Source organism: Hylobates moloch, unplaced genomic scaffold, assembly GCF_009828535.3.
Source record: "Hylobates moloch isolate HMO894 unplaced genomic scaffold, HMol_V3 SCAFFOLD_4, whole genome shotgun sequence".
NCBI lineage: Eukaryota > Metazoa > Chordata > Mammalia > Primates > Hylobatidae > Hylobates > Hylobates moloch.
Window position 1 is genome coordinate 145,453,897 of NW_026652279.1, and position 72,089 is coordinate 145,525,985.

Here is a 72,089-nt window from a genome sequence, read left to right on the forward strand (position 1 = left end):
CAGAAGGTATATCAGCTGTGTGGAGGGAGAAGGAGAAATTACAAAGGAATGTGGGCAAACTGAGAGAAAGGGAAATGTTGATTATTTTGATCGTGGTGATGGCTTCATGGGTATGAACATATATGAAATTTATCAATTTATTTACTTAATTATGTACAATCCATAATATTACAATAAAGCAGTCTATAAAGTAAGAATAAAAATATCTTCTTACAAAGGATATCAGACACTTTGATAAGTGTGCCTTAATGATGTTATATTTTAGGAATTAAAATTATAAATTCAATTATTTCCAGATAATCTATTTTATTACATTAATATAGCTACTTTAAAATCTCTGAATTAGTTTTTCTCCTTTTGAAAAATTGTATTTAACATTGAAACAGGCCTAATATTTTGCCTGCTTTGGGGCTCAGAAGTGGTTAGCTGCAAATCAACTTTATTTGCTCTTGAGTTCACGGAATTAAAAAAGTTTGTTTTTGTAATTATTTGAAGTATTCCTCTAATTTTTAAAGATTATTTAATTGTTTTATTCCACAGTTTGTTCCTGCTGTCAGAGTTGTATTTTCTAATTAGTGAAGTAAAAAATAATTAGGATACATTTATATTTCACTAAGAAATCCACCTTTACAGACAAATTTCATAGCATCAGAGATTTAAAACTTTTATGCCTTATAGAACTACTCTATTAAACCATGTATGACACTAACAGACATACAATTTTAACTTTTTTAACTATAATAAATATATATAGAAACCAGAATGATTCAATGTGTTATACACCGTAAGATTTGCTGATTTTGTTCAATCTCTGTTCCCTTCTTTTATGAAAATGAAAACAAGAAGGATTTTCTGAAGTTTCTTCTTTGTTGAATCATTTAAAGCTATTTATGATTATTTTTCCTGCTTAGAGCCTGTTTACCTTAGCCTAAGTTAACAACCCTCTCTTCTTTGAAGACAGTCTAATTACCATAGTGGGAACTTTCATCAGCCATCACGTATTACATCTAGAAGTGCTGGAACAATAACACAAAGCGACTGATTGACAGCAACTGCTACCAAATTAGCATTTCCATGGAAGCCAGCATCAGTTATCGTCAACAGACATTATCCTCCTCTGAGATTTTCTGAACTGCTTTTCAATAGAGGCCAAATCACTCAGTATGCAATAAAACAAAAGAAACTTTGTCTGAATACTATATTAGGACAGAAGCAAGCATCTTCTGTTACTTCACACTATATGATGTTTAAATTGTACGAGAAAAAACAACAGATTCTTCCTATTGGACATTACCTTTTGTAGTTTTGGTTTAAATTTAGCATATTTAAAAAATAGCGCATACACTGAATTGGAATTTTTAAGTTTTAAGGCTGATTGATTAATGCAGTGTCAATATATGTCATGAAAATAACATGTCTTGCTAGGATTAGGTCTAAGCATATGCGAAACTGCAAAAAAATTACACCTCCTAAGAGATGAAAGTAGACTGCTTGTATTTTATAGCTTTCATTATTCAAAATAAAACACATTAATATTTAAATGCTGAGTCAGAAAGCTAAAAGAGATTTTCAATATGATCTAGTGAAAATGTCTGTATATAGACAGAAACATCAGAGACCATGACTTTCTCAGTATTAAATCATAAAATATTTTCAAAAGGCAAGACTACGAACTGATTATATGAACTCATATCTTAGTATTCCTCAGACTTTCACATGGACAAACACACACACACACAGACACACACACAACACACAACACATTTGTATCCTTCTATGCTTAATGTTATGTTCTTTTCTAGTTTTATTTAGTCTCAATGTTATTTAACTGCATTTGATAACAAAGTGCAAGATTACCTGATTTAAAAATTTCAGTCAATATTAGCATTTAGAACTTTACAACTTTTCAGTCAACTTCTGTGCTGTCAAACATCTCAATGATTTTTTTTTAACTCTGCACAATACCTGGCAATTCTGAAACTACAGATTCTTAACCCATATCTTGTAGTTGATGTCTGACAAATTAGGTAACTAGTTAAAATTTACTATAGATAACTGAATTCTGAATCAAATGTAACTATACTACAGTTTTTATCAAAATTGCCTGCAATTGTACATGTTATATTTTTGGTAGTGATGCTTCACCACTAATAGGTACATTGATTTGAGTTATACTCAAATGAAGCTAATGACTATTATTGATTTTTATATAAATAGACATGACATATATATTCTAAACATATATGTTACTTTTATGAATATGTACATATGTATCCCATAAGTGGAGATAGTTTCCATACCACTGAAATGTAACCACAGTGTTTATGATGTGCACTGTATACTATTTTACACTCTCAAAGAAAAAGTTATATTTGAACAAATTGCCTAGATTGATTGCTCCATTTTTCTACTAGATATTTTCAACTTGGACGATTGGATGTCTTATTACCACCTCAGCATTGGCACATCCATATTAAATTAATCATCTTCACTTTGAAATACTTCATTTTCATTAGTTTTCTTAATAATCTTTTCATTACTTCTACCACTACACTAGAATTTTGAGTTCTCATTGTTTTTTCTTAAATTTATTCTCACTTACTATTAAGGTAACTTTCTTTAGCCACCATGTTTTCAAGAAACTCTGGTAGCATGTCATAAAATATGAACAGTTTCTTTTGTCACTTTAAGTGAACACATATCTAATTGTATATATTCTGTAATTATAACTTTCTTAAATTGCATCTATACACAGATAAACACTGTAGCAAAACAAGAAAAATTAGGAGAGGTAGCTTATTAGAATGCCTAAAGCTTGTCTGAGACTTTCTTTTGGTTTTGAATTTTTAAACTTTTTTTTTATTTTTAGTACTGTTGCTTCCATTTTTATGTACAAATAGTAAAGAAAAAAAGATTTTTTATTCATAAATGACATTATTAATTCTTATCACCTCCAGGGTTTTCTAACTAGACTATCCCTTCAATCTGGCTAAGATAATGTTGAAATGGTGTGTTAGTAATCTAACTTGTATGACCTGATACATCTGATTTGGCTGCAGATAAATATGGCCACATGTCTTTTTCTTTTGTAATTAATTGCCGACCATATACATGCCTTCAATAACGAGAAATCCACTATTGCTACCATAAATTATCCAGTAATCCTTAGATTTACTGAGTTCAAAGGAGTATACCCAGCTTTTATACCCTGCCAGGTGGATCTTTGTGTTGCCAAAACACCGTCCTTGACAGTGGCCCCTGCTCATTCTTGTTAGATGCCTCCGGTTTTCTGCTTCCTTGTTTCTCTGGCATCTCCATATGTCTCCATCTATCTGACTGACTTCTCACATATGTGGCTCACAAGGTTATCACCCTAACGTACAAGTTTAATAATAGTTGATTGATCCAAGAAGCCAGAGAATGAACCAGGTAAATCCTAAAGAATTTGAATATAGTAAACAATAAAGACCCATAAATTAATCAAAGAGAAATCAGATGAATAAATGGGTAATTGACACAGAATATGAGAAATGGCAAAGAAAAATTGATTAATATTTCAAAATGTTTTTTACCACACTTATTTCCCTTAATGACTAATATGACAATTCCACTGCAGATAATCTAACATCCTTTCACTTGAATTCTCCATGCTCACTTTATTTGCCAAAGATACTCTTCTTAGAGATAATCCTTTCTTCCTCTGCTATACCTATGCCTTCTTAGGTATGTAGAAATTTTGGAAAACGCTTTTCACAAAATTATCAAAAAATACTGAATAATGCTATGGTTTGATAAAATAAAAAATATTAAAATAAAATGTATTACGTTAACAAAATACTCAATTATATTCTACGTTAGTTGAGAAACATTGTGATAAACATTGAAAGAAAAGTATCAGTAAAGCCAAATTGCTGTGCTCAAGGTGTACATAATCTAGATAGAAAGTTAGAATATTTACTTTTATTATAATGATTAGATTGACTAATGCCCTGAAAATAATATCACTATTTACTAGAGAAAAAAAAGTTTCCATGAAGAATGATGAAAACTCATAATTTAAAGTAGAGAAAAATATTATGTAAAAGCACAGAAGGGGTTTGTGTGTGCGTGAGTATGTGTGTGTGGGTGTGTGTGGGTGTGTCTGTGCTTACGAGGAAAAAAAGACATCTATCTAGACAAAGATGTTGGCAGAGCTGGTCTCTCTGAAATCCTTCTTTTTGGTTTGCAGAATGCCACCTTCTCACTGTGCTTTCACCTGGCCTTTTTTCGGTATGTGAATGCTCTCCTGTGTCTGTTTCTTCTTATGAGGACATTGGTCCTATTGAATAAAGGCCCACCCTTAGAAGCATATTTACTCTCCATTCCGTCCTTAAAGACCTGTCTCCAAATACATTCATATTGGCAATTAGGGATTCAATCTATAAATTTGGGGTTGATACAATTTAGTCTTTGATACCTAGTTTACAGCTTTTTCTGACACCATAGTGGATGGTGAATTGCAAGAATATAGGCAACAGAAGTAGATAAAATGGTTGAATTCCAGATTTGGTGACAGAGTGCAAACTGGAAAGGAGGAAGGACATAACAGTACCCTGTAATTCACAGACTTCTACCTGCGTGGTCCAAGAAGCCTTTTACAAAGATAGGGATTTTAGTGTGTGATCAACAGTGAAAGAAGATACACTAAAAAATTTATTTTTAAACAAGTAAATAACATTATGCTCTTAAAATAAAAAGCACCGCCAAAGATATATGGATACACAAAATAGATCATTCAAGATCAGCAATACTTTCTTTTATGTAAGTTTACTGAATAATTAATTTGATTAACTTATTGGATGAATTTCATCTAGATTTCAGAAAAGCATTTCACAAGGTCTCACATGATGTCCTTGAAAACAAAAATTCATTTTGTTGGAAGGCAAGGCATTTGGGTGGGATTGTAAATGGTTGATCATGTTCAGAAAGAGCTATAATTACTGAAAATCTGTCAAGAGAGAATACAGATCCTAGCAGTATGCAACAGAAGCTCTTGCCCTGCTCTGTTTTACATTTTTATCAATGACTTGCATGATTACAATTGCAGCCAACAAAAAACTGGAAGTGATAGCTATTATGTTGGATGACAGTTATCAGATGCAAAGAAGAAACAAAGGATATAAGATGTCCTTTGAGAGTTGCATTGGAAAATCAACACAATGGATCAGAGGACATTTACACAAAGTTACCTCAAAGGCAGACAAGGTCCTAGACTTCAAAGGCATAGTTGTAATTTGGCTGAATGCATTACCTTATTTCCAAAAAGTATATGTCACTCAAAAGCATGAGGTAGCAATCATGAGAGTGTGGAAAAAAGGGACTTAGAGAAGCAAAGATTGGTTGTTTCAATTCTATTTCTGATCGGGGAAGAATGAATCTTAGACAATATATTTTAAATAATAATATTTCATCAGCAAAGTTGACCTATTACTATCTTGGATAAAAATATTAAGCTTTCTTATCCTTGGTGCCAATAAGTATGAAATTAATCTATTAATTTAGTTTACAAAATGCTCATAAAACAACCTGATCCTACTATTTTTTCCTATCTTATATGCATAAAGGGAGAGAATGAATTACTAATATGAGGTAAATGATCCCCTTCATTTAAGAGCTATATTTCTATTTTAAATAAGTAAATTGTTGTTCTGGCTTCATAGATCAATTTGGAAAACTTGATTAAGTTAGTTCTCAAGTGAGACATGGATCCATCCTGCATGTAATTATACAATCAGATTTCTGGCTCTGCAAATACAAGGGTCAGATCCCGAACCACAGTAAATTAGTGAATATATGAGTGTCACAGCGAGAGAACTATTGAAGGACAACTTCTGAACATTGCCAGGAGATATACCATGCAGCATAATCATTAACTATTCAGGGTCAGCATTTATTCTAATTTTGTGTTGGTAGCTTGTATTAAAAATTAGTTATAGAAAAGTAGTGGCAGGTAGTAATCTACATCAGCATGCAAGGAAAATGTTTATAAATATTTTTGAATGACAAGATCAATAAGAATAACATAACATGAAAGAAAAATGTGTTGCACCTTTAACATATTTAATAGCATCCGTGCATGCAGATACAAATATATGACGTATTTTAAGCTATAAAAAACTGTATGGTAATATGTAGCTCTTGTAAAATATTTTAAGAGAGGCTTTGAATGGAATCATGTTAAGAAAGGAGCAGATAGATTGGTTAGGGGAATATAACATATATAACTAAAGTGCATTGTTATAAAAAATTAAGGACAAGCAAAATATATAAGTAATAATATACACTTGTATGTCCATCAGCTAGCTTAATAAATTAACATTGCCAATATTGTTGAAATCCCTTCCCTAATTTAATTCCCTATTCATTCTGCAGAGATGGCTTCTATACTGAATTTTATGTGTATCACTCTGATTCATCCTCTACAGTTTTACTGTATACATAGACATTTATAAGCATACTGTGATGCTATTTTGTATGTTTTTAGACTTTAGGGAACTTGAACCCGTGATATACATCTTCTGAAACTTATTTTTTCCAAGCAAAATTATGTCTGTAAAGTTTATATGCATTGATATGTGCTGTGCTATTTCTTTTATATTCACTGCTTCACAGTATCTCATTATATGAATATGTATGAAAATGTTATTTTTTAATATTCTCTGTTAATAGCTATATAAGTAGTTTCCCACTTTATTTTTTTCCACAACAGGCAATGCCATGAACATTCAGAAACACATGTCGTGTGCATATTTCTATTTCTGTAATATACAAACTTGGAGTACATGGTTGACTTACAGATTCAATGCATCTTTGATTTTACTACATTTTGCCAATCATCTCCTCTGTGTATTTACACTGAGTAGTCTACCCACCAATAAAAAGGGTACTGTTCTGCTTTCTCACAACATGTGATATTCTGTTTCCTGTCAGCATTATGGGTGGGAAAATATATCTCATAATGGTTTGAATTTGTAATTTTGTAATTACTAATGGCGTTGAACATCTTATAATTTGTTTTATAAGCTTTTTATGTTTTGTTTCTGGTGTAATAGTGTTCATAGCTTTGGTCCTTTCTGACTGACTTCTTAATGCATACTACATATGGCAATTTGTTGCCATTTTTATGGCATGTGATGTCAGGATTCAATTTTTTTAAAATAAATGTTTTATTTTCAATAAATTTAGATTTACAGAAAAGTTTTGCAAAGGTAGTTCAAAGAGTTCCTATATAACCCTTATCTAGTATCCTCATTATCTATATCTTACAATACTATGATATATTTTCCAATATTAAGAAAGTGACATTGATATATTACTCTTAACTCCAGAAAATATTTGGATTCAACCATATTTTCATTAATGCCCTTTTTCTGATCCAAGGTCCAATCCAGGGTAGCACTTTGCATTTAGTTGTCATGTTGCTAGTGTCTTCTGGTCTGTGAAAGTTTCTCAGACCTCCCTTGTATTTCATGACATCAACAGTATTAAGGAGTTCTGGAGTTGGAGACCTCACACCTCCTGATTTCAAACTGTATTACAAACATATAGTAATCAAAGTAGTTTGGTACTGGCATAAAAACAGAAATATAAATCAGTGGAATAGAATAGAAAGTCCAGAAATAAATCCCAACATACATGGTCAACACGTTTTTTACAAAGACATAATAGAAAAAGGATATAATAGGAAAAGGACTTTCTCTTCAAGAAATGGTGCTGGAAAAACTGGACTTCCACAGGCAAAATAATAAAATCAGAGCCTTATCTTACACCAGACATAAAAATCACTTCAACATGGAGGAAATATCTAAGTTTAAAACCCGAAACTATGAAACTCCTAGAAAAGAACACAGCTACTTGACATTGGCAATTTTTTTTATATCACACCAAAAGCTCACGCTACAAAAGCAAAAATAAATACATTGGACTACATTGAACCAAAAACCTTCTTCACAGCAACAGAAACAATCAACAAATGAAACACCAACCTACAATATGGAAAAAAGTATTTGCAAGCCACGTCCACATATCTGATAAGAGGCTAATATCCAAAATGTATAAAGGATCTTTACAACTCAATAGCAGAAAAGCAACTCGGTTAAAAAATGGGCAAGAACCTGAACAGAGAGTTGGCAAAGAAGACATAAAAATGGTTAACAGATACATACAATACTGTGTCATACATACAATATTGTGTCATACATACAATATTGTGTCAATACTGTATGTCAAAAAATGGAAATGAGTTGCCAAATGTAGTGTGCATTAAAAAGTCAGTTAGAAAGGACCAAAGCTGTGAACAATATTTTATAATATCCCCAATATCAAAAAAATGTAAATTAAAACCACTGTATCACCCCATACCAGTTAGAACAGCTGTTAAAGACAAGAAATAACAAATATTGCTGAGGGTGTGGAAAAAGGGAGCCCTTGTACACTGTTGGTGGGAATGTAGATTGGTACAGCGATTATATAACAGTATGGAGGCTTCTAAAGAATTTAAAAATACAATGACTATATGATAGCAATCATTTCTCTGGGTATATGCCCAAAGAGATGAAATTACCACCACATAAAGTTGTCTGCATTTATGTTTATTGCAGCATCAGTCACAATAGCCAAGGTATAGAAACAATTGTCATTAATGTATGAATAAAGAAAATGTGGTGTGTATATATATATATATATACACACACATACACATACATACATACATTTTAATTATATACTCAAATGTGGTGTATATATATATATGGATATACATATGAATATATAAATATTATTTAGTCTTGGAAAAGCAGATCATGTCATTGGCCACAATGTGGTTGACCTGGAGGACATTATACAATGTGAAAGAAGCCAGACACAGAGAGAAGAATACTACATGGTATTACTTATATGTAAAAACTGAAAAAAAATTCAAAGTCAAATATATACAAATACACAGAGATAAAAAATAAAACAATGGTTACCAGGGGTCGTGAGGCTGTAGGAAATGAGGAGATGTAGGCCAAAAGGCACAAGTACAGATATGCAGGAGAAACAAGTCTAGAGCTCTAATGTAACGAGGATTATAGTTTATGAGATTCTATTGTATAAGGGATTTTCTGTTAAATAAATAAATGGTAGCTGTTATTCTCATCGACAAACGTAACTATGTGAGATGACAGATATATACATCTGCTCCACTATAGTAGCCAATTTACTATCTACATGAATGCCATAACATCATGTTGTAAACCTCAAATATACACAGTCAAATTTATTAAAAAATATAATAAAAATAGAAAAAAAATCCACTGACATGATCTATGGGTTTCTCTCTTACAACATTGTTTTGACAAATTACATGCACAAATATTGTGAATATGTTAAGAAATTTACTTGCATTATTACATACTCACAACCTGTTATTAATGCACATTTTATATAATTGTGTATTTATTTTACTAATATACAAGGTTTTTAATCTAGGGTTATAATTTATAATATGTAGTAACTTACCTTTCTTATAATCTGAGTTAAGTAGTAAACTGTATTTTTATTTCAGATAATGCATTGTGGTTTATTTTTTTCTTATTCTCTAAAATACTTTGAAAAATAATTTGAGTTATTATTTTCTTGAATGTTTGATAAACACTTCTCTGAAAACTATCTGTGCTCAGTGATATTGATGGATGGATGCTAAAGTAGAAATTAAATGTAAGAGTCATAAAACAATTTAGGTGTTCTATTATATATTAAGTATTATTAAATAATTATGCTATTTTATAAAATGCTTTTCTAAGTTTTCAAATTTATTATTTTTATTACATTTTAACCTGAAATAATGATACCTCTCACATTATTATTATTGTTACTTGTACTAATTTATATCTGAATTTTTCTCGATCAGTATTGTTAAAAGTTTGTGTATTAAATATGTTTTCAAAGATTTAAATATTTATTATATAGAAGCTCTCTACAGACAAACCTCAGAGATATTGTGGGTTTGGTTCCGGACCACTATAAGAAGCAAATGTTGCACTAAAGTGGGTTACACGGGTGTTTTGGTTTCTCAGTGCATATAAAACTCATGTTTACACTATACTATAGTCTATCAAGTGTGAAATAACATTATGTTTAAAAAATGCACATAGCTGAGTTTAAAAATGCTTTATTTCCCCCCCAAAATAATGATTATATGACCCTTAGCCAGCCATACTCTTTTTGCTTATGGAGGGTCTTGCCTTGATGTTGATGGCTGCTGACTGATCAGGGTGGTGGCTGCTGAAGGTTGGGGTGTCTATAACAATTTATTAAAATAAAACCGTGAAGTTTGCTGCCTTAATTGACTCTTCTTTTTACAAAAGACTCCTTTGTAGCATCTAAGATTGCTAGCATTTTATCCGCCATAGAATTTCTTACAGAACTGAAGTTAATCCTTTTAAAACCTGCCACTGCTTTATCAACTAAGTTCACTATCTTATTTTGACATGATGTGGTGTCCAAAACAATTACAAAAATAGTATCAATCCCAGATCACTATAGTAAATTTAATAATAGAAAAAACTGTAAGTATTGGGAGAATTAACAAATGTGGCACAGAGACACAAAGTGAGCACATGCTGTTAGAAAAATGGTGTTGACAGATTTTCTTAATGCAGGATTGCCACTCTACTTCAGTTTGTAAAACATGCAATACTATATGCTAAGTCCAATAAAGTGAAGAGCAATAAAGTAAGGCACGCCTGTATTTTATATTTGTATTGTATTATATTAATATCTGTTTGGTACTTATTATTTTTTCTCTTTTTGTTTATTATGCACGTAATGCAAAATAGTCTTTAGTTTTGATATTTAGCTTATTAATTTTATTCTTTAATTGTTCATGGAGGCATGTGAATGATTTTAATGTCATTCTCAATACTATGTTGGCCACATTGTTCAGCATAATTTATCATGTTTTCTTTCACCAACTGGTTACTTAAAAATACGTCTATGTGTTTGTAACTATTTTTTGTTTTTGTTTTTATAGTTATTGGTGTCATGGATCACCATTTTAGTCACATTGTGTTGAGATAATACAGTCTAATTCTTTAAAATTTATTGAGACTTGCATAGTAGGTAATCAATTTTCACAATTTTTGTGTCAGAAAAAAATGTGGATTATATTATTATAGTATGTAATATCCTCTATGAACGCCCAATTATGTTTGTTCATTTGATTGTTCAATCTTCTGCGGAAACTCTTCACTTTGGTACAAACTTTTTGGTTTTGTATTCACTTGATATATAAATTACAGACATACTATGTAAAATCTAACCAATATTGTGGCTATTACAATGTCCATTGTGTTGTCATTATTATTTGATTTATATACAGTTTAACAGTTTTTATTAACGTAAAACATACATACAAGAAGTGTGCAAACCATAAGTATGTAGCCCATTGAAATATCAAAAAGTTGTTAATATGTAATCATCAAACATATGAATAATAGAATATTACCACTCCCATAGAAGCCCACACACCACTTCTAAAAAGGAACCGCTATTCTGATTACAGTTGCATAGGTTATTTTTGCGTGTTTTATGAAATTCATAGATTATGCATTCTTCCGTGGCTTGACAGATTATGTTTGTGAGACTCTTCCGTGTAGTATATGGCAATAATTAATTAATTTTAAATTTTGTATATTATTTCAATAGTAAATGGAATGATATACCGTAGTATATTCTTTTGCTGAAGAAAACAGCTTTCAGCTAGTATGCATAATGCTGCTATAAACATTCCTTTAAATATCCTTCAGTGCACATACACATGCGTTTTATTTAGTTAATAGGTGACAGATTATTAAAATGTTCAAATGTAATAAATATTGTCAATTAGTCTCTAAAAGTGACTTTTTAAACTTCATTTCTACCAGGAATATACGAAAATTCTTATTATTTCCCATGCTCACTGACACTTGGTACTATCATTCTGTGTAAATTTTCAGTATTCTGATGGATGTTTTTTTATTCCAATGGATTTTTTTAATTTTCCTGAAGATTAATGATTTTGAGCATATGTTTGAAATATTTATTGGCTTTTTAGATTTCTCCTTATATGAAAAGCTTGCTCAACATTCTCCTAATTGTTTTGTTTGGGTTGTCCACTGGTTTAAAGGAGCCCTAGCTTTATTCTGGTTATAAATTTTTATCGGATAAATGTGTGGCAAATAGCTTATATTACTTCATGGCCCGTTTTGTGATTCCTTTAGGGGTGTCTTTGAGGAATTAATATTTCTAATAAGATTTCTTCCCAGTGTCCAATTTTGGTTTTAAGTATTTTTATGTTTGTGCTTCTGCTTCTGAAAATTAATATTTGATTCATTTATTCCAAAACTATGTTAAATTTAAATATATTTTTAAATTGTCATTTCATGCTGGTACACTCAAACTTTGCCATATCATAATATTCTTTATAACTAGTAACATTTTGCCACAATTAAGGTATATGCCACTTTGTTTAAAAACACTTAAAAAATTGTGCTCTACTTTTGAACTCTTAAAAAAAAACTGAACATCTTGTTTTAATTGGAGAACTTTTCACTTTATATTGGTTATTGATGCATTTGAATTTTCTGTAAATTTGAGCTTTTGTTATAAAAAATGAACATTATTATTATCAGTTCTTTGCGCAATGGATAAATATTAGAATTATATACCTTTTATTTTCCCACCATTTTGTATCTTACACCTTCTATTTGGGATCAATTATCAGTTTTCTAAAGTAATTATTATTCTTTTGACAACATATAGTTATAGTTAACGAATTACTTTTGGAAAGGCCTTTCCTATGCCCTCATAACTGAAGATTTTTTAACCTAGGGGTAGATTTTCAGTTTTACAATTATTTTCTTTTCACAATTTGAAGAATTTATTTCAGTCTTTTCTATTGATCTAGCAAATTCTCATGTTACATCCTTTATGGTTCTTTATATATAGTATTAATTTCACTGGTTATTTTAAAGATATATTTGTTTTAGTATATTTTGGGCAGTTTTCAGATTTTTTAAAAAAATTTCTTTTCATGTATTTTGCCTAGCTTTTGGTGTGTTTTCAGAATTTAAGGTTTAGCGACTTTCATCAGTGTGGAAAATTCTCAGTAATTTTCTCAGCAACTGTGACTTATTCATATCCACATCATCTATCCTTCTGGGAATCAAATTAGATCCATGATGAATGTTCTCATTTTTGTCCTCCGTGCTTGTTTACTCTTCATATATATATATATATACGTATATATGTATACGTAAATGTATATATATGTATACATATATAAATGCATATATATGTATATGTAAAAAAATATATGTGTATATATACGTATATATATGTGTATATATGTATATATATACGTATATACACGTATATACGTATATATACACGTATATATGTATATATGTGTGTATGTGTGTATATATATACGTATATATATATATATATTTTTTTTTTATGGAGTCTCGCTCTGTTACCCACGATGGAGTGCAGTGGCGCGATCTCGGCTCACTGCAAACTCTGCCTCCCCTTTTCACGCCATTTTCCTGACTCAGCCTACCGAGTAGCTGGGACTACAGGCACCCGCCACCTCGCCCAGCTAATTTTTTGTATTTTTAGTAGAGACGGGGTTTCACCGTGTTAGCCAGGATGGTCTCGATCTCCTGACTTCGTGATCCACCCACCTTGGCCTCCTAAAGTGCTGGGATTACAGGCGCGAGCCACCGCGCCCAGGCTTCTTTTATATTTCTTTGTTGAATTCTTGTTAAATTCTTCATATTATTTTTTTTCTGTTTATTAATGTTCTTCGGCTCTGTCCAGGTTGCATTAACCCTATCTATTTAACTTTAGAACATCTCTCTCCCTCTCTTTCTCTGTAGTCAGGTAGGCAGATAGATAGATTTAGGTTTAATTATAGATATAGATATTTACATTCACATAATTTCTAGAAGTTCAGTGGTACTTTTTAAAAACATGCTTGATTCTTTTGACAATATTTTATTTCTGGATTATATTTCTATTTATTTTTTGCCTTTTAAATTAAGTATTTAAACATCAGTATCAATTATCTCCATATCTGAAGCTGCCTAGGCTCAAATTTTGACTTTTGGGGGAATTATGCTATGCTTAGATTTAACATGAATTATTCTAGGCAGCATTTGTATTGTTTCTGACAGCAACATGAGGTATCATTAACCAGGGATCACTTTAAATTTATATTTCATACTAGGGGATCTTGAAAAAAGCATCAGCATAAATTCAAATGCACAAGACAATTCTGTGACTGGAAAACATACTTAATATTTGCCAATCCCCAGGGCAGAATTATTTTGTCCTATTTGGAAGGGAGGCCAAGATAGTTAATTAAACACATTGTCTTTGTGTGTGGACTGATTTTTTTTTCCCTTTTTCCCCAGTCTACCCTTTCACAGGCTGCGCAACCCTCCAAGGCTCTGGCTGCTTGTGGAAGTCTTGGTTCCTACTTCAGTTTGACAAGGGTTTACTCCTTTTCAGTGGTCTCCACATGACCATAAAAATCCCTGACATTTAGTTTTACAATCAGCAAATTGTCCTTAGGATGGCTCTGAATTAGCTTACATGTATCATAGTCATTTTTATTCCAATTTTGTCTCCAGGAATTTCTGTCTTTTTTTTTTTTTGAAGTGTAGCCATCATTTGAAAATATTTCATTTTTCCTAGTATGAATGACTAGGTTTGATAAAGCAGGGAAGCTTCTAAGGACATTAATTCAAAAATATTTTTGCTTTGCAAATATATTATTACACTTGTAGGAAGTAGCATTTCCTCCAGCATTTTAGCCAACTGAAAACCTGCAGCGTTTGAAAGATCACGTATTTTAACATGTTGTATTAAAAATGAACAAGGAAAGAAAAATACATGGTTGTCCTGTGAAGACAGTAGGGTATCATGTGAAGAACACTAGAAACAGAATTAATCCCCACCTAGAGAATTTCCTCTATATTATGCTGACAGGTGGTAATTCAATAGTCAGAAAACCTACAAAGTGACATAAAGCACATGTAATTTTGAAAAATTTCTCCTTGTGAAAAATGATTCCTTTAGATTGCATATCTGATTGCCTGAATGAATATGCATAGAAATACATATTTTTCTTTCCTTGTTTATTTTTTAATACAACATACATATGTATAGACAGAATTGTATAGTGAGTCTCTATACATTACTCGGTTTCATCAATTGTTATCTTAATGGCCAGTCTTGATTCCTTTATTTACAATTAATTCACTTGTTCTTAAATATTTTGAAGCAAATCCTACAGATATTTAATCCACTTGTATTTCAGTATGCATCTCTATGAAAGAAGGTTTCCTTTCCAAAAAGCATGCTCACATTATCGTTTTAAACTCCTTTTGCAAACTTGTGCTAAAGGAATTCTGTCATCTATCTATCTATCTACCTACCTATCAATCATCCATCTGCTATAACATTGACCAAATAGCAATAACAACAGGGAATAAGATATGCCATCAATCTAAAGAAATTCTATTTCACGAGGAAAACTTTTCCAAAATTAAATGTGCTATATTGTCACTTTGTAGGCTTTCTGACTTATGGATTACTGAGGAAATTCTCTGAGTAGGGATTAATTCTGATTCTGGTGTTCTTTGCATGACATCCCACTGTCTTCACTGGACAACCTAATGGGCTAAGTTGGTGGTAAAAGTGAGATTATCCACCAAAAGAGTGAAGAATGTTATTGAAGATTTTCAGCTGGAAATCACATGCACTAAGTTATAATCATTTCTGATTTTGACTTTTAGGTATTTTATGTAGAAGTTACACAGTCATGAATTTTTAAGTTGAAAACTTAATGTGAAGATATCCTTGCTTTCTGAAATAACCCTATTCTAATTATAATTATAATGAATCAGTCCTATATCCAGATGTATCTGCTCTACAGATATTTGTCAGGTGCAGCTTGGATGCAAGTTTTTATTCTTTCTCAAGCATATTTACTTCAAGCAATACTTTCAATTGCCATATTAATTTTAATGTGATTTATAACATAAAAACAACTTTCCCCCTACTTTAGTTCCTCTTTGATGTATTTGTGATTAACCACTATTTCCAAATGAATGTATCTGAATGAGAGAAAAATGAGATGTAATTGTTCTGCTATATTGCTGTCATTGCTATGTCATATATTTAACATAATCCATTCCATGTTCCAAACACTAAGTCCAACAATATCACTTTATTATTACAAACATCATACAATACACATGTTAACAATTGCCTCATTGTTACAAAATGTTCTTCTGCCTGTGTGTCTATATATTTATATATCTATACATGCAAACCTATATATATATATACACATACACACACAACTAAATATATGTGTATACACACACTACTATATATAGTACATACAGTGTGTGTATACATATAATGTGTGTACATATATATAGTGCGTATATAGTATATGCATATATAGTTACAACCTCTGCCTGAAACTAACCATCTCATTCTTTAGGTGTCAAGTTATTATTTTACTATATACGTACATGCTTTAGCAATTATATTTTATCCAAATTTCCCTTTTTACTAGGTGTGAAGATAGTTTCAATGCCTGTCATTAATCTCTCTTAATCTCATTTGAACATTTTTAATATTTCCCTTTTATAAAGTTTCAAATTTATAACTATATATTATCTTTTACCAGTCAATACTCATAGCCATAACACTTGCCTAAATAACCCCAATTCAAATTCAATTCATATTCTACTTACCTTTTTTTTTCTTTTGAGATGGAGTCTCGCTCTCTCGCCCAGGCTAGAGTGCAGTGGCGCGATCTCGGTTCTCTGCAAGCTCCACCTCCTGGGTTCATGCCATTCTCCTGCCTCAGCCTCCTGAGTAGCTGGGACTACAGGCACCCGCCACCACACCCGGCTAATTTTTTGTATTTTTAGTAGAGACGAGATTTCACCGTGTTAGCCAGGATGGTCCCGATCTCCTGACCTTGTGATCTGTCCGCCTCGGCCTCCCAACATATTGTACCTATTTTTTAAGATCTTAATAAGGTTATTTTTTCTCCATGAAGTTTACATTTATCCACTCAACTACCAACAATCCCTTTATTTTCCGAATTTTTTAAATCCTGATTTTATGATCTACTTTTCTTAGCTTAATTTATAATACTAACATCACATTATTTGTAGCTGATTTGCTATACCTAAAACATTAAAGGAATAGTAAATTCACTAAAAAATTATGTATTATCTGTTTTCATATCTGTGTCTACTACCAATGCCTCACAAGTGCCTTTAAAAAGCCTGTTCATAAGATATATATCAATAAATACTTGTTAAATTACATTGGCTTCAGAGATTAACACTTTTCTCAATAATAAAGGCCATTTTTTTACCTATTTTACTCTTTGCTGACACAAGTAAAGCTTTAGCTTTCCTATTTGGACAATGCAAATTTATTTAAGTGTATGTCAGTTAACTCATGGTGATCAATACAGATTCAATTGAAGTGAATAAGGGAATTTGTAAGACAGAAATAACTAGATTGAATGTTAAATTTCTTTCAATACTCTTAACAGTTATTTGCCATCCATTTCCCTTAAGATTATCAAGTTAGAAATACCTTTATTACAATAAATTGCATAGTATCCACAAACATTCAGAAATGTGCCTTTTCATTTGATCCTAAAATTAGGATAAACTCTACACTGTTTTGTATATAGAAAAACATATTGACCTCATTAAGATTAGTAATGAGAACTGATTTTACAGGGTGTAATCTGAATTTTATGCATGTCATTCTAACTGGGCTAATGAAATGATTTTGGTTGCCAGAAGCACTGCAGCCTGGCTATCTGAAGTGCAGCATTTTACATGAGCTGCCAGAAATAAAAGCATTCATTTGCACTTCTAGACAGAAAATGTGGGTGTCTACAGACTGCCATACAGAACTAGAGAAATCCAATTGGACAATAAAAACCTTTAAAGCATCTCTCCAGATGGCTGAGCTGCTGTTCCTTCACGTGGAACTGCAACACCCTACTTTAGGTGATGGCATTTCTGCCTGTGTATGAAAATTCAGAAGAGAAGTTTAGAATTCAAAGAACAGTATTCGGCTATGTTGGTGATCAATATTTTTAGCTTGATTTTTTTTAGGTGTGAAACTTATCATACCCCTGATGACAGGAATATATGTTTCTTCAACTAACTGAGTAAATATTAGCATTCCTTACAAACAGAAGCAAATATATCTAATGGCACACAAAGGAAGAAAATATGGCAAAGAGATACTATGATTAGCAAGCTTGATACTATATTGACAGTCAATAGTATTTTTTAGGAGGAATAAATTGAAGATTTCTTCTTTGTGTTTTGTATAATAAAAATTACTTGGGTGTCATTTTAGCTTTTATAAAAAATGACTAATGGCTATACAAATATTATTCTCAGGAATCATCTGAAATGGCAGCCAATAGCTTCTGGATATATTAGATTTTTATTGGTACTGTACAGATGTGTATAATTACTGCTTTGCTTTGCTTGAATAGAAGCCATCTGTTTATCTTAGGATGATTAGAACATTTAGCAAATTTAGTTACTTTAGCAGAATCTGAATTCTGTTTTTTTTTTATTTTTATTTTTTCACTGCATGTGATTTAAGTGACCACTATGAGAAAGACTCCCTGGATACTTCAACTTCAAAAAAACCTTGAACTGTGAAGGAAAGTACTGGCATTGACAAGTAAAAATGTTTTTTTCTTACAAAGGCTGTATTCAATTCACTTTGCTAAAATGTTATATTAAATATGTATTTATTCTACATATATTAAACAGATCAATTTATTCAATGTTGTACATTAATGGTGAGCTTTATTAATTCCTTTGGTTTTATATCTACTCTGTAAGAAATGAAAACTTGTCTTGCTTCCATCTTTTAAGGTGGCAGACCACTTTGATTTTCTGATATTGATTGATTCTTGAATTAGTAAAAATAATTTTATACACACACGTACATTTATATACACACATAAAACATTGCTTGTTCCAGTTATCTATTACTCCATAGTGACATAGCCCACAAGGTTAAGTAACAAGTATTTAAATATATCTCAACATTTGTAGGTTGGGAATTTGAGAAAGGTTCTGCTGAGTAATCCCTATACTTCAAATGGTGCCAACAGACATTTGGTGGTATTTATGTGGAGGATAAATTGAACCTGAGGCCCAAGTTGGTTTAACTAACATTCATATTCTGGTGACTTTGTAGGGACGTTTGCAAATCTGGAGCTACCATTGGAGCATCTTCACTTGGCTTTTTATGTATCTTGGGCTTCCTCAGAACATGTTGCCCTTAGTGGATATTTCAGTTTCCAATATGTCAGCTCTTGTTTCCAAAAGAGCAACAGTAGTATGTAGTTGCTAATATTCTTAGAGTTGTCAAAATGTTACCTTAACCTTTTCCAGGGTAAAATGCTTATCCTATTTTTAAAATTTATTAATTTTTATTTTTCATAATCATTGGTTAAATTCACCAACAAATTCTGTTAATATCTGAGCTTCAGCTGTTTGGTTTTGCTATCATTGCATTTCATTCCTTCCTTTGTGTGCTTTTTTATTCTTGTAGAAGTAACAAAAATAATAATCAAATTTTTAAATGGGCAAAAGAACTGAATAGACATTTCTCAAAAGAAGACATATAAATTCCCAACAGATATATTTAAGAAGTGTTCAAATCAGTAATTACCCGGAAAATGTAAATCAAAATCATGATGAAATACCTCCTCACTCCAGTTATAATGACTACTATCAAAAACATAAAAAATAACAAATTCTAGAGAAGATTTGAGAAAGGGGAACTTATATTCTGTTGATGGGAACTTTAGTTCGTATAGCCATTAGTAAAACGGTATGGTGGTTCCTCAAAAATAAAAATGAAAATAAAAATAGAACTGCCATATGATTCAGCAATCTCACTAAAGTGTACATATCCAAAAGAAATAAAATCAGTATGTTAAACGGATATCTGCATTACAGCATCATTCACAATAGCCAAGATACGAAATCAACCTACATTTTCATCAGTGGATGAATGAAAAAAGGAAATGTGACATATATACACATTGGAATACTATTCATCCACAAAAATGAAATTCTGCCATTTGCAATGTCATAGATGAACCTGAAGGACATTATGTTTAGTGAAATAAGCCAAGCACAGAAGGACAAATGTTACATGATCTCACTCATATGTAGAATCTAAAAAAGTTGGATCCCATAGAAGTAGACAGTACAATAGTGGTTGCAAGGGACTGAGGAAAGTAAGAGGGAGGGGAGAACCAGGAGTGATTGAACAACGGGTGCTATGTTACAATTAAATAAGAATAAGATCTGGTGTACTATTGCACAGTAGGGTGATATATTAGTAATTACTTATTGTGTAGTTCAAAATAACTAACAAAGAGGATTTTGAATATTCTCACCATAAAGAAATGGTACGTATTTCCGAAGACTAATATGTTAATTCCTGATTTGATCATTACAGTGTATATACGTATGAAAACATCACACTGTACGTTAGAAATAGGTACAATTATGTGTCAATTAAAAATAACATTAAAAACAGATTGAGAAAAAAAATTTTAAAGCTTAAGAATTATATCATCAAAACCCAAAAAGTTGAAAATATATCCTTTGCTATTTCTTTTGGTGAATATCTGTATCCCAAAGCCTTTTATTTTGCTCTTATAGTGAATGCTAATTCACCCAACTTTAAGTTCTAGACTAAACATGATTTTCTTTTATTATTTTCATTTCAATTTTAATTTTATTTTGGCATTTAGTTTTGATTTTTTTGATTAAAGGAAGTATTGCTAGGACAATTGCTATCTTTTGCATATATTCTATATTTTGCCCATGCTGGCTTCTAACATATTCTCCTTATCCTTGAATAGTTTCTTCTTTTACTGTCATGTATCTAGATTAGAATTAATTTATTTGCTTGGCACTGACATGCATTTCAGTTTAAGAACCTAAATTATCAAGTTTCTATGGCCTTTCTTTTTTAGAAACTTCTATTGAACTTTTAAAGAAACTTCTTAATCTAGCACTCATACTTTTACATTGAACTTTTATTTATTTAACATTTACTTACCTCTGTCTTGCATCTTAATTTCTCAGGATCATCTCATTCCCATTTGGAACATTTTGATTGTTCTTTTTGATAATAGACTGGTTGGTTTTATTTTGTTTCTGCCTTTTTTGCAAGAATTAATTTTTACCTCTATTATCTCTCTATTTATCTCTTTGAAGAAACCAGCATACTCAAAGTGTATTGTACACATCTTTTATTTGAAATTCACACATATTCTGCTTTGTTAATATATGTCCTTCTTAACATTAGGTATATTTACATATTATGCACAGTTGGATTTCTTTGTGTGAAATTATATTTTGATCATTTTTCCATTACTTGCTTTCTCCTTCTATACCTTCATCCTGTCCAGCTTTATTATTTCTTTTTTCAGTTAGCTGTTCCCTGTGGCCTTCTGTCCAAAATATAGGTCTTTAATCTTGGTTTGGGCTGATGCTGTGTGCTTATTTTGGGGATGTAGGGAATTTATTCTTCAAAACAGTAGGTGGTTTGACTCAATCCCTGGTCAAGGGTTTGTGATTTTTCTCTTCCCACCAGCCTAGACTATAGGTTCATAAAAGCTTGAGTTTGGAGCAAAGGTCAGTGTTAGCATTCTGAAGCTTTCTTTTTGAAGCGTGGTAGGAGAATATGAACTACACATTTGACCTCTAGTTTCCATCCATGAGCTTGACTCCAGTCATTTTTGAATTGAATTTTGAATGAAAGCTTTTTTTTTTTTTTTCTCCCTTTTTCCCTCAGGTTACCTTGCATGAACAGAACTTCTGGCAACTCCTACCTGATTCTAGACCAAGAGAATAAGCTCTGGTGTTAGCCCTGTTCCCTGCTCTCTATTTTAGTTTTGATTTTTACTCCCAAAGATCTAATTTTGTACAGCTGACTTTTACATTTTTATTGTACATTTTATACAGTATTTCCATGATTTAGAATGAAAATGGTGTGCTTAAAGTTATAATGTTACAATGAATGGAAGTTGAAACTTTAATTATATAATTATTAACTGGAATATTCTCAGTCTTCCTGCGATTTGTTCCATAGAGCTATAGAAAAATATGATTGAACGAATGTTTGTATAATGCTTCTGTTGTAATTTTAGACATCACAGTAGAAAATATAGTTAGGCCGGGTGCGGTTGCCTGTAATCCCAACACTTTGGGAGGCTGAATCAGGAGGATCATGAGGTCAGGAGTTCGAGACCAGCCTGGCCAGCATGGTGAAACCTCATCTCTACTAAAAATACAAAAAATCAGCCGGGAATGGTGGTGCATGCCTGTAGTCCCGGCTACTAGGGAGGCTGAGGCAGGAGAATCACTTGAACCCAGGAGGCAGAGACTGCAGTGAGCCGAGATCATGCCCCTGCACTCCAGCCCACGTGACAGAGCGAGACTCTGTCTCAAAAAAAGAAAAAAGAAAAAGAAAACTACCGTTTTTTTTTCTAATTTCTACCGAAGTAATGAGAATCTGATTTGTAAACATACACACACATATATTACACATATATGTGTAGTTTGAAAGACATTACATTAGGAAAATAATTAGAACAACACAGAGTGAAATGATTAGGAATATTGTTAAGTTTTATACAATATCATAGTTTGAATTTCGGTCAAGAAGTGGCAAAGAATTCATAACAAATCTACGCACTGGACACAGAAAAAGTACTAAGGAGATTGAAGGATGCACAAAGATACTTGTTTTTGAGGACAGACTTTGGCTAATAGTGCTAGATGCACAAGATAATTTATGCTGTCTTCCTCATCTCCAGATTTAAAGAAATCACTCCATGAAATCTTGGAAGCTTCCCTTTAGGTAGAGCCACATCAACTCTGAATAGCTGCATGGAGGACAAACCCCACCAATAGGTCCCCCTGCTGAGTGTTTTTATGTGAACAAAAAATAAATGTTTATTTTGTTTGAGACATTTTACATTTTTGAATTATTTATTAGAGCAGTAAGTCTACAGTCAACAATAGTTTACTTTATACTACTGAAATGGGGAAAGTTGCCTTGTCCCCTTCACAGGGTGTAAGACTGGGGTATGGCTCACTTCTTCAATGCCCCACTGCTCAAACCTCTAGGGGGTGCATGCAGATGGACAAACTGTGGGGCTCCGACCCCAATCCAGTGTTTAGGGGTGAGTGTTTACAGCTGAAGCTCCAATGGGCATGTGTCACAGGGTGCTTTTTTAGTTTAGTTGTCCATAGGAGGATTGTGTTCGTCAGCTCTATTAGACCCCTGCCTTATCGCAAGGACAGAAGGCTTTCTGTATCCTGGGGTTCTTGCCTTGGTGTACCAGAAAGATCAGATCACACGTGGGCTTGGAGAATGAGTGCAAAGTTTTATTGAGTGGAAGTAGCTCTCAGCAGGTGAGGGAGCCATAAGGGAGATGGCTTTCCCCTGATGTTCTCATGACGTCCAGCCGCTTGTGTGTTCCTCCAACTATGTGTTCCTCCAACTATGTGTTCCTCTTGACGTCCAGCCACATGTGTGTCTGCCCTCTAGGGTCTCAGAGTTTTATAGGCACAGAATAGGGACACGGAGGGCGAAGGTTGTCTTGGGAAATGCAATATTTGGGCACAAAGGCAGGAGTACCTGTCCTCACCTAGATCCCTGGGCACAGGCTGGAGGTGGAGCCCTTGCCAGGGACCACACCATTCTCCTCCCATCACTTCCCTGCCCCTCCTTCTGTATCACCACCAATCACAATTAATATATCAAACACAATGTTAAGCGTTTGTCTAAACTACCACTTACATATAACTTTTTATAACAATCATAGTTACATTACATAAAATATGCCTAATGTTGTCAATTATCCATTGCTCCATGAATTTTCATACTTATCACAAAGTTAAATTAACAGAATAGAAAATTAGTTAATGTTCAGGTGCTATAATTCTGCTTATATGAGGTATTAGAATGAACATAAAAGTAATAGATAAGTAACTGGTCACTGATAAACTAGTTTCTACATAGTAAGTAGGTCCTTCACAGTACTAAAATCGTGTCCTGTGAATTTCTTCGACTTTGTTCATCTATCCTTATTTTACAGCTCCGATTGCTGTAAAACGTTACTATGAATAAAATTATATAGGAGTACCATGGTGTTTTGTTTGTTTTAGTTTGTTTTCCTTTTTCTATGATTATGTGAATAGTTTGGAAGAGAAAAATATTTAGAAAGGAAGATGATAAACAATTTTTTATAGTTTAGAGGTGAGGGTGTTTATTCACTCATCTGTACATTCAAAATGTATATTTATTATTTTGGAGCATTGCAATAGATGAATGGCAGCAGGAATATTAATGGGAGGAATGATTTAAGAAGTAATCACATAAGGACATTTGACAGGGCATAAAAACTGCTTAAAATTATAGAAAGGTTGTTTTTTGTTGTTGTTTTTCCAATTTGTGACTTAATGTCTAACTTCTGTCAAATGTAAATATCACTGGGCATGGTGGCTCAATCCTGTAATACCAGCACTTTGGGAGGCCGAGGTGGGCGGATCACCTGAGGTCAGGAGTTCCAGACCAGCCTGGTCAACATGGTGAAACCCTGTGTCTACTAAAAATACAAAAATTAGCCAGCGTGGTGGTGGACGCCTCTAGTCCCAGCTACTCGGGAGGCTGAGGCAGGAGAATTGCTTGAACCTGGGAGGCAGAGGTAGCAGTGAGCTGAGATCACACCACTGCACTCAAGAAAAAAAATTAATATTTACATCTGTGGGAAGTTATATGATAATAAACTTCATTAAGTTATAAAACAGTGGGAACTGAATTTTCTCATGTAATTTTTTTCCTCAAAAAACAATTTGTGCCAAAAAATTAAACTTACAGTAAGACAATCTCTTCCAGAAAAGTTTGTTTCAGTTTGGACATGGTGCATATCTAAGAAGGAAAAGGAAGCCAATGTTGAAATTCTTGAAGAGAAAGAATCTGGTTTTAATCATAGAGGTGATGGTTAAAGCAAATTAGATTAAGTCAATGATAGAGTCCACAAAAAACAAAAGAGAATGAATTATGAAGCCACTAATTTTTATATTTATATTTTTAGTAAAGAGTATCTCCTACTTTATATGTATGTGACCTACCTAATCTTATTTGTAACATTTGCTTTGGAGTAATAGTATAGCAAGAAGTTTTCAAATAACCTAATATATTCTTTTGAATTCTATTGTACAATGTTTAAATAAATCTAGGCTTTATCAAAGTGTACATAAGGGAATTTCTCAGGCAGATTGTAGTCGTATTAAGTTACAATTCAGTTATAATTTTTTAATCTTTAAGAAATACATTTTCTTGTCCTGGCGCAGTGGTTCACACCTGTAATCCCAGCACTTCGGAAGGCCAAGGCAGGCAGATCACGAGGTCAGGAGATCGAGACCATCCTGGCTAACACGGTGAAACCTCGTCTCTACTAAAAATACAACAAATTAGCCGGGCGTGGTGGCAGGCGCCTGTAGTCCCAGCTACTAGGGGGGCTGAGGCAGGAGAATGGTGTGAACCTGGGAGGCAGAGCTTGGCAGTGAGGGGAGATCGCGCCACTGCACTCCAGCCTGGGTGACAGAGCAAGACTCCGTCTCAAAAAAAAAAAAAAGAGAAATACTTTTTCTTTTTTGCGTTTTCAAAGATGAAGAAGAAATAACCGTTTTTTGTTTGCTTGTGACCTAATGAGATCATTTTTGATACACATTTTTAATACACATAAAGACAACACAATTTATCATTATTTTAAAAACAGAATTGTCAGTTTTAGTTGTTTTAAGTTATTGAGCTAATGCATGCATAAATATTTCTTAAGTGTCCATTTACACACGTCATTGAATGTTGCTTCCATTTCTGTTTTTGATAATCAAATATAAATTTACTTATACAATTTGAAAATATACAATAATATATAATTTAATTCTAAATGAGGTAGCAAATTTTGGAATTAGGATTTATAATGTTATTAATTATATTCATTGTGAAAAATTGTGAAATTTAATCATATGATTTAATTTTCCAAATATTTGTATTTTAAAATATTGGCTTTCTTTGCAATTTTCTAACCAATATTTTTGCTTTCAGTAATTACTCTTTTTTTTTTAACTTTTCAATTCACAGGTATATGTGCAGGCTTGTAATTGTGTTTCATGGGGTTTTTTGTATAGAATATTTCATCACCCGGGTATTAAGCCTGGTACCCATTAATTATTTTCCTTGATCTTCTTCCTCCTCCCACCCTCCACTCTCTGATAGTCCCCAGTGTTTGTTGTTCCCCTCTGTGTGTCCATGTGTTCTAATCATTTAGCTCCCACTTATAAGCAAGAACATGCAGGAACAGTTGTTATTCTTGTTGGGTGTTTTTTGTTCTGTTTTGTTTTGAGTCAGAGTCTTGCTCTGTCACTCAAGTTAGAGTGCAATGGCGCAATCATAGCTCACTACAACCTTAAACTCCTGAGCTCAAGTGATCCTCCCACCTTAGCCTCCGGAGTAGCTGGGACTACAGCCATATACCACCACACTTGGCTAATTTTTAAACATTTTTTTGCGGAGAATAAAAATGTTGCCCAGGCTGGTTTTGAACACCTGACCTCAAGCAGTCCTCCAGCTTTGGCCTCCCGAAGTGCTGGGATTAGAGGCATGAGCCACCATACCCAGCCAGTTGTTTTTCAATAATTCATTTTCCAGAGTACTTCTCCATTATTATAATATCATGATTTTGACTTATAAATTGCAAAATTTTGTTTTTATATTTATAGAGCTGCCTTAGACCTGTTGAGTACAAAAAAGCCCGTTTATCTGTTCAGGTCATAGTAGGCTGAGACACATGGTGATATTTGTATGTTCTCCCAGGACAAAGCTAACTTGCAGGAAACTATTCCTCTATAAAAATATATAATGGACATAAAACTATCTATTGGTCTTGCAATGCATAATTTTGTTTTTCCATGTACATATGGGATATTATATTAAATATTTATCTTTGTTTTAACATGATCAAAGTACCTTAATACCTGAGTTTTCTTTGTAATGTTTTAGCCAATATAAATGATGAGAGAGTAGCTTCTGGATAACAGGGAAACACGATAGTCAAATCATAAAACTAATATTAATAGTAACAAACAACAAATCCTGAGTATACTCAATATTGGGTTCATATAAAGCAAATAGAAATGTATGCAATTTAATTTACTTTTTTATTGTATGTATTTAAAGCTAAAAAATAATGTTTTAATATACATCTGTGTAGTGAAAATATTACTATAGGTAAACAAAATGCCCTTCACTTGAAAACTAAAAATAAAATCCATTCTATTTTTATATATATTTTAAAATTTCAATTGTTCATTTATTTGCATAAATTGATCTGTTTGAAAATATCATAATGGATGAGGATTACATAATAGGCTAAAAATGCCTTTAAAAAGCTGTTGATGGCCAGGTGCAGTTGCTCACACCTGTAATCCCAGCACTTTGGGAGGCTGTGGCAGGCGGATCACCTAAGGTTGGGAGTTCGAGAGCAGCCTGACCAACATAGAGAAACTCCGTCTCTACTAAAAATAAAAAATTAGCAGGGCTTAGTGGTGCATGCCTGTAATCCCAGCTGCTCGGGAGGCTAAGGCAGGAGAATAGCTTGAACCCACGAGGCAGAGGTTACAGTGAGCCAAGATCGTGCCATTGCACTCGAGCCTGGGCAACAAGAGCAAAACTCCGTCTCGGAATCAACAGCGTTTTTTTTTTGTTTGTTTGTTTTTGTTTTTTCAATGTAGGATTTTTTTAATATAAAAAATGCAGATAATACTAATGAAACTTAACATAAGAATCTGCCTTTACCATTGATCTAACAAGAAAAACTAGTAATTGCCAGTATTATACTATAATTTTAGAGGAATGGAATTACAAGAATCTTCTACAAGACATTCAGACCCTGACACACATACTATTTGTTTATTTAACTATTGATTTCAGTAATTCTGAAAATACTAGGAAATTTTCACGTATCAGAATAGTTTGGAGGCATCAACATTATAATTAGCTTTATGTACAAATTTATAATAGACATTTTTAAACTATGGCAGTTCTAAAAGCGTATGTTAGTTAGCCACGAGCAAGACTGTATATACCTTGCAACCCAAGAAAAATATAACTGGTTTAGTTTCTATATCTTTGGACAATACATGGGGCAAGTCAGCACCATGCTAGAATACATGCCAGATGCTACTGCTGCTGCACAGATCACGATTTGAATGTTGAGGTGCTAGACTCCCTACTTTCTCATTTGCCTCATTTTATACATAGTAAGTATATCATATACCTAAAGTTATACTGTGTATTTCTTACATAGACATACCCATAGCTTAATATAGTGGAATCCATAAGGCTTTAGTGAATAGTTGAGGAATTATAACATGATCGTCATATCCAAGTCTGCAAGAACGATTATATGGTTTAGATTTCTCATACCATCTAATTTGGAAGATTTAGAAGAGTGCCAAAAAGCGTGTATATTGTGGGTTACTTATGAAAATATAGCTGTAAAAATATAATGTTGCAGGCCAGTATTAGTTACTGATATTATTAAAAGATCATATAATTCCCATTAAATTAATAGGCAACTGGATTTTCTTTATAATTTTTGCTCAAACAGAAGAAATTTTTTGAGAAATGATGAGGAATGTTAATACTGAAAGTCAAACATCAGTCTCTCTCAGTACAAATTCAAGTACTTTAAACACTTCCATGAAGACCTCCAGAAGATAGAAAATTATTATTATCAGAGGGCCATCCGTTATTGAGTACCCACATTTTCAGAAGTCGTCATCTGCTACCCAACCAAAAGTATTCCTTCAGTATTCCTACAGTAATTCTTAAAATTTTTTGTCATTAGTTTGTCATTTTCCTTGTGAACTTCCTAGTCTTCCCCTTTACACTCTCACACTATTCCACCCACATTTTACTAACATCACATAAAGCACTCAAACTTCAGTATGGCTACTGTCTCCAGTGGATTTTGTTTCTTTCATATTATCGGCTGTCAGGAATATCTCCATATTATGGGTTCCTGTATTCTGTTACTTCCATTAGCTCCTGAGAAAGTCAAAAGTAAAAGGCAAACCTTAAAAGATTCTCTGATTCAACAATGTGAGAAGTCAAGACAAAGTGAGGGAGTGAGGTTCTTCATAACACTTAGTTACAGAACTGATGTGTTTCCCTTATTACACGTGGACTCTTTGACCCCTTAGTAACCTACATTAGGAGATCAGGATCCATACCTTTATCTATATTGGAACTTTATCCTAGGCTCCACCCCTTCCTTTTCTGCTCTGCTATGTAACATTTCGTTTTTGTATTTTTACTTTTTTTTCCTGAGTAACACAGTTCCCAAAATCACACACTGATATTGTTTTTTCCAACTCTGAGTTCATAAAAATATTAATAGATTCCACAGGAATATAAAAGTAAAATTATGCTTTTGAAGTACATTGTTTGGCACTGCTACCTGTGATTTCCATCTGGCATGCAGCTATTCTTCAAATATTTCAGTGCATGAAACAGCAGCTAGTTGTTTGAGTGGATAGTATTAGAATATTCTGGGTTGATGGGAAATTTAGAACAGAGAAGGGCAAGGGGAATTATGGATGGATGTTGAAAATTGTTTTTAAATGAAATAAACAATGAATACCTTCTATAATAATATTCAGTATGTACAATTGTTTATAAATAACGCTGACAAATATAAATATTAAACCATCCCTGCATCCCTTGTATGACACTCACTTGCTTATGGTGGATTATCTTTTTGATACGTTGTTGGATTTGGTTAACTAGTATTTTGTTAGGGTTTTTAGCATCTATGTTCATCAGGAATATCGATCTGTAGTTTTCTTTTTGGCTATGTCCTTTCCTGGTTTTGGTATTAGGGTTATGCTGGCTTCATAGAATGAATTAGAGAGGGTTCCCTCTTCTCCGTCTTGTTGAATAGTGTCAAAAGGATTGGTACCAATTCTTCTTTGAATGTATGGTAGAATTCTGCTGTGAATCGCTCTGGTCCTGGACCTTTTTTTTGTTGGTAATTTTTAAATTACCATTTCAATCTCTCTGCTTGTTGTTGGTCTGTTCAGGGTATCTAATTCTTCCTGATTTAAGCTAGGAGGGTTATATTTTTGCAGGAATTTATCCATCTCTACTAGGTTTTCTAGTTCATGTGAATAGTGTGTTTATAGTAGCCTTGAACGATCTTTTGTGTTTCTGTGATGTCAGTTGTAACATCTCCTATTTCATTTCTAATTGAGATTATTTGGATTTTCTCTCTTCTTTTCTTGGTTAATCTTGCTAATTGTCTGTCAAATTTATTTATCTTTTCCAAGAGCCAGCTTTTTGTTTCATTTATTTTTTGTATTTTTTAAATTTAAATTTCATTTAGTTCTGCTCTGATCTTGGTTACTTCCTTTCTTCTGTTGGGTTTAGGTTTGGTTTTTTCTTGTTTCTCTAGTTCCTTGAGGTGTGATTCCACATAAATAGAATTAAAAACAAAAATCATATGATCATCTCGATAGATGAAGAAAAAGCATTCAACAAAATCCAGCATCCCTTTATGATTAAAACTCTCAGCAAAATCAGCATACAAGAAACATACCTCAATGTAATAAAAGTCATCTATGACAAATCCACAGCCAACATAATACTGAATGGGGAAAAGTTGAAAGCATTCCCTCTGAGAACTGGAACAAGACAAGCATGCCCACTTTCACCACTCCTCTTCAACATGGTATTGAAAGTCCTAGCCAGAGCAATCAGACAACAGAAAGAAATAAAGTGCATCCAAATTGGTAAATAGGAAGTCAAACTGTCTCTGTTTGCTGATGATATGATCATTTACCTCGAAAACCCAAAAGATTCCAGAAAGCTCCTGGAAATGATAAAATAATTCTGCAAAGTTTCCAGATACAAGATTAATCTACAGAAATCAGTATCTCTTCTGTACACCAACAGTGACCAAGCAGAGAATCAAATCAAGAACTCAACCTCATTTACAATAGCTACAAAAAAAAAATTGAATACTTAGGAATATACCTAACCAAGGGGATTAAAGACCTCTACAAGGAAAACTACGAAACACTGCTGAGGGAAATCACAGATGACACAAACAAATGGAAACACATCCCATGCTCATGGATGGGTAGAATCGATATTGTGAAAATGACCAGACTGCCAAAAGCAATCTACAAATTCAATGTAATCTCCATCAAAATACCACGATCATTCTTCACAGGACTAGAAAAAACAATTCTAAAATTCATATGAAACCAAAAAAGACCCCACATAGCAAAAGCAAGACCAAGCAAAAAGAACAAATCTGGAGGCATCACACTACCTGATTTCAAACTATACTGTAAGGCCGTAGTCACCAAAACAGCATGGTACTGGTATAAAAATAGGCACATAAACCAATGGAACAGAAGAGAGAACCCACAAATAAAATCAAATATTTACAGCCAGCTGATCTTCAACAAAGCAAACAAAAACATAAAGTGGGGAAAGGACACCCTTTTCAACAAATGGTGCTGGGATAATTGGCTAGCCACATGTAGGAGAATGAAACTGGATCCTCATCTCTCATCTTTTACAAAAATCAACTTAAATCTAAGACCTGAAACTATAAAAATTCTGGAAGATAACATTGGAAAAACCCTTCTAAACATGGGCTTAGCATGACCAAGAACCCAAAAGCAAATGCAATAAAAAAACTAAATAGCTAGGAGTTAATTAAACTAAAGAGCTTTTGCACAGCAAAAGGAAGAGTCAGCAGAGTAAACAGACAACCCACAGAATGGAAGAAAATCTTCACAATCTATACATCTGACAAAGGACTAATATTAAGAATCTACAATGAACTAGTCAAATCAGCAAAAAACAAACAAAAAATCCTATCAAAAATTGGGCTAAGAACATGAACAGACAATTCTCAAAAGAGGATATACAAATGGCCATCAAACATATGAAAAAATACCCAACATCACTAATGATCAGGGAAATGCAAATCAAAACCAGAATGTGATATCACCTTATACCTGCAAGAATGGCCATAATCAAAAAAATCAAACAGCAGTTGATGTTGGTGAGGATGTGGTGATCAGGGAACACTTCTACACCACTGGTAGGAATGTAAACTAGTACAACCAGTATGGAAAACAGTATGGAGATTCCTTAAAGAACTGAAAGAATTACCATTTGATCCAGCAATCTCACTACTGGATATCTACCCAGAGGACAAGAAGTCATTATACAAAAAAAGATACTTGCATACACATGTTTATGGCAACACAATTTGCAATTGCAAAATCATGGAACCATCCCAAAAGCCCATCAGTCAACTAGTGGATAAAGAAACTGGTATAAATATACAATAGAATACTACTGAGCCATAAAAAAAGAATGAATTAATGGCATCTGCAGTGACGTGGATGAGACTGGAGACTATTATTCTAAGTGAAGTAACTCAGGAATGGAAAACCAAACATTGTATGTTCTCACTGATATATAGGAGCTAAGCTATGAGGACGCAAAGGTGTGAGAATGATACAATGGACTTTGTGGACTTGGGGGAAGGGTATGAGGAGGGTGAGGGATAAAAGACTACCAATAGGGTGCAATGTATACTGCTCTGGTGATGGGTGCACCAAAATCTCACAAATCACCACTAAAGAACTTACTCATGCAACCAAACACCACATGTACCTCAATAATCTATGGAAAAATAATATACATTATAAATATAATTATGTTTCTATTATATTTATAAACAATAATTTTTACCTACTTAAAATTTCTTAGGACATTAATTAGATATAAAGTTAACAAATCTCTTTTGCTCTTTCTCCCATTCTCCCTACCTCAATTATAAGAGATTCTGTGTTTTAGGTGCCTAAATGCTAATGCCGATTGCAATACGTTGTCTAATATTAGAAGGAATTTTCCCACATATTAAACAATTTGTATAAACAAGACTGTAGAAATGTTTTAACATATGACTATGAGTCTTTCCAGTGATTAAGTTCTTAGGTACTAGAGTGGTCTTTCTATGATGAGTTCTATGTCTCTATTCCTTCTTCCTGCTGAAACAAGTATCAAATCTATATTCCGTTTCCTTAGTGTGGCTCTGGAAACATTCATTACTACCTGTCCTTTGAGGGTATCTGCTGGTCCTAGTTAATCAGCCTCCCCAGAAGCAGTGTTTTTTCTTTCAGTCTGCTTCCAGTCAAAGATGAGCCTTAGACATAATCTGGTGCAGAAGCGGTTTATTTTGGCAGCTTTCTTACAAGACAGATAGCAGGAACAGGCCATGGCATTGGCCAGATACAACCAGGGTATCAGTTTACCCCCTGACCAGAAGCATTTCCATGCAGAGACCATTCTCAGAGGTTGGGGGTTCTTCCCCTTTTCTTATTCCTGTATTCAGTCCGGGTAAATAACCAGGTGTTTCTTTCATAAAGAGAATGTAAGCTATAAGGGTAAGCTTTGCTGTAAGGTTTATGAGAGCAGCATCTGTACTAAAGTACAACTCTGCGGTTCAGCATTGGAAATCACCAGGCTAAGTTGCATTATATAGCTGAATGAAACACAGTATTGGCCCTGCAAGTTGTTTGCATGGGGCTAATGGCTATCATTAATCTTATGTCTCATATTGTATATTGGGCTCCACCCACTGACCCTGAAGGAATCAGTCAGACTGCCCACCTGAACTTGAAAGAATACCCAATAGTCAGTTAAATCTTGAGAAATGGAACTTGTAAGGGAGAGTGAGGAGGAGCCACAACATGAAGAATACCGAGAGGAAATGATAGAAAGCTGTGAACATTGGTGAAGATTTGGAGCTCATCTGCCTGGGTGAGTGGGTGGGCCACACTGAGATCAAAGAGAATCAGGGGGAATGCATGAGGCATGTTCGAGATGAGGCAATTAGGGAGATCCTTTCTGCATAGCTGCCAGTAGAGGTCATTCTAATAGTTGTGCAGCAATTGTGATTTCAATTTGCATTTATCTTAATGCCTAATGAATTGAAATGGAATTTCTTATGTTTCAGGGCAATTTGGATATCACTTAGGAAATGCACTTTCAATTTTTTGGCAATTTTTTCTTTTGTTTTGAAAATTTTGAATAGATTTTACCTATTGTATATTTTAGGTGAAGTCCTTTATTATATAAACTAAATGCAAATATTTATAGCAGTCTGTAGATTACCTTTAATTTTGATACACAGATGTCCCTAAGTTTCAGGTAGTCCAATTTGTCAACCTTTTTATTGTTAGTGCTTTATATATCCTGGATTAAGCTATAGTTTCCTACAATACAAAGCCTTTATTCCAAGACCACAGTATATATTTCTACTTATGTAAATTTAAAAAAAAATCAATAATACTTCATAGATTTTTGTGCTAAAATTTCTAAATATTTTGTTAGGCAAATGAATACCTACATATTTGTTTTTTATTGTTCCTATAAATTATACTATTTTATTGCAGTACATATATATATATATATATTTTTTTTTTGAGACAGAGTCTTGCTCTGTCACCTGGGCTGGAGTGCAGTGGTGCAATCTCAGCTCACTGCAAGCTCCACCTCCCGGGTTCACGCCATTCTCCTGCTTCAGCCTCCCAAGTAGCTGGGACTACAGGTGCCTGCCACCACACCCAGCTATTTTTTTTGTATTTTTAGGAGAGACAGGGTTTCACTATGTTAGCCAGGATGGTCTCGATCTCCTGACCTCGTGATCCGCCCACCTCGGCCTCCCAAAGTGCTGGGATTACAGGCATGAGCCACCATGCCAGGCCTGTTGCAGTTTATTTTCTATTTGCTTATTACTGGTGTATGACAACACAAATGCCCTTATTGAAAAAAGCAGCTTTACTAAACTTAATTCTAAAGTTTATCTATACATTAGTTTGTATTTTCAATATGCACAATGAAATAAACTCAATTTTTTCTCTACTATCATTGTATATTTTATTTATTTTTATTCTTTTTTTTTTTTCATTGGTAGGGACCTTCAGCCTAACAGAAATGTGGAGGGCAGCAAAGTTTATTTTATTTCTAATCTCAGTGAAAGCCTCTATTTTTTTATACTAAATGTGATGTTTGCCGTAAACATTTTTCTAGATACTCTATGAGATTGATACAGTTCTATTCTACTTATAACTTGCAATGATATTTACCATGTATTAAATGTTATAATTAGTTTTGGAATTTATTATGATAATATGATATTTTTAAAATTTCAAATATTTTAAAATATTAACCCAATTTTATCAATTTGGTTGAATGTAATATATATTGTAGATGGGATTTATTTTCTGGAGAATGTTTGCAACTATGTTTCAGAGTATATTTTTCTGCAAATGTTCAATTTTATCTAAATTTTTAAAAATTTGTGGGATAAAATAGTTTATAATATTCTTATATTGTTACCAAAATGCCAGGGGGTTCAGTCTAGGTACTGCTGCTCACTGCACAAAAAGCCAATCACTGAAACAATGAGTATTGCCAGGGAAGAAGGTTTTAATCAGGTGCTACAGCTAAGGAGATGGGAGATTATTCTAAACTCATCTCCCTGACAGACTACAATTAGGAGTTTATATAGCAGCAAAGAAATAGAACTACGTATGGGAAAACACAAATTACAGAGGAGTAAGCAAGAGGAGGAGTGGGTCAACAAGACGCAGATGGTTGGTTAGGAAGCAATCAAAGCAAATGAGGGGTCTGGCATCTCATCGCCTGGATGAGGTGTCTGGTGAGCTTCAGTTCTTTGACACTTTTTGAGGGAACTGAGAGTCATTTCCTGAGGAAGGAACTCAGACAAAACAAAGATAAGTTTCAAGCTTTAAGACCAGAAAGGTCAATTTCTATGTTTATCAAAAAAAGCTGTATATGGGACTGTTAGGTCAGTTTCAATATTATCTTTTTAGTGTCTATGAAGTCTATAATGATATCTTGTTTTAATTCCTGAATTTGGAAAATTGTGTCTTCTCTAATTTTTCCTGAGTCAATCTTACCAGGCTTCATCAATTTTATTATTCTGTTAAGAGAACCACAACTGAGTTGCTGATATTTTCTAATACATATTTGTACCCTATGTTGTATTAATTTATTCTATTGTAATTATTATATTTTTATTTCTACTTTCATTGCATTTAATTTGCTTTTAGTTGTCTAATTTTTGAAGACCATACTTTATTACTAATTTTCAGACTTTATTTTCTACAGGAGATACATATATATCCATACATATATTCCTTACACACACACACACACTTTAAGTGTAACTTTTTGAGCAGTATACATGTTCTAAGTTATATTTTGTTAAATATATATTCAAAATATTTTTCTAATTTTAATTCTTGTACCAATGAGATTTTAGACCCACATATCTTAATTTCCAAACATATATAGATTTTGTTTTTAGTTATCTTTTAAAATTTTGATTTCTATATTGATTTTAGTGGATAAGAATACATACTTTGTATGTAGTAATCCTTTGAAACATATTGAGACTTGCTATGTGACCCAGAATAACAACAACAAAAGTGAGTTTAGTAGTTCTTGGAAACAGACTTTGTGTGCATATAGTCACTTAGTACTTAGCTCAATTTTGTTTTTCATTCTTTCTTAATGGCTATATCATGCTTAGAGATGATTTGCTAGAGAGATATGTTAAATATGATTATACAATTTTTATTATTTCTTTTCAAGTTTTGCTTATATATTTTAAGATTTAGTTACCGGGTGAACTTTACTCTGCATATTTTCTTCTACCTTTGTTTTAGTTCAATAATTTCCTTATCAATTATATCTGATGAGTTATGAAACCTATTCATTGAGTGCTTACTTTCAGTTTTTTTTTATTTTTTACTTGTATAATGTCAACTTATTATGTTTAAAGTTATAGTTGGCCAGGCACGGTGGCTCATGCTTGTAATCCCAGCACTTTGGGAGGCCGAGGCGGGCGGATCACGAGGTCAGGAGATCGAGACCACGGTGAAACCCCGTCTCTACTAAAAACACAAAAAATTAGCCGGACGTGGTGGCGGGCGCCTGTAGTCCCAGCTACTCGGAGAGGCTGAGGCAGGAGAATGGTGTGAACCCGGGAGGCAGAGCTTGCAGTGAGCCGAGATCGCGCCACTGCACTCCAGCCTGGGTGACAGAGCGAGACTCCGTCTCAAAAAAAAAAAAAAAAAAGTTATAGTCATCTGTTGAAAATCATTAGCTTGTCTTTTAATTTTGATCACATTAGTCAAAGCAATTTTAAAATATTAGTCTAATTTACTCATAGTAAAAGTAATTTTAAAATATTAGTCTAATTTACTCAATACCTGGACCCACTGTAAATTTGATATTATTTTTCCATTCTCTTCCTGTGTTTAGGCATGTTAAATTAGTGTGGAATATTTTGTATTAAAAATTCTAGAGACAATTTGAAACTTTATATTTTATTATATTTTTCATACAGATGATTTACTAAAAGAACTTAGGGTGAGATAAAATGGCCTTAAAGAAATGAGAACCTGTGCTAAAGGTTTTTAAGTTGAGTTTTAAAACTAGTGTGGAGTTGGATTTTTTTAAATAAAGCCAGATAAAAGCATTAGTTTAGCTCCATCCAGGAGATTAATTTGTCTTCCACAATAAAACTAGCAAATCCAGATAGCAACTTTTACCAATCTCCACTTGATGTCTCCTCATTTTGTACCTTAGGACTACATATTTTTATGTCTAGCATGCTTCTTTATCAAAATGTGGCATATTTGTCACTTCATATATTTGCCTTTTTCAGAATTCAAACAAATCTCTTAGTTGTTTATGAGTTATAAACAGCCTAGTGTGGTGATTTAGTAATTGGATTCACTAATTTATACGTGGCTTTCTAGTCCAGTCTAAAACATCTACAACTTATTCTGATTATTGCTCCATTATTGAAGATAACTGCCTGAATGTTACATATCCAACAAATGTGTCTGTACAGTCTAAAGCAAGTTAACCACTTCGGGACAAGTGGAACAATCAAGTATTCAATTAGGAAAAAAAAAATGTTGGTTATCAAAATTTGGCCAAGCTAATCTATGGGATTAATTCTTTTAGGTGAGTGTACACCAATAAAACAAAACAAAACTAAATAAAAATAAGTTTCTGAATGTTGCCTAATATATTTGTGATTGTATAAATAATTTTTGCCTTCCTCTGCTTTGTGATATACAGGTGGTTAATCATTTATTTCTTTTGATAACTTGGATCTGTCATCCAGCAGATGGTATGTCACAAAAAGACTTTAGCCTCCGTAGTCAATTTGGCTCCTCTGGGACCCGAGTTTGACCCAAAGGAAAGACTGAGGGATTACTATGAGGGAAACGGCACAATCCTGGCTTACCTAGCAAAGATGGTAACAGATGGGTACCAGTGCCCATTACCCAGAGATAAACAAAACATGTAGCTTTTACAGTTGAAATCACAAGTTTGTTTTTTTTTTGAAACACTGCAGATTATTGAAATTGTTTTCCCTAATAACTGTGTTGATCTACTTTAGAGCAGGCTGCTAAGCTCTGGTGGTTTTATATCAGGGCTTAGAAAAAGAAATGTAAACAGACACAAGAACACAACAGAACACAGCTCATTGTCCCACAGACTGTTTTGTAAACTCTGCTTTGCTTTTGTTCACTTACTATTATATAATAGATAATTTACCTTGTATATAAAGAAATTCAGCTGTATGTTCTACTAAACTAATTCTGGATTATTTTTTGACAAGTTGGATACGAACTAAATCAAGCTTCTAGAGTTAATGTCACCTAACACAAAACAGAAGGTAGAAGAACAAATGACATCAATCAATAAATAAAATTATAAAATATGAGAAATCTAAAAGAGAATTGGTCTGGACTTTGCAACAATCAATAGTAGAAACTAAAAGCAATGAAGGGTACTTTATTCCATGCCAAGAGACTTACGTTGTACAATAACCAAACATAATGGGAATACCTCATATGGGTTCGGATTAAAACAACAACCATAGAAATTAAATATATTGAGATTATTGGGGACATTTAATTATGGTTTAGTTATTACATGTCAGCAAAGAAGTATTATAAATATTTAAATGATTTGATAATTGTCGCATTTGGGTTATAAATGTATAGTGGTTAATTTTACAATGTTTCCTCAGCTTTTGACGGTTTGAAAATTTTCATAATTAATTTAAAAAATTAATATATCAGTGTGCCTATACTTCTTAAAATTCTTCAATAGATTTTCAGAAATACTTGTGAAAATTTCAAACTTCTTCATCTTCAAATAAGGTCTTTTATGAAATCTTAATATAAGTTCTTACTTGTCTGAATTCACCACTCACTCTTACACAGTCACTCAAACAAAACTGCTTGAAGTTTCACAAAACGTCATTATATGTCACAGCTGTTTGCCATGGCACAGGTTGTACTCTCCATCTGGCATGTCTTTACCTTTTTTTTAATACTATTTAAGAGCATGTATTAGGATTATTACAATCTTGCTACAAGGGAAATAACCTCTGACAGAATAGTAGAAAAATTCACTCTTAGTTTGGACATTTTATAGAAAAAAAGAGAATGTTATATAATAATCATTAGATGGACAAGAAAATGTATATGTAGGTAAAGACTTCTAGATTTTGAGTAGGACATATATGACAATCACTTATGCAGCTGTGTGGAGGTAATACCCATTGTGTAAAATTTTGCATTTATGTAAATTTTGCATTTATATAAAGCAACTGGCAAATTCTGTATCAATTCAAGAGTTACCCTGATCTAAAATGTTTGCTTTGTTTCCAATTTTATAGGCATTTTCTTCTCTGTGCTCCAATGACCTCATGCTTACTTCAGGATACCTTACTTGTTAATTTCCTTTATTTTCTTCCGCAGATTATAGTTTGAAGGCCTGGATAATTTGCTTTGATGACTTATAACATTGAACCTGGCAGAAGAGCTGACTTACTCTACATACTACATAGGCATTTGGGAGATTATTTTTGAATTGAATGACTTAGTTATTTAGAGGATAATAATAGTGCGAAGAATATATACGTATAATTTCAGCTAATATTTTTGTCTATTAAAATGTCAATTTTCAATAATTGACAATTAAAATATTTTTATGTATATTCTCCTTGTAGTGAGTAACTCTGGTATTCTTTTAAAGATAATCAGGACTGTGCTGGCTCTGAAAGTTTATCTTGGCTTTTGCATATTTTATTGCATAAGCAGTTCAAAAGCACAGTCATTAATATACACCAGTTCCGGGCTTCCATCTCAAAAGCTTTGATAATACTTAGGTCTTTGAGTTGTAAAAATTCCCTAGGGAACTGGAAATACATTCTTATGATGGCTTCTTGATCTTTTATTGTATCCTCAAGCAAAGACCTAAAAGAGGATTGAATAAAGATAAAAACTACTGCAAAGAATACTTCACTTCATTGATAATGAGTAACGTGTTAGGCAGAATTGAACAGTACCTACTACTCATGACTACCTGACTAGAAGACTCAAAACTGAAATGAAGAGAGAAATAAATTTCAAACTGATCAGACATCTCTAATCACTAGATCTAGGGAAATTTAAGGAAATAGCTTATGATTTACACCCGGAGGATCATTAGAAGAAAATGTCTTTATAAATACAAAATAGTTGTTCATAAAATATCAGAAAACATGTTTTTCAAAGTAACTAATAACAAACAGAGTAAATGAAAGGTAACACCTGCAAGGCATTGTCCTTTTTGATATATGAAGGATTACACAGTTTATGCAGCAATTGTGGTACAATAACTAACTGTAGCTTTATTTTTTTAGAAAGGAAACTGAAATAGATTACATGGAGAGAAAGTAACTTGTTCAGGAGAATAAACAGTGGTTATGGGTTTCAAATCCAACATTCATACTCTAGATCTTTTCTTCTGAATTACTATTTTATGTATTATAGACTGTCAATCTCCATAACTGTCAAGAAAATCTATTTAACCCAATTCAACATTTGTCTTGAGAGGGATATGGAAAGAATCCTTAATCAGGTTTATTTGATTATGGACACATTTTATGACTATGGGCCTCTTCTCAGAGGATGCTAATATGTCTGATTTATGTTTATCTTTTTCTCCTTTCTTAAAGTTCAAATCCCATTCAAATTTCAATATGTAACTTAAAAACCACCACATAATTCATTAAATGTAAGTAGTATCTCCTTGCTTTAAAACATTGTATTACTTTCCCCATAACTTTACTGGGACACATAATAACTTATAAGATAATAAAAATGATTACAAAAAGTAAACAAAAAAGCAATTTTAGAACTAAAGAAAAAATGTTATTTTAAAATGTTAAAAGAGCACAAAATTGTTGCTCCTAAAAATATATATAAATGTCCAAACACTGACTCTGCAATTTGCTAATCATGTAAACTTGGTCTTAACCCATCTGCACCTTGGTTTCCTCATCTTTGAAATAAGCATTATAGCCTGACTGCATAAGATTATGAAATATGATAGTTTCTACAAAGTGTATAGCACAGAATCCAAAACACTGTAAGAGCTGAATACATGAACTTTATCTGAGGATCTGGAGAGTCAACTCCTGTCTTCACTTTGTCATTGCCTTTAGAATTTTGGCATTCTAAGTTTTTAAGTTACATATTGAAATTTGTTATAACTTCCCTTTTTACATTTATCCATTCAATCAATATTTATTGGATGTCTATCACATATAAAACTCTGTGCTCAGATTTAGGAAAATACTTCTATATAAGTGAGATGGGAAGACAGTTACACAAAAATCTTCATGGAAAATGGCCCCTGTCTTACTGTCTAGATTCAGTCCAAATGAATTGTGACAGTTTACCAAAAGATAGATCGATCTACCAATGTATAATGAAAAAACTTAAAGTCTTGGAAAAATTATACTAAACAGCAAAAAAGCAGGAATAAACTTTGTAGAGGTAATACAAACTGTGAAATTCTGTATCCTTTATATGGTTGCAACTCAACCTTGTCAGTGATAGTTTTAAGCTCGTCAGTCACTTTGGCCAACCAAAGAGAAATTCAATCACACAATTTAACATGATGAGGAGAGCAAAACAACCCCAAAAACTACTCAATACAAATTGTTTTGATTTTTGTTTCTTTGTTTGTTTTGAGATGGAGTCTCGCTCTGTCCCTCAGCCTGGAGTGCAGTGGCATGATCTCAGCTCACTGCAAGCTCCACCTCTCGGGTTCACGCCATTCTCCCGCCTCAGCCTCCCGAGTAGTTGGGACTACAGGCGCCTGCCACCACGCCAGGCCAATTTTTTGTATTTTTTTAGTAGAGACGGGGTTTCACCGTGTTAGCCACGATGGTCTCGATCTCCTGACCTCATGATCTGCCCGCCTCGCCTCCCAAAGTGCTGGGATTACAGGCGTGAGCCACCGTGCCCGGCCAATTGTTTTGATTTTTAAAACTAAGTTAAATAACTTTTGTGCTCGCTCATAAAAAGAATAAAGTGATATATAGTGAACAATGACCCCCAAAGCATCACTGCAGTCAATATAATAACAAATTTCATTAGGTGGTTTTTAGAACTCTCTCTCAAATAAACTGGTGACATAATGTATTATCAGAGTTTAGTAATTGCAATTCTATGCTGAACTAGTCTTTGACCTTAAGTAAATTACTTTCGCTTCTGTGAGTCATTTCTCCAATCTTTAAAAAGAAAGGCTGAACTAGATAATTTCTTAGCCCTTTTCAGTTCAAAATATATTTAATACATTTTGTATAATTAACTTTCCACACTTGCTACCCTACATCAACATGTATTCAGTGAAAAGGAGACTAAGCAGCACTGCAATATGCCACTACTTTTAAACCATTTTGCGCACAGAATAATTTCTTCCAAACAAATTTGGTTCAAATAACATAGAAATAGATAAATGGAGACATAGAAGCAAGGCTGGTCTGGTTACAGTAGGAGTGGAGGTCCCAGACCTCAGCTTCTCCTGCTGCTGACAGTTCTGCACATCTGCCTTCAAGCTAATTCTACCAACACCAGGGCACCAAAGAACAAATCTGGAAAATAACTGTGATGAAAGGAGCACACAGGCATTGAATGCAGACCTTCCAGATTTAAATACAGTCGACCTTTTGTAACCATTCTACATTACTGGATTCAATCAATTATGGATCAAAAATATAAAAAAAAACTTTGTGCCTGTATTGAATATATACAGACTTTTTTTCTTGTAGTTATTCTCTAAATAATACAGTATAATAACTTTTTACAAAGCTTCTTCATTGTATTAGGTATTATAAGTAATTAGAGAAGATTTAAAATATAGTATATGGGAGGATTGCACAGGTTATATGTAAATACGATGCCATTTTATATCAGGGATGTAAGGATCCACAGAGTTTTGTATCCATAGGAGGTCCTGTAACCAACCAACCATGGGGACTGTTGGAACACTACACTAAATTTAACACTCATTAGCTGTGTGAAGGCATGTCCAGGTTCAGTAACATTTCAAACAATCTGGGAGGATCTTCTTTTAAGAAAAAGAAAATACAGGACCATAAACACAAAAATAGGCACAGCACCTTAAAAGCAGTGGGATAAGAGTGGGGTCCTTAAGCTTATCTGAATGACTTTGTATGATGATTTACTTAGCTTATCTAAACCTCAGTTTCCTCAGCTAAATGAATAGAGTAAAACAACTCTTGAAGTTGATTGTGGATTAAATTAGATGTTTGTGATGCACAGTACAAAGGGACAGGCTATCGGGGAAAAATGATATATGTTAACTATACTATACTCACATAAAGAACACGCTCATGAAAAATTCTACTGACAAATTGAATAGGCAAAGAACACTTTATTCAAGAGTATTGGATTATGGGACAGAGATTGAATTCTACTGAAACAAAAGCTGAAAGGTTTTTTAGCACTGGAGTGAGCTGGTGAAAAGGTTCTGGAGGACATGGCACAGGAAGGTGGTCAAGATGATTACATCTTCTGTGTTTCCTAATCTGTGCTTATTAACATGAGGCTCCTACGCTCCCACTGAGACTGGGAGATTTGGGTGTTCAACCTTTTTCACTGAACAACTTAGAAATTATGACAGATAACATTATACTCTTGTTATTGAATATCAGCAAAGAAGCACCAATGTATATCACGGACAGTGAGGCATTGACTAATTTCTGGGAACTTTAAAGTTTCTTAAACATTTATATTAACAACATTTTACCTAGAAAAGATTAAATATAACCTAGGGAAGATTAAGATTTCTTATTATTAGACAGTACTTTAAAAGCAACTCAACATATCAAATAAACCTAGTTATTCTTGACACCTCTCATTTTACTAGGTGAAAAAAATCCTTTCTGACTTTCTAGGGGATTTCTGGGAAATTACAAAGTCAATTTGAGATTTAAAAAAAAAATATTTCATTTAAGACTTGATTTTGGGTAGGTGAAATATCCAAAAATGTGAGAAGTTTTGGACTCTTGGCTAAAAGGATTATTTGCCATTAAGAAATACTTGGCAGCCAGCTGAGGTGGTTCACGCCTGTAATCCCAGCACCTTAGGAGGCCGAGGCAGGTGGATCACCTGAGGTCAGGAGTTTGAGACAAGCCTGGCCAACATGTTGAAACCCCGTCTCTACTAAAAATACAAAAAAATTAGCTGGGCGTGGTGGCATGCTCCTGTAATCCAGCTACTCAGGAGGCTGAGGCAGGAGAATCTCTTAAACCCGGGAGGCGGAGGTTTCAGTGAGCCGAGACTGCACCACTGCAATCCAGCCTGGGCGACAAGAGCAAAACTCTGTCTCAAAACAGAAGAAATACTTGGCTATCTACTTAAACAGTGTCAGTAAGGGATTTCAAAACAAACAAGGAGGTAACATGATTGAAAAAAACAATAAAACAACAATAACAAACTTTAGCTCTTTATTAAAGCAAAAGACTGGATTCACTAAAGTAATCAAACCCTTGATAAAGTCAACTTAAAACACAGCAAATTATCCTAATATGACACAGAATTTGTGCTTTCTAGGCAGATTACTTGGAAGATAAAGAAAACAAAACTTTTGGAATCTCTTGTTAAGAGCAGACCGATAATCTAAGAAAATGTCATTTTAACAGAGAGAAAAACAAGTTCTAGTTTTGCATCATTACACTATTGATACTAAAGGTCATAAGAATAATAACAAATAAACCCATCCAATCTTGACTTGGAGGTGCAAAATAGAATTTCATTCCTGAGAAACCTTCTATGGCTATCCATATCTTTTTAGGTTTCATGCACGTTCTCTTCTTATTCTGGAACTAGTTGTTTTCCTTTAGAAAAAAATTACTTTTTTGGCAACAAAAATATACTCTACATAACTTTCATAATTTTCTTTAACAAAGCAAATCATAAACTTCTTGTATCCTCTGAATACAAGATTGTTTTCCCTTGTACTTATTATTTCTAGTTGTTTCATTCACATATATTGATTATAATTTTAACTAGTCCTAACATATTTTACAGACAAAACTAGGAAATAGACCATTGTGAACTGTTCTATATCAACACTCTATAAGCAAATTAATTCAGTTTATGAATATACCATCTTGTAATATTTATAGGTCTATAATTTCTCATGCTATTATTTTTCAAACTTCTTTAGCAGATATGCAGTACACTGGCATTAGCCCTTGAATGGGGAATATGGTCCACTGGTTACCAATTCCAGGAGAAGACTCTAAACATCTCAGCAATTTCTGCCAAGTTTTCTTGATCTGGCAGGAAGTCTTGCCCAAACCCCCCTTAGAAGATTTTGCACAAAGGGTGGGCACAGTGGTTCACGCCTGTAATCCCAGCACTTTGGGAGGCCGAGGCAGGTGGATTAACTGAGGTCAGGAGTTCGAGACCAGCTTGACCAATATGGTGAAACCCTGTCTCTACTAAAAATGTAAAAATTATTCAAGCATGCTGGTGGGCGCCAGTTGTCCCAGCTACCCAGGAGGCTGAGCAAAAAATATTTTGCACAAACTCAAATGCCAGAGTATGAGTATAGTGAGACAGAACACTCTCACAACAGGTTCTGCAAATCAAATTTGTCATTCACAGATAGAGTGCAAGAATCAACAAAAGCCCAGGCTCCATGACCAGCTGGTCTCCACAGCCCAGGAAAGCTGCAGTGCAGATGGAGTCTCGTTTGTGCATGCCTCACTTCAACCTCAGCTGAGGGATCCCCAAAGCATTCCACTTTGGGATTTTATACTCTGGGAAGCACTTGTTTCCCTGAGCTAAAGCATTGTAGGGCATCCTGTTCTAGGAGGGACAAGGCCAAAACCTGAGCTGCTCTGAATAGTTTCTCCTTATATCAGGGCACTACCTTTTTAGCATACTCTACAGTTATCCTGAGACCGTAAGTGGGAAGAGGAAGGGCTGGGTCGCCCAAGGTTATTTTGGGACTGTCCTTCTGCAGATGTGGCCAGAATAACATGTTTATTAACAAACCCAATATTTTTAGCTTCTCTGTATCATGTAAACATCAGTCAAAAGTATATAAACTTACACATCTACTTACTAACAAATGTTTCAGTAGTTTAGTAATGATCTAAATATTTCATGGATATCTATTACTTAATTAGGCATAAGTCTCATGTTGTGAGTTATCAAAAAACTTTTGAAAAGTATTTTAAGCAGACATATAAAACATAATTAGGATTGAAATACAAATTTGTCAGAATAATGACAAAATTTGATTAAAATCAAATTTTTTAATAATTTTAAACATCTGGTAGAAATAATATTTACTACTAAACCCAAGTAAAATAAAAATGTATGCTTGTGTCATATTTAATGGAGAGAACTCAGAAAACATAGCAGTTTTTATTAAATCAAAAATATTGAACTAGTCTTATTTGACAAAGATTTATCTGATTCATGTGAAATTAAAATTGTAAAACATTTGGGTAAGATTTTATAGTATTTTTAAAAAATACATCATAAGTATTAAAAATTCAGCTTTAAAATTTTTTGACAGGTTTAGGAATATTTAACTTATGTAAGCACTTACATGTGTCTATAATTTAGCACACGAGGTCATCACATATGTGGTCTCCACAATCAAAAAGAACTCCAAATGTTAAATAAACAAAGTTCGATCAAACAGAAGTTCATTACAATAAAAGCATGTGTATTAGTCCATTTTCACACTGCTGATAAAGACATACCCAAGACTGAGTAATTTATACAGGCAAAAGGGTTTGTTGGGCTTACAGTTCCACATGGCTGGAGAGGCCTCACAATCATGGCGGAAGGCAAAAGGCATGTCTTACATCGCAACAGGCAAGAGAGAGAATGAGAACCAAACGAAACGAATTTCCCCTTATCAAACCATCAGATTTCGTGAGACTTATTCACTAACAGGAGAGCAGTATGGGAGAAACTGCCCCAGTGATTCAATTATCTCCCACTGGGTCCCTCCCACAACATGAGGGAATTCTGGGAGTAGAACTCAGGATGAGATTTGGGTGGGGACACAGAGCCAAACCATATCAGCATGGAATTAAAGTCAATTCCTGTAGTGGTCAGAAGTTTAGAGTGATAGCTCAGGAATAAGTTCCCTGATCAATCCATCATCTGGGAAGGCAAACGTTATAGGTATATGCCTGGGGCTGTGGGTACCAGGCTCTCTGAGATCCAATGATGAGTCGAATCCTGTGAGTTGCATACCAGAACTGTTAAAGAAAAGTAGCACCATAGTAAATTAGCAAGGTGATAGGAGAGAGATTGAACTTAACTCCCATGAAACAAAAAGCAAGTTTTTTAAGCACTGGAGTGAGCTAGTGGAAAGTGCTAGAAGACTTTGGTAGAGAGATTTGTCCTGTGATTAGGTCATCTATCTGTGTTTGCTAATTGGCACTTATTGAAATTAGACCCCTACCTTCCATAGAGACTGGGAGTAAGCAGCACTACATTCTTAGACTATTATATTCCAAAGAAATGTCCCCTAGGCCCATGAAATAGACATTCATTGGTTGTAAAACTAGCAAGAGGCTGAGAGAAGATTTGTATGTAATTTAAGGGTCCGAGAAAGAATTTGCTCTTACAAGTTTTCTAAGAAAAGGGAGGTCAGGGGCCTAGAGTCAGGAAGATACTTTTTAAAATTTAGCTAAGCTGAGGGGAATGTCTTGGTGAGTTAATGTGGATCATGTACAGCCTCAGAATTATGTGTCATAATCATCACTAATTGAAGCAAATACAATTTTTAAGAGAAAAAAGGAAAAAAAGCATTCCATCTTATAAATTATCTTTTTTGTTTTTCTAACTACACATCATGGTTACTCAAAAATAACTTATTAAATAAAAGAACCATGCTGAAGTCACCAAGAACCCAGAAATCAGACTCAGCTACTAGAGCAAAATCAGTGTGGCCCAAAGACACGCAAGGTTTTCAACAAAGATGAGAGGAAAATGTAATAGGGGAGCACCATTATTCAGGTTCACAGTGCATAGAAAATAGAAACAAAAATCAGCAGGAGAGGTAATTAATGGCTAAAAGGCATAACGTTTTGAATGAGCTAGAAATTGTCGCCATCCCCTTAAAAACAGGGAAGAATTGGTCCCTGGGTAGACTTTAGGCTTCTCTTGGATGTACTGAAGGTATGTGTACCAAAAATAAAAGATTGTTCCAATTCAACTTATTTAAAGATTTTATAGGCCTGGCATGGTGGCTCACGCCTGTAATCCCAGCACTTCGGGAGGCTGAGGCGGGCGCATCACGAGGTCAGGAGATTGAGACCATCCTGGCTAACACGGTGAAGCCTCGTCTCTACTAAAAATACAAAAAAATAGCCGGGCGTGGTGGCGGGCGCCTGTAGTCCCAGCTACTCGGGAGTCTGAGGCAGGAGAATGGCGTGAACCCGGGAGGCGGAGCTTGCAGTGAGTCGAGATCGCGCCACCGCACTCCAGCCTGGGCGACAGAGAGAGACTCCGTTTGAAAAAAAAAAAAAAAAAGATTTTATAAATTATTTCTTATGAAAGAATTCATGTGGCATTCACCATGCTACTGTTTTAATTTTGTCACACTATATGAAACAACTACCAAGCTTAAAATTACATTTTAACCCATTGAGTATCTTGCATTAAACAAGTTCTTAATGTTTTAGTGTATTAAAATATCTCATGTTTTATTTCCCATAGAAAATCACAATTCATATTACTTTTGACTCAGGATAGATACAAATAATATGTCAATAATCACTAATTATAGTCTGCTGTGAAAGAACTCCATATATACACACGCACACTTAAACATCATACATTTAATTGATTAGCATTTTTAATAGCAAAATATTTTTAAAGGATAAAATATGATGAGGCAAAGGAATCTGACAAGATGTGGAAGTTTGTTTGACTCTAAGGTTTATAAATTATAACTAAGCCATGAAAAATTTTCATATCAAGAAAATGTTATTTATTATGTACAAGTAATGAGTACAGCTCATCTTGCCTTTGATTTATTTTTGAAAATCTTAGAGAAATGCCCATAAGCTGCTGAAACACAACAGACCACAAAATGCTTCAGAAACTAGAAGAGCAGAATTTAAAATTGAGTACTTTGGTGTTTTTTATGCTGCACAATATGTCAAATACTCCCAATTTTATTATTTGTAAATATTTAAATATTTCCAAAATGTTCTTTTTATAAGCATGTATTAATACTTGAAAAGAATTGCCAATCAAATTCATATGAAAAAATGACCACTAAAATGTATAATATACATAGGAAAGGAAAAAATGTGCAATTATGAGATCAATATTAACCAAGGAGACAGCCAGACTGAATACCTTTAAATACAGGCATTCCTATAAGCATATTTGATACTATCTATTCTTCAACTCTGACTTTCTTTACTTCATAGCCTAAGAACCAAGGACATTCAGAGGCTTCTTTGAAGGACAGGAGTGTGAATCCCTAAAAATTATTTTTAGCTATATCTGAAAGTTTGTTGTGACATACAGTGATGCCATGAAATACTGTTCTGTAGGTGGTTTAACTAAGTTTGCCAGACAGATTGATGATTAATTCACCTTTGTCACTGATTTTTTGATATAAGTACTGATTTCCATTTGAGATCTCTGTAACTTATTTCTTTGACAGCTTTCCCAGTCTTGCCCTAAACAACCAAAAAATGAACACATTGTGTGTTTTGTTTGGCAACTGAGTGCAAAACAAAAATTAGCATGTTGTGTCAGATCCATGATTGATACACTTTAATGATTGGCTTCTGACGGTTGGATTAGGAATCTTTGTGAGAAGATAGTTTCGCCACTGAGTCTCCTACGTATGATTGATTCCTTTACTGAATATTGCTGCCCCTACGGAAGCATTGGTTTCCATTGTAATCAGCAGTATCAAAGTTTGGTGGGAGCCATTGAAGGCCCAAAGCTACTTTGTATTCTAAGGATACCAGGGCAAGATGAATACACCTTCTTGAGTTATACTCTCTTAGAGTGTCACCATAGCAGTATTACCTGCACTCGCATGTCCTAAAAAAAGTTTTACTGAAAATTTAATAATAATAACTGATAGCCCCCCTTTTTTCCCTGGGTCACAAACAAAAGTTGATTAAAGCTTGAATCCTAAACTTGTATAGATAAATACAAGTTAAAGACAACCACTGTCCTCAAAAATCACACTGTCCATTCTCCTATGCATCAAGCTATTTACTTATATTTATTTTTATTTGCTTCCCTGATTTGCGTTTAGAATGCATTCTCTCCAAGTAAACTATCCGATTTTCAAGCACACTGATGTGCATCATTAGATCATCAGATGGCTACAGATATATCTCCGTTTTCTCTATAAAACCAATTTATACTCAAGCTTGACAGTTCCACACCGAAGTGTTTATTTTGTTTTTAACACAGATTAACTTCTGACTAAAGTTACCCATTGTATAATACAGCATTCAGAATTCTTAAGTTCAAATGTGAGTAGTAAAACTTTCGACTTCATTAACAAGCTTCTTTCTTTTAATTTTCTCCTATTCACTGAATTTGTGAAGGTAACCAGTATTCGCCTTCCCCCAAACCCTGTGAAAGAAATGGTTCTATGTTATTCATATTTGCATTCTAAAACTGTATGCAAATTCTACCTCACTGAGATAGGGAATAAAAGAAATCAGCTGTAGGGGAAAACATGTTCCCTGCTATGCTCTCTTCTGAATGTTATACAAACATGTACTACTTCGATCCTTATGTGAATTGAATTTGGGACCCACTGAATGCTACTCAACAATATTTGGTAGAGCTGTGGTTGAACTCAGGCAGAGTGGCTTCAGAGACTTCAGCCATGGCCCTCACTGTACTACATCTTTCTTCCTTTTAGCCATTCTAGAAATGAAGAACTTCCTTCCTTAAAATACTGGCAATCGGTTTCTTTTCTTTTGCATACCACTGGATCCTCCCTATGCAAAGCAGGGATATTTATTCATATGAAAAAAGTTGAACATGTGCTATTCCCGTCTTGCCATAGGAATAGAGGTAGTGTTAGATGTTATGTGATTGGTTTGCTCTCTTTGTCTGTGGTCTACTTTGGCGGACTCAGATTACCTGTGTAAAAACTCACACTCCTCACAAGTGGGTTGTAATATCCAGGCCTGAAGGTGGCAGTCATCTCAAGTTCAAGCTATGTTCGCTAAACCCAGCCTTGCTAGGAACAAAAAAAACAAGTATGTTTCTCACCATTTTGCGACTGTGCCTATTATTCAATTGGCTCAAAACTAAGTTTGGACTGTTGCTTCTTTAATTTCCACTATTATAACACTATGCTAACATTTGTTCAAGGCTTACTATGGGTCTCTCAAGCACTTTTTAAAATGCAAATTGAATATAGCAACACTATGACACAGGTGTTAGTATCTCCATTTTACTCATGAGGAAAACTTTGAGACAATTTAAATATCTTGGCAGTTATTTGAAGTGCTTATATCTAGTGAATAAAAGAGTCATGTTCTATTCAGAATCTCATACTCTGTGTTCTGTTTGATTCCAACTAATAAATAGCTGATGGCCTATCAGAAGCTCAGTGGAATGTTTAGCATGCAAACAAATTATTATTATTATTAGAAATGCATAAAGCTGCTTTGCTGTTTCTTGCCTTCATTCCATCCCTGTCTTGCAGGATGTGATATTATGTGAGGAAGTCGCCAAAGACGAAACATTCTTGGAAAATATTGCCTTAGTTAAATAAAGAAAATGTAGAAAAGTTATATCAATGTAATAGAATAATCGAATTCCCTTTTTCTATTTTCCAGTTTCTTTCAGTTATCGAAGTACATTTGTCAGTTCTACTTTTCCTATGAATAATATGTATTATGGTAACAGAATTGTCTTTACCATAAAAGCATAAAAACACAGGGGGAAATATCGGTTTAACAAACATTCCAACTTATCTATTATATAGAATCTGATAAAGGCGATTTATAAGAAAATTTCATCATGGAATGCATTAATTGTGTATATTGTTTGGGATTAGGGCTGCACTTTCACAAGCAAATATTCTAAGACATTTAAAATTGTAAATGTCAAGGGATTCTGTGGTCATCTAATCTAAATGTTTCACAGAAATTGTTTACATGCAAGAAAATATTTTTAAAAATGTATTACCAGAAAACTTACTGATATCAAATTCCAGTGAGGAATGATGTTCTAAACTAAACTCCATTCTGATGCAGCTTATGCTCTTTCTCAGAGATTCATATCAGATTGTGGAAAGCAGAATTCAATAACTTGAATAAAAGAAGGCATTGGCTTTTGAGCCACATAAAGGTTTGATTATGACTCCGCTACTTAGCACCAATAGGGCTCTGAGTAATTTTTTATTTTATTTTATTTTATTATTATTATTTTTGAGACAGAGTCTTGCTCTGTCACCCAGGCTGAAGTGCAGTTGCATCATCTCAGCTCATTGCAACCTCCGCCTCCCGGGTTCAAGCGATTCTCCTGCCTCAGTGAGGCTCCCAAGTAGCTGCGATTATAGGTGCCCACCACCACGCTCAGTTACTTTTTTTGTATTTTTAATAGAGACAGATTTCATCCTGTTGGCCATGTGTGCCAGGCTGGTCTTGAACTCCTGACTTAAAGAGATTCACCTGCCTCAGCCTCCAAAAGTGTTGAGACTACAGGCGTCAGCCAGTGTGCCTGGCCACTGGGAGTAATTTAAATAAACTTTCTTTGTTCTTTTTATTAAAATGGGGATGGAGATGCCTAGATGCGTTCTGTGATATTATTGAAATAGACATAAAACACAAGTGTATTTTAGGTGCTGAAAAGTATGAGTAGTAAATATTGCTTAAAGTGTTGCTCTATGTAAAATATAATTGGGATGAAAAAGTGAAAACACATGAACTGGAAAAAAATGGGGTGCTTGACATATATAGCCAATAAACATATACGCTTGTCCAGAGAGCCCCAGACTTCTGTGTGTGAACATAAAATGCCCATCTTCTTCCACATGACCTTAGAAATAGCAATTTTATCTCTTATTAACTTTGCCAACATTTCCCATGTTATATCATTATACAGTTTTAAGTACAGCACAGAAAACAGTTCTAAACTATGGTGAATGAATCAATGCCACAATGACTCCCTCTCTAAATTCCTAAGTTTGGATTCTACTGTTCTCGAAGTAGACTGTAGCTATGTACCATCTCAGTAATAAAAGAAATCAGCTATTACAGCAGGCCTGATATACTCCTAGATCACAAAACCACTGTTTACTATCATTATCCCCAGTACAATGCAATGTTTAAGAGTATGGAGCTTGGAGTCCAACAGCCAAAGCTTGAATTATTATTTTGATACATTCAGCCATTTTAGTTTGGAGAACTAAATTGGCACACCTTATCTTGAAAAACAGGGTGATAACATCTATCTGGACATGTAATTTGTGGACATCATAGGAATCCAATTCTTGTTGAATGAATGAATAAATACATGAATGTAGTCATGAATGACTCGAAACAACTGCCCTCTGCGGTTGCTGGGGCTGAGTTTCAAGCTGTCATAAGATGATTATGTAGGCATATATGGAATGTAACAAAACTTTTCACTTCATACTGATTTGTAGAGATGACAACAATATCCCAGAGAAATGTCTTTATGTCCCTAACCCCTAATAAACCATTCAATACATCTACCCTATTGTTCACTTTCAGTATTAGTTTTTTAAATATCACAGCAGTTGCTAGGTCAGTTACAAAAGTTCTTTGTTAATATAGCAAATATGTTTCGTTTCTCTAGATATTGTAATACAGAGGCATAAATAATTTTAGCATTAATACAAAACATTTATTGAGCCTTACTGTGGGCAATACTTATATATGACAGGTACTTAACAGTGTTGATTTGATCCCCTAGGAAGTTAATTAAGTTATTCAAAGCACTGGGTTTCCATTTGGAAAGTTTCCGTAAAAGCTTTCTTGTAATAGCTAATTGTACTTCGATTTTATTTTACTTGACAGCAGTGGTTGATGTTTATTCTGCACTTGGTTTCCTACCATGTGTAACACAATAATAGTTCTTGTGACTTATAGCAAATATTTCTTCATAATCACTAGTAGGATACGACAGCATTCTTATGAGGAGAGAAATCCATGTTTTCAGCTATATAAATCCCAGTTATTTCTACATTCATAGTTTGGGAAGTAGAGTAAGATGCTCTAGACTTATCTAACAATTTGAGGTTACAGGTACATTTAAATTCTTCAGTTGATCAAATGTAGTATTTAAAAAATAAAACCCTTCTTTTACATTACAAGGAAGTGGAAAAGGATCAGAATATTTTAGACCTTAATTTTTTTTTTTGATTGTGGACCTACTTTGATCATGACAAACTCATTTGTCCTGATGTACAGTGGTAGAAATTTCCTTAAATATTACCTAAATGGTAAAAACAAAAGACACGGAGACAAATTTCTAAGTGCAGATACTTGGGGAAAAAAAGTACAGTTCTTCAGCCAGTGACAATGCCAGCTGCAGTGCTAAAGATTCACTTAGTACAGATACTCAACTCCAGTCAAATACAGAATGCTTAGTTCCATACAGCTGTTTCCCCAACCTTCCCTGTTCACAGAAAAACCTATTGAATGTTTAACTTAAGTAAGTTTTCTTTAAATTTAAAACCTATATGACGCAATGTGGAGACTTATTTTATCTTGATTGAATATTCCCATTCTATTTAATTAGCACGTTTCTGTTGGGATTTCTATTGCTTTTATTTGTGAATTGAGTATGAAAATGAGAATTAATTCTTCTACATAATATTACATTTTAACATTCACTATCCTTACAGCTATTATTTTACTGTAATACAAAAATTAAATTTCATTTTAAATTATTCTAACCAGTTTTTAGGAACCTTCACTTTCTACAACGTTCTTTTTAACTTAAATTTAAGTTAGAGTTCTATTCCAATGTAATCTCTCCGAAGCTCCTGCTAAAATGATCTCTTTGCTCTTGACATGTTTTCATTTACCCTGTTTAACATAATTACTGAATCATGGAATTACAAATTGAAGCCCTTTGAAACTACTTATAAACATTATAAAATGCTTCATATCTTTAATGGTGACATTGTTTATTTAATATTATGTGTTTACCAGTAAAATCAGATTCTATTTCTCCATCCATATATACGTGGCTTTCTTTATCACCTCTAAATAAGAAATGTATGAGGTGGCAATTTTGATGTACAAACATTTCAGTGGAGTTTGACCTTTTATCTTCAACATATATACTCTTTTTTTTGGTGATTCCAATTCCTAGTGTTAACTCCTAACTATATGCTAATAACATTTACATTTATGTCATCAGTTCAGGTCTTGCTCACCAAATCCAGGCTTATTATGTAACCACATACTCAGTACTCTATGCACATGCCTACTGGATATCTCAAAATCAATGTGCCTTAGTTAGCAGGCCTGCTTTTCTCTGCCAAACTTCTCCACCTATAAACTGACTGATTTCGGGCAATGATAATCTTTCAGTTGCTTACGTTGACCAATGTCAAGTCCTGACTCCACTTTCTCTCACACTGCACACCTAGTTTCAGTTAAACCTGTTTGTTAAAGCTTCAAAATACTCTATAACTAGGAAATGACCATTTTCAGTACTTTGATTGTCACCAACAAATTTCCTACATGAATCACTGCAACATAACCTTCAGAATTATTTTCGTTTATCTATTATTTCCCCTATATATTGCATTCTACTCTTTATAGTTAGTCAAATTACCTTTTTACATGTAAGTCATAATATGTCACTCTTGCTCCAAATCCTAAAGTGGCTACGCACTTAACTTAGAGTTATGTTGCTACAAGGCCCTAGCTAACAAGGACTCAATTACCTTTCTGACCTCATCTCTTACCACCCATACCACACTATCTCAGTATACAAACTTAGGCTTCCTTGATACTCTTGGAACATACCAAGCTTGCACCTGCCTTACAGACTTTGTCTTAACTATTCCCTCTGTATGAACTACTCTTTACCCAGATATGCACATGACCATCTCAGTATTTGCTCAAACATCACTTTCTTTTTTTTCTTTTTAAATTTATTGAGATAGGTTTTGTGGCCCAGAATATGATCTTTGTAAATATTCTATATACTCTTGAAAGTAAATGTCTATGCTGCTTTGTCGGGTGAAGTTCTGTATAAATACTTCTTTTTTTTGTTATTTTATTTATTTTTTATTATACTTTAAGTTTTAGGGTGCATGTGCACAACATGCAGGTTTGTTACATATGTATACATGTGCCATGTTGGTGTGCTGCACCCATTAACTCGTCATTTAACATTAGGTATATCTCCTGATGCTGTCTCTCCCCCCTCCCCCCACCCCACAACAGGCACTTTCTTAATAAGAACTTACCTGATTATCCTATTTAATGCAGGCAGCATTGTAATGTCTCCCTCCTCATATTCCTTTCCTCTTAACTTATTACAAACCTCTGATCCTTACCTGCCTCTTTTTATAGCACTTATCACTCTCCAAAATTTTATACATTATGTGTATTTATTTTTTAATTATCTATTTCCCATTTCCACTAAAACTGAAGCTATTGAACATCAAAAGAACACGTAACATAGATATTATGCTTGTTCTGTTACCCACTGTATCCACTTGTAATCAAGTTCTTGGTAGCTAACAGGTGAATAGTGAGTATTTCTTGAAGGAATAAATGAAACGACTTTAAATTTTCCTCCAGCCATGCCACTATCTAAGTATTACACTCAAAATTTGTTCTTGGTAATAAATTCCTATTTTAACATTCTCAGTTTGTACAAAGATTAAGAAAACTTTACATACACCGGAAATTCATGCCTTGCATACATCTGCTACCTCATTCACATTGAAGTGTGTGTGTGTGTGTGTGTGTGTGTGTGTTTAATTCCTCTGCTGTCAAAGTGAACACTCAATTAATTCATATTAATTGCAGTCATAGTTAAAGTTGATTGATGCCAGGATCTTTCTTGATGTGACTTCTCCCCTGTTTCAAGTATTTTGGTATGTAACCTCATGTCCTACTTCTCCCTAACTGCCCCAAATAATTGCATAGTTTATCTCTGTATTAATATTTTTCATCTTTATTTTGTTTTTAAATTCTTTTTCAAAAAAAATCACTTATTCCTGAGTTTATGTATCGTATATAGTTCTTTTAATTTATGATTCAACAAAAATAATCAGTTCATAATGTGAATGGTTTCTTTCCATAAATTATTCTAGATTATGAGTGAAGAGACATCTGGGTAGAACTCAGTGGAATCAATTTTCAGCATCACATTCCCAGAGTTATGGGTGTGATTCTCTGATTCATTCTGCGTTAAAAATATGCCCGAGTGCTGTTATGAAAGACAAAGTACTGGTGTCAGTGGTATCCCTGCAGAATGTCATTATAAGCCTCAGCTATGACACAATGAAAGTATAGCTGGCAGTAAGCCAGGAACCGTATCAATTACGTTAGAAAGTAAACTCTTCCCAGTAATAAAATATGTTAATTCTCAATGGAAGCTATTGAAATCTTCGGAAGAAGAGGTCCCCCCAGCCCCTATGCACCTCAGGAATTTTTGCATTCCTCCTAGTGTATTTGCTTCATGCATTAAATAATTTGTTCTCTAAAAATGATGGCTGGGCTGAAAGTTCTTTATTCCATCATTGCTTTTAGGAAACCTCAGATAATGTATATGAGGTTTCTAACGAACATTTTACACTAACACTTCATTTTTGGACAAAGAGTTTAATACATCATTTAAATAGAGATGTGTTCCAATTGGTAATCAATACCTTCAGGTGGTAGAACTTTCATACAAGCAATTTCCATCTTAATCATCTAAAGATAACTTTAACATTTTCATAAAATTGAAGATTATATTATGTGGAGAAAGGAATTTCTTACATCTCTATGGATTTCTGTGACAGAAATCTATTACGATTATATGCTACAAAACTCAGGGCTTTTTTAACTGTAGTAATCTTGAGCCAGCTTCATGCTAAAACCAGACTTTTCATGGAGAGCTTTTGATAGTGTGTTACATATCACACATTTGGTTATAATTATAAGTTAAATTAGTACATTTTATTAACCAAGTCACCTTAAAATATTTTTGTTAATTTTAATGTGCTAAAGTTGGGAGAAATTTAATTCTCACAATTAGGGCTGGCTCTAGGAAGAATTAGGACATCGCTGTGTGTGTTTTTGGTAGTGCTGCGTTTTTTATTTTTGGTGGCTTTTAGCTTCTTTCTCCAAATGTACCCAGGCTCCTGATTCATAGTTTCCCCCAAACTATTCTTGCTTGCTTCATAGTATGTACTGAATAAAGTTTTGTTGAAACAATAAACAGACTCCTATCTTTATCTGTATCTATGGACAAGCTTTATCAATTGCTTTTCTTCTCTATTATCTTCCACACCAATAAATTAGAAGTGACTCACAGGAAATGAGCTGATATAAAGAAGTACATTTAATATACTTAAACTGTGATATAAAATATGGTTTAAATAGCATCCAACAGATCCATTTCTACATAATTGAGTTTTCTTGCTTGTTAAGGTGATGTAAGAAGGTGATATAAGGATAAAAATTGTTATTCCAATGGAAATTGATGAGGACACACATACTGAAACCCTGTTCTCCATATATTTACTTGAAGAAGAAACATGAGTAGACAGTGTAGTAAGAAAAACCACAGTCCTGTAGTCCATTGTTGGAAGTGAATCCAATATGGAATTCCTGGATACAGAGTGGAATCAGGTAGAGTCTTTTATTTTCCAGTGCAAGAGAGTTCCGAGATGCCATCATGAATTAAAGACCGGCCCAAAGAGCAAACAAAAGTCTACAATTATAGTTTCTTTTTTTTTTCAATGATCCAAATACGGTGAGGGAAGACTATGTTTGTCAGGATTAGAGCAAAGGAGCTAAAGAGAAAACCGAACACACATGCGCACACACACACACACACACACACACACTGAAGTGTTTCTTTGCAGCTCAGGTATGGCAACTGTCTTACTATTTTTCAATTCTTGTGTCTAGGATAACAGCATCCAAAGAGTGGGGGAAGAATCAGGGAAATCTGAAGAAAGATCAGTGCCCTAATCACTGAATTTGGATAATATCTATGGATGTTTTCACAGGAAAAAAAAAAACAACACACACACACATAATACTCTTAGCCTCTTTTTTATTTCTGCCATTCCTTAGCCCATGGTTTAAATATTTTAAACATATTCACTGCAAAATCATCATAATAAATGCCAAAGTACCCCCCTCACCACGCTGAAATACAGTTTATTTTTTAGTCATAACTTTGCTGTTTTTCTCTAACAAAACATATTCATTCTTCTTACAGAAAATTTTCTTATATCTAGGTAAATATCATGTTATGAATCAAAATGCTCAAAATTCCAAAATTCTGGCATTATCGATTTATGACATTTTGGATGTTTTAGTGTTGTATAGATGTTTTTGCATAATTGATATCTAAGCATATACAATTATGCACTATTATTCATTCCAAAAATGTTTATTTAGCTTTTAGAATGTGCCAAGCATTGTTCTCGAAATCAAGGATGTTTCATTGACAAAACAAATTTGCTGCTTTGATGGAGCTCACATGTCAGTGTGTGTGAGACAGGCAGTAAACAGTAAGTAAGCTAATATGTGCCAGGACAGAGTGTGAAGAAAATAAAACCTTTGTAAGGGAAAACTTAGTGGCGGGCGTAGAAACAAAAGTGTTCTATGTTGCTCAGGAACATCTCATAATAGTGTAGTATAAGTGCAGCAGTGTCAATATTGACAGCAGTGTTTCATGTTATTAAAAATGTAGTGGCTCATTTAATGGTTGCATAGTATTCCTCTGTATTTATGCACCACCATATATGTAACTGGACTCCTATGGTTTGAATTTCAGGTTGACCTTTTCATAGTTTGAATAGACTATAACAAACATATGCAGTGCAAGGCTTGCTCACATTTCTAACATTTACTTGAGAATTGACATTTAAATGTAGAATTACTTGTCAAATTTTAATCGCTTTAATGATCTTGTACCAATGTTGCTCTGCTTTTCAGAATGCTTTTGATAATATGCTGTTGATTCTTGAAAATCACGGGTTTGAACTGTGCATATGCGCTTAGATATGGATTTTTGTTTTCAAACAAACCAGATAAAAAATACAGTACTCATGGCATTGGAGACCTGTGTGTATGGAGGGTCAACTTTTCATACATGCAGATTCCATAGGGTCGACTCTAGGACTTGAGTAGGTATAGATTTTGTTATATGAGGGGATCCTAGAAGTAATCTCTTCTGAATACCGAGGAATACCTGTATATATTTTTTCCAGAAATATGATATTGCCCTATACATTATTTCCAAGCCAACATTGCTTATCACTTTTTTCATTTTTACTAGTTTGATAGAAGAAAGAGATGTTCTAGGTGTTCATTTAAGGGTTCAAGTGCCAACAGCTCTATCAATTATTTTACTCTGTGCTTATTCTTGTTTCTCATAGCTTTTCATTATTGCACAGTAATTTAGAAAGTATTTTTTCTGTAGTAAAATAAGTTCTGCAAACAAAATTTTATGCTTTAGTTGTAAAATAAATTTAGAAACCAAGTATGATCGAAGGGGAACAGGAATAAGGGATCCTAACTTTTTCCTATCCACCTATTCCCCAGTGGATCCCAATGGATTCCCCCAAAATGTGTTTTAAATAAATAGTCCGTAAGAAAAAAACATTATATACTTCTGAAGATGAAGTTTGGCTTTGCTAACTTTAATATTCATTTCTCACCCCTTGTCTCCTAAACTCTAGCCATAGAAAGCAAATTGGAAATTTCTCAGATGTCATAACCTGCTTACCTTCTGGCCTTCTCCCAGCCTGCTTCTTCTAAGACAAATGCTTTTCCTGTATGGTCCCTCCAACTTCAAAACTACTAGCAATTCTTCAGATTCAGAGCCAATGTCCTACTCTCAATCTCCTTTCCATCTGGGTCAGGCATTCTTGCTTTTTGTTTATTATGGCAGAGTACAGAATTCTTAGCATACCTCTATGATTAAAACAATGTGTTTACTTTATGGCTCTTACACTAAATTCCTTGAGGATACAAATGAAGTCTTATTCATTATCCTTGTTTTTATCATTCAGTGGATGATCATGAAGTCATTCTTAATTTAATAAACAAAATTTATCTTTACCATATATTAATTTTGACATCTTGCTAGAATCCCCAACATTTAGACAATCCATTTCTCACATCCATGCAACTGTCTGTAAAATAAACTTTAAGCATATCACTTAGTGCTAAAAAACATTCAATATTTTTCTGTTGCCTACCAACTAAATCAAATGTCACAGCTTGATTTTAAGAATCATCTATACTATAGTTCCAGTCTGATATTTTAGCCTGATGTGGATATGACCTGCCTACAAAATCTGTTAACTTCTTATCATTGCCTGCCATTCTTTCCTCAATACCTACCAGTAGCCACTGTATTGAGAAGGACTACCAATATTTGTAATGGTTATTTGTCTAAATTGCCTTCCCTGACTCCTCCCAATTGAAGAGGCATTCTACTTTTTCTGAACTCCCATATGATTTTGTAATTTTCTTATAGCACTAACTGTAGGCTGCCTTTTAAAACAATTATTCCTGTTTTCATTAGGTGTACTTGACGATTATTTCTGTGACCCATAATATCATTACTATATTTCTGTCACAGTAATACCATGTTATTAAAATTATGAGTTTGGGGCTAGGCGTGGTGGCTCATGCCTGTAATCCCAACACTTTGGGAGTCTGAGGCAGATGGATCACTTGAGCTTAGAAGTTTGGGATCAGCCTGGCCAACATGGTGAAACTCTGCCTCTACCAAAAAAATACAAAAATTAGCCAGGCATGGTGGCTCACACCTGTAATCCCAGCTACTTGGGAGGCTGAGGCAGGAGGTAACCTGGGAGGTGGAGGTCGCAGTGAGCCCAGATATCGCACTACTACTCTCCAGCCTGGGTGAAAGAGTGAGACCCTGTCTCAAAAAAATATATATGTGTATATATACATATATATATATGTGTATATACACATATATATATATGTATATATATGAATTTACACATTTCTTATTCCCTTTGGGGTCCCCACAATTAACATGACAACTCTTTGAATAGATACTAAATGACTGATGAACATACACACATACAGTTATCATCCTGAAAATGATTGTAAACTTCCTGAGGAAAAATGGCTTTTACTGCATAAAGTTCAGTGTGTTAAATATAATGGGTAATTTATATGTGTTTATGGAAATGAATTAATTAACATTTGACCTCATAAAAGAATAAACCACCAAATAATTGCTGACTTACATTAATATCTATTTTCTGTTTTCACTCTTCAAGTATTTTTTGACTACTGTCCTTGACTCTCCTTGAATTATTCATTACTTAATCTCATGGATTTTAGCCATTTCTGGTTACCATGATAAATCAAAATGTAAAATTTCTGTTTTATTATGTCATTTTTGTATTGACCAAAAATAATATTGAATAGCTGATTTCTTTTTCTATTAATTTTAGAAGAATAAAAACTACTTAAAAATATACAGTGAACCTGAAATGTTTTTGTGGATTTAGGAAATAAAGAACTTAATGAGTAAATGATAGACTTAGGCCAAAAAAAGTCAGCCAACCTGACTAAGTGTTCAATGACCATAACCTAGACAATTTGAACAAAAAAAGTATTGGATTATAACATATAATGAACATTTATGAGCACATATAGATATGAGTAATTTAATCAATAAATATATAAAAAAGAAGAGATCCGTCTTTAAAAATTTAAGTTAATGCATAGAAGAAATTCAAGAAATGATAAGTCATTTAAGGAAACACCACAGTAATAATTATTCCAGGCAAAATCAATTAAAAAATACTAAAGTTAATGAGTAAAATTTGGGGAGAAAGAGGATATTGGAGTAATCTCAAATACTTGTCTGAAGATGTTTATCGGTTACAAACTTTAAAAATCAATTTAGAGAAAGCTGAAGACTATCAGCTGAACCAAGTTATCAAGGAACACCATAAGTAATAAGGCATATGGATATCTTGAATGTCCAACATAATATATGAGAATGACAACATGGAGTCTTGCCAAAAATGCATAATATTAATCTAATTATGGGGAAAAAACAGGCAAACCCATATTGAGAAACATTCTACAAAGTAACTGCCCAGTAATCAACAAAAGTATCAAAGAGAATCATGGGGGATAAGGAAAGAATAATAAACTTCACAAACTGCAAGAAACTAAGGAGAAATTAGAACTAAATGTAACATGGGCCTCTGAATGGGATCCTGGAACATTAAAAAGGTCATTGGTGGACAAACTGGTAAAATTCAAATAAACTCTGTCATTGAGTTAATAAGTTAATTTCCTGGTCTTGATCATTGCATCATGATTGTAAATATTTTTAACATTAGGAGAAGAAGGGTGAAGATTGTATATGAACTCTCAGTGTTATTTTTTGCAAATATTCTGTATGTTTAAAATTACTTCAAAATAAAATGTTTAAAAACTACTTTATGAATGCAATTTGTTTATATTGGTAATAGTCTTTTGAGTTTTGGTCAAAATATTATAAATTCAAATGCACATATTCCTACTATGTCTGCAAAATAGTGGCATATAACTTTGTTTCTTCCATTTGTAATCTATTCAGAAGAAAAGTATTGAGATAAAACAATGCTTTGCAAAATAAGAAATAGTTATTTTAGATTTTGTCATGTTTCTATCTATTTAAAAATAGAAATTATATTGCTTAAAATTAATATAAATGAGGAATTATAAAACTATTCAGAGCATTTTGGGAGGAGTTATTCCTAATAAGTAAATATTTCCCATCTTATGTACATTTCTGTTTTCCTTTTTTTTTCTTTTTTTTGAGTTGGAGTCTCGCTCTGTCGTCTGGGTTCACGCCTTTCTCCTGCCTCAGCCTCCGAGCAGCTGGGACTACAGGCGCCCGCCATCACGCCTGGCTAATTTTTTGTATTTTTAGTATAGACGGGGTTTCACCGTGTTAACCAGGATGGTCTCGATCTCCTGACCTCGTGATCTGCCCATCTCGGCCTCCCAAAGTGCTGGGATACAGGCGTGAGCCACCACGCCTGGCAATCCCTTTTCTTTTGTATGACATTTTACTAGCAGCATAAGACTCTACTTGGCATGTCTTACTGTTATTTATTAAACTAATAAGTATGTCATTCAGTATACACTAACCTTGTGCTAACATCTGTTTGTGCATAAATAGCTATTTTTCCAACAAGATAAATGATCAAAAACTTCATATTATAATCAGAAATAATTATCCACACTACAGAAAATGAGGCCAAATTAGAATCTTAAAACTATGGCAATTTGGCAAGCTTTTTAGGTATCATAACTGTAAGGAGAAACTACCAAACCTACCAAGTGTTTATTAAATGCAGTATTTCTAATTCTGCTCGGCAGATTCCTTCACAGATGGTGCATGTTTAGCTACATTTCTGCAATTTATTGTCCCAAGACAGATGTGCTGAAAAATAATTGTATTCCCTTATGATTTGCTGTTTTATTTGTGCGGACTTATCTGAGACACATAAGCTAAAATATCCTTTTTGACCATACACTTTAGTCAGCTGACTAGTATTACTGCCATAATTCTAAAAATTCCAAAGTTTAAGGAATAGATGAAAACAGAAAATTACTCATGACTATAAGGAAATGAATATTACAGCTAGATTCCTTAAATTCCCAAATTAAAATAAAATCTTTAAAAATATAGTGATTTAGGTACAGATGTAAAATCACTATCATTTTCACTGCCATTTATCCTCATTACTATCTACAAAAAAATGAAATCACAATTATTCCCTAAATTAGTCCTCCGTTCTTTTTGCATATCTTAATCAATGTACTGACCTACCTCTTTTTCTTAATAATTTTAGGAAAATAAACTGAAAGCTACTGTCAAAAAAGTTTAACCATCTGCTAAAGGAGATTTTACCCTGTCACTTGGGCAGATGTTCAGCAATGGAATTCTGCCAGCATAATTAATATATCATGTGAATTTACATGTGGATGTAGAGGAAAATTTACTTTTTAATATATATAATCTCCATTAAGCAAAAATTGATATTACTTTTATTAAAAATCTTTCTTTCTCTTTATGCTCTGCCCTCCTGTCCCCATGATAGAAGGTAGAAATATGTTGCTATTGCCTGTGTACTTAAATCTAGAGTCAGATGGTATAAAAGAATAATTTCTACAATTTTTTTCACTTTATAAGATACAAAGATGTTTCCCCACAGAAAGACAAAAGGAAAAAGAGAAAAATGGTAAACTAGGACACTTAGCTATATTTATTGAACAGTGTGCTAGACTATAATTCTATTCTATTGGGAATTATTTGATTTTACCTCCTCTCATACAAAGTGAGGATTAATTGTGTTTGCAGGAGAAGACCAAAGCTGGTGCCACCATTTTGGGGCAGGGGGTTTTGATGTATCTAGCTTATTCTCCTTTGTAAGATACCTGAAGGGTACACTATTTTTGAAAAAACAAAAAAGTTTGAGGCTGGGCATTATGGCTAACGCCTGTAATTCCAGCAATTTGGGAGGCCGAGGCAGGTGGATCACCTGAGGCCAGGAGTTCGAGACCAGCCTGACCAATATGGTGAAACTCCTTCTCTACCACAATTATAAAAATTAGCTAGGCATGGTGGTGTGCACGTGTAGTCCCAGCTATTTGGGAGGCTGAGACAGGAGAATCACTTGAACCTGGGAGGCGGAGGTTGCAGTGAGCTGTGATTGCACCACTGCACTGCAGCCCAGGTGACAGAGCGATACTCTGTCTCAAACAAAAAAAAAAAGTTTGAAATTCCTTTGTTTTATGACCAAAACACAAGCAATCACCATATTTTCCCTCTGTACTATACTCATAGAAAACAAATTGACTCTCTAAGCCCTATGTGCCTTCAGAATCAAAAACAGTAAAATTCTGCTGTTTGAATTTGTTGGTCAGAGTACCACAATTTCACTCCAAATGCCTTGGAAATTGATTGGAGAATACGTAAAGACACATGAGTCCACATTTATGGAATTTTATGTTAGAGCGGCTTGTAGAGATTATTTTGTCTCATTTGCATATTTCTAATAAAATTTAGACTATATTCTTGATTGCATACTTTCTTTAAATCATGATGAAGTCTTTCTATTTTTCTGCAATATCTTTTATTTCATTTATGCCATATCTAAGTCTAAAATGGAGACCAATTTTGTTCAGTCATCCCAGTGGAATTCAGGCTGTCCCTTTACAGCTTCCTAGTTCATTAAAATTGGCAAACTAGAAAGCACAACTAGGGATCACTTTTTCAATTTCTAAAGACTTTATATATTTTTCTAAAAAGTCAAGGAGGTACTTTAATGTTTTGACTATCATGAAAAGTGTTGAGAAGGAGTCTAGTCTGTTTCACTTGTTCAATGTTTCATCTGTGATCCCATTAACTTGGCTCCTTTATGACCCTCTTAATATTTAATATATTTTCTATTAGTAGTGATGGCTCAAGCTGAATGGTATAAAACAAGATGTTATCATGGAAAGTACTCAAAGTTTCAAATAGTTCCTGTTTTTGTTTGTTCCAGATTAGTCCATTTACTGACGAAATTAGTAACCCCTAAAATCTATAAAACAATAATTTATAGTTGAGTTTATGGACATTTATTCCAGGAAAATGTCACCTTTCTTGTCAGTGGCATTTTATGAATTGCCTTTACCGCCATGAAAATGTGTTCACAAATGAAATGCACCAAATTTAAATATGGCCTGTATGTAGTCATTAGAAATCAAAGGAGGAATATTTCAAACATGTTTGGTCCAAACTAACCAGAAATATTTGGTAGTTAAAAAGTTTTATTGCCACTAAAATAGAAAATATTATCAGTTTGGATAACATTTCAAACAAAGAAATGTTAAAGATAATGGAATTATTTAATCTAGAGAATAGAAAATTAAGAAGATCTGTTATAATTATTTTTAAATATTTGAAAGACTGCTTTATCAGTCAAGTTAGATAAAGTTATACTGCATAAAATCCACTTAAACAAGCTCAGTATCTTAAAAAACAGAAACAACAGGCCAGGCACAATGGCTCATGCCTATAATCCCAGCACTTCAGAGGCCGAGGCAGGAGGATCACATGAGGTTAGGAGTTCCAGACCAGCCTGGTTATCGTGGTGAAACCCCGTCTCTACTAAAAGTACAAAAATTAGCTGGGCATGGTGGCGGGCGCCTGTAGTCCCAGCTACTCAGGAGGCGGAAGCAGGAGAATCGCTTGAATCCAGGAGGCAGAGGTTGCAGTGAGCTGAGATGGCGCCACTGCACTCCAGCCTGGGTGACAGAGCAAGACTGTCTCAAAAACAAAAACAAAACAAAACAAAAACCAGAAACAATTTATTTTTAATGCAATCAGCCACAATCAGTAAGTAGCAGCTCTCTCTACAGTGTACTCTATCAAGAACTCAAGATGACGGCGCCTCCACCATGTGTTATGTGGCTTATCATTAGTTCAGAACCATGGACGACGAATAGAGAACATGGCAAGTCATGCACCAGCTATTCAAGGTTTCTGTTCAGGTGCAACATAGCTTATGCCATTTCATGTTTCATTGCACAAAGAAAGTAACAATACCATATTTCACTTAAAGGAAGTGGGGAATTGCACTTCTACTATGTAACCAGAAAGGAAAGACGTGAAAATATTGAAAAATGGCACTGCCTACCCAAACTGCCATGCAGAAAATTGATGCCCACAACCTTCCCTGCATGAATGACAAGTTGTTGATGTACATGTGGGTATAACACTCCTAAAAGTATACACAGATTCTTACAACTTCCCCCCGCCCCAATGACATAGATGAGACTTGTGTAATACAAATGCCCTGAAATGCTAGCTGTTATGGAGTCAATGCCGCTCTTGAGATAGCATAGATGTTAAGTAGGTGCAAATTTAGAAGGATGGTGTTGAGTTCTCTAATAATTCTCAAAAGATTAAGATGTAATAGTATGCTATAAATTTGAGGCTAAGTACTCCCCCCAATGGAAAAACTTAGCATGGCTTATTTATTGTACTTTAAAGCGGATTTTGGAACAATCATGCAATACACATTTAAAAATACCTTGTTTTGATGATAGTTCTCTCCGTCTATAATGTAAGTAACACATTTGTGCATACCTTGGAGGCCAATGGGAAAGATTTTGAAAACTGTGGACTTTGCCTAGTATAACTGGAGCCCTTCATTCTATGCCTTTCTTGTAGTTTATCTCTTAGTAGTTAATGAGCAGATCCGTGGTTAGACTGCCTCTGTTCATATCTTGGCCTGGACTCTTAGGAAATTTTTAAACCCAGAAAATTTTAAAACCCAGAAAAATTACTTAATCCTTCTAAATTTTAGACTTTCTCTAAAATAAAGAATATTTCCTTATTTAAATGTTAAAATGTTAAAATAAAGAATATTATCCTTATTTAAATGTTCTGTGTATACAAGGATTAAATGCCACCATAAATATGAAACTGAATAATGAGGGTATACAGTAATCACTCAGTAAGTGCTGGCAATATTGTTATCACCACCTATTTCTTGATATTCATTACTCCAGTTGTGTATCTGTTACTCTGCAACTCTGTTATCCTTAGCTGAAAAATTTGGTAGAGATTCCCACATTTTGCTTCTTCGAGTAGCTATGGCTACAAATGTGGTACTGAACCCTGGAAACCAGTGCTAGTCTAAGAGGTGGTTGCCTTTTACAGAGATTTTTAACAACTAATCAAGAAAAAACAGGAACAATCTTTAATAATTACAATTGGTGAAAGTAAAACTAACTGGCTTGGGAAATTATTAAAACAAAAAATCTTCCTAATCACCCGGATTCCAAGCCTTCATACCATCCTGAATTCTCCTGCACCACCATCTTTAAATACGACGTCTGACATTTACATTCTTTTGGTTATGTTTTTCCTTAGCCCCCTTTAAAATTGTTAAAAATTATTATACTCAGCTCCTTTACAAATAATTTTTGGAGCCACTTCTATTATGAATCTGAGCTCATATTACCTTTACAACTTTTTTCATCAGACAGTATCATAATCTCCTCAAAAGTAATTTTAATTTTCATTACTTCAAGCTTCATTGAGGTACACTTGTCAAAATTTGTGTCTATTTAAGGTGTACAATGTGATAATGTCATATAAATACACATTATGAAGTTATTACCACAATCAAGCTAATGAACATATACATCACCTGTTAGCATTACCATTTTCATGTGTATGGTGAGAACACTTAAAGTCCACGCTATCAGCAAATTTCCAATATGTATGCTATAAATGAGATTTTTCAGAACTTATTAATCTAACAGACTTTCTGCGCTTTTACCAAAATATTTGCAAATCATACATCTGATAAGGTGTTAATGTCCAAAATACATGAGGAAATCAACCCACTCAATTGCAAAAAACACATAACCCACTAAAAAGAAGAGTATAAGCCTGAATAGACATTTCTCCAAAGATGACATGCAAATGGTCAACGGGCATATAGAAAGGTGCTCAGTATCATTAATCAGGGAAATGCAAGTCAAAACCACAATGAGATCACATCACACCTGTTAGAATGACTAATATCAAAAAGATAAAAGATAACAAGTGTTTATAGGGATGTGGAGAAAAGAGAACCCCCGCACACTGTTGGTGGGAATGTAAATTGGTACAGCCATTATGGAAGACAATATGGATATTTCTGAAAAATTATTTTCTTATTTTAACATCGAATCTCTAATTTTTTTCTGTCCAATTGCACCAAACAAAAACCTTGGCAATTTTTATTATATAAATTAAAATATAATTTAAATTTCTTTATACTCTTGGAAAGATAAGTTTTGTTCTCTTAATTCCAACATACGTTAACTCATCACTTATAAAGAAGATTTTAGGTTGACATTAAGATGTCCTACCATTTATATTTCTTGTAAATAATTTTATCCCTAGACTTCCTAAATAATGAGGAAAGATTATCTCGGCATATATACACACATGCACACGCAAACGTGGTCCAAGAAAACTTCAGATACTATTCATGTTAGCTTACTACCCAATGATTTTTATTTGCTCTTCATAATAGGTAGAAATGGAAAAGTCATGACCAGGTAAATATGCCCAACCACATATCTAATTCCTATGTATTTCCCATGTGTTGGATGAAGAAAGTAAATCTGAAATGTGATGAACATGTTAGTTTCAATATAGATATATAACCATATTATCTCACATTTGATCTTTTGAAATGCCTTGGGTTGCAGTGATGATAAAGGACTTCATGTTACAATAGTTTGGAAAGCACACATCACTATGTTTTATAGATTTGACTTGAATATAGTATGTTTTTTCTGCTTGTAATTTCTAATCTGAATGATCATCATAATCTCTTAGATTGATTTTAAAATCCCTGATCCATATATCAAAGTTTACTGATGCACTCTATAAATCAGCTTCAGAATCGACATTTTTGGAATGCTCTCTGGGTGATCCTTTCATAGTCATCATTTCTAAAGGGTCAGAAACACCATAGGCAAATTTAAAATAGTTACAAATAGATATTTTGCCACTAAGGGTAGACCGTTCTTGTGACTGAGTATGTAAGCATTATTATATTTGGTGTTTTTCTCACCAATCATTTAGTCACTCTCTGATCCTAAGAGCTTTGAGAATATTATAAATTCCCATCTCTTAAGTATTCTGCTTAACATTAAAAAATGCTTCAGAGTTGATGTGGCAATATACAAATGCATGTTTCTGAAATGTATTTACACACAGCATTTAACAGTTGCACCACTGTCAGTTTTGAACACTTCCTAATTTTTCAAATCTCTACTTAGGATCATGTATTATAAGAGCAGAAGTATAGCACCGGCTGGCTACTCCGGGATAGCACCCAATAGATGTAGAATGGGCCATAGTTGAGTGAATACATGACTGTTCACCGTCAGCATTTCTTATTGCTACAGTCTTATTCTGATTCCTATAGAAACACCTGAATTTTCTGTAAAATAACTAGAACTCCTCCATTCTGCCTATAAACATGTTTACTTTCAATCAAAATTTTAACTGTGCATGCATATGTGAGAACTGAAGTCTCAACAAGTTTCTAACTGACTTTTCTAGATTACACCAGTGTAAAGGTGAGGA